This window comes from Stenella coeruleoalba, assembly GCF_951394435.1.
Source record: "Stenella coeruleoalba genome assembly, chromosome: 11".
NCBI lineage: Eukaryota > Metazoa > Chordata > Mammalia > Artiodactyla > Delphinidae > Stenella > Stenella coeruleoalba.
Window position 1 is genome coordinate 7,150,887 of NC_137157.1, and position 69,220 is coordinate 7,220,106.

Consider the following 69,220-nt stretch of genomic DNA (forward strand, 5'->3'; position numbering starts at 1 on the left):
AAGGCTGAACACTGCAACGAAGAGTAGCCCCTGCTCGCCACAACCAGAGAAAGCCCGTGAGCAGAAACAAAGACCCAACACAGCCAAAAATAAATAAATAAATACATAAATAAATATATTTATTAAAAAATTAACAATTTAGCAAAAAAATGGAGAACATTTATGAACCAAGAAAATTTACCAAATACATATAGTCAATAACCATAAGACAAAAATAATTTCACTAGCAATTAAGCTTTAAAAAAAGATATCAGTATTCAGATTCCATGATCAGACTGAGAGAGCTATCAAAGATTAACACAGGGTGTTGGCATTGGGCACTCAAAGTATTAAAAGGAATGTAATTTGATATAATTCTGTAGGGTAATTTTGCAATAAATATATTTCTGTGTATAAATATATTAAATATAAAAGATTTTTAATATTTTGACAAGATCTTTCATATTAAAAAGAGATTTTTAAAATATTTTTTTAAAAGTCTGTGTCCTCTGCTCCCACAATTCCACTTTCAGGAATATATCTGAAAGAAACATTCTGACAGGTGGGCAAAGATAAATCTTTAAAAAGTTCACTGCAGCAATGTTTATAGCAAGGACAAATTAAAATCAGACTATCTGGGACTTCCCTGGTGGCGCACTGGTTAAGAATCCGCCTGCCAATGCAGGGGACACGGGTTCCAGCCCTGGTCTAGAAGATCCCACATGCTGTGGAACAACCAAGCCCATGCACCACAACTACTGAACCTGCATTCTACAGCCTGCGAGCCACAACTACTGAGCTTGCGTGCCACAACTACTGAAGCCCGCATGCCTAGAGCCCATGCTCCACAATAAGAGAAACCACCGCAATGAGAAGCCTGCGCACTGCAACGAAGAGTAGCCCCCACTCGCCGCAACTAGAGAAAGCCTGTGCGCAGCAACGAAGACCCAATGCAGACAAAAAAAAAAAAGAAAGAATATACCCTCCTTTTTTAAAAAAAAAAAAATCAGACTATCCCAGATATGGGCTGGAGCAAATATGTATGCATACTGGAGTACAAGACATTGAAAATAATGATGTAGGTACCGACACTGGAAAGCATCCCCAATACATTGGTAAAGGAGAAAAACAAGTTACAAAGCAGTCTGACAGGGGAAGGTGTGTATATTTCCACAGGGGAAAGTACAGAAGGATACATACCAAAATGTAAAAAGCACTGGATGTAGGAATTTGGGGTAATTTAAAATTTTTCCCAAGTTTTCTACATGGTTTTACCTGCACACATTTTTGAATATGGATTTAAAAAAAAACAAAACTCAATGTCTTCCCTTTTTACCAGTAGACTCTGGCCCGCACATTTATGACTTTTCAGCTGGGATCAGAAAAAAATCTCCACACAACACAGCCAAGCTGTGATGAATTTCTCAACTGTGTATTGTGAATAGTCCAGAGAAGTCAAAATATAACCAATCTTCTCCCTCTCAAGCTATTTCTTTAAAGTGTTTTTTATCCAGGAAGCCAGAGCACCTACAGAGACTTCTTTGCTGAGAAGAAAGAAGAGAAGCAGTCCTTTTCCTTTTAGAGGGGCAGCCAGAGTAGAGAAGTGAATGCATAGTGCCTAAGTTCAGAGCTCTCCCACATGCACTGGCCATGTGATTTTAAGCAAATTACTTCTCTTTCAGTTTTCCCACCTGTGAAACGAGGAAACTAGTACTGATCCTTATTGCAGATAGAGCAGTTATAACTATAAAGCCCTTGCACAGTGCTCGGCTACGGTTAACCATTCAAGAGCACACAAGGGACCCCACAAAGGTAATCAAAGGACCATAAAATCAGTATATGTTACAATTTTTTAAAACCATGCGTCATTCCCTGCCTCCAGCACACAAACAGAAAAGCAGACAGACAGACTCGTAGCCTGAATGAGAAGACACCCGAACACCAGATTAGAAGTTGCTTCAAGGCACAGAGCCACAGGCACACAGGTCAGCGTTCTCTAGGCCAGTGTGCACGCGGTCAGAATGGTGGGCAATCATCTCCTACTACAAAACTGAACAAACAGCAGCGGTCCTTCAGGGGCAAGGGAGAACCTACCGCCTTGACGGCGCGTATAAATCTGTCAAGAAAATATTCTGGGGAAGGAAGCATAGAAAAAAGATCTGGACATCAGCGTGTGGTACTGACTTAAATGGTCTTCCTGACAGATGCATTCAAAGCGACCTAGGTGTGCTCTGCCTCACCTGAGCACAGCCCTGGGCTTCAGAGTCTCACTGCTAGGCGAGCGCAAAGGAAAACGAGGGCAAACCGGAGCAGAGAGGAGCACCTTTAAGAAGTGCCGGGGGCTGGAGCAGGCCTCTGGAAAAATGGGGGCGGGGGATGAAGGAGGGGAGCGGGGCAGAGTCGAGGTGTTAGGTGGGGAGGTGAAAATGGGCGGCTCCGGGCTGAGCCTGACAGAGGCGAGAGAAGAGGGGCGAGCGGTGGTCACCGCTAGCACCACACAGAGCGATCGGTGCGAACCCCAAGGCCGCCATGGGAGGCAAGAGAGCGTCATTCTTCCTAGACGCGTCTTCTTCCGGTCCTGATCTTTAGAAAAAAGTAAGACTAGTCATCTCCTTGGTTGGGGCGAAGATGAGAGAGGGCTTTTCGAAGTTCTGAGAGTGAGGAGAGGCCCCTGACAGTTCGGGATCCTTCCAGAAAGATTCCAAAGACACTCATGCCTCTTCTACCTCCCAGAAGCCTGGCACCTTGTTCCCGTCACTCTACAAAGGTAGCGCACTAACAGCAGCCGCAAGCGACCCGGAGGGTCGGTGCGACTCCCCACTCTCACCACTGCACTTCCACCTTTCTTCTGAGGCAGCACGCGCCCTTCACACGTGCAACGGCCCCCGCTGCCGCCTTCCCATTCCGAACACCCGTGAGGCAGCAAGCGCCCTAGCGTCGGGGCGGAGCCACGCCCGCTGCGCACGCGGAAAAGGCGGGAAAGTCTGATGCGCTGAGAGTTTGCGAGCCGCCAGTTCCCCGTGCATCTGCTGCCTCCTCTGACAGCTCCGCAGGCTTCCTTTCACGCACCTTTCGCCGAAGGGGATGAGGGCCCAGCGACGGTTCTCGGTGTGGCTCCGGTTCACTGCCATCCTGCCCTAGGGCCGCTCCTGCCGCCCCTCAGATGGGAAGGGGCGGGGCCTGCGCCAAGCTGTTGGGTGGGGCTCTGAAGGGGAGGGCGGAGATTATGGCGTAAGGGACTGAGGCGGCTGGTCACGTGAGGGGCCTTGGTCAGAGGACCAGACGGAGTCAAGGTCGAGACAGCCCTGATGGGGAAGGGGGAGGGTCCAGGGAGTTGACTCCACCTCCGGAGCGCAGAGGAGTGAGTGATGAGTGGCCTCCTCGACGGTGATTCGCCGTCTTGGCCCCTATGTGGCTGCCCCGCTGCCCACGGGTATGAACTTGAATTGGTCCTGTTGGGAATCAAAATTAAAAGTGGAATTTTCCTACGCCCTCCCTGGCCTGAGTCAGGAAGCTGTTGCCCTTTGGAGAAAGGGTCCAGAACGATTCCTCACCTCTCCTAAGGCGAGCAGAACTTTCTTCCACCAAAGAAAGCCTGGGATCAGAGCCGATTTCTTGTGAGGCAGCATCCAGGAAAGGGTGCGTTGCTGGGTCAGGAAATCAAAGGGGGAATTTCGACCCTGTGTGAGTCTGTTCCAGCTCCAAGATGGAGAAAGCCTTTTGTCTCTGTGGTACGCATCATACCTGCCCTGCCTCCTCCAAAGGGTGACTGTGAAGATCAGGTGGGATACGTTATACCAGAATTGCTTTTAAAACTAAAATGTTGTATGTATTCTTATTTCCTTTAAACTTCACCAATAGCACCAGAGGGCTTCAAACAGAAGGATGTTAACATCTTCTGGACCACCTACCATATTTCATCAAATTTAAGATGTTGTCAGTTGTAAAATGCACTATTTTAAAGTGTAACTTGAAGGAAAAAAAGTTGCCAAATAAACGGACATCTGTTGTAAGATGTATGCTGATTTCAGAAATATATGTATTTTTTTTAAATCTTTTTTTTTAGGATGCACCAAGCATAATGCAAGATCTTCCCATGACCAGGGATCGAACCCGTGTCCCCTGCATTGGGAATGTGGAGTCTTAACCACTGGACCACCAGATATATATATACTTTTAAAGCACGACTACAATAGGAATGGCGTGAAGCAGGGGAACAAGCACTGAGGTCTAGGCCCTGTTCTGCCTTGGTAACTAAGTGTACAACCTTGGGCAAGACGGTTATGCTTTCTAGACTTGTTTCCATATCTGTTTGAAGGAAGAACGAGAAGAACTCTTAGGTTTCTTTCAGCTGTGATATTTTATGATTCCCACACTGCTGTGTCACTCAAATCTTCTCACTTCCCTCCATCTTGGTGTGGCCTTGCCGTTCTAGTTCCAGTCATCATTTTACTTGAATGACTCCAAGGGCCTGCTGACCTCTCTTCCTCTCGTCTTGACTCCCCACCATTCATCTATACCTTGTGCTCACCCTACAGAATGTTGAGGACCCAAACACAGTTGCACATGATTGTCACATTCAAATTCAGAGAGATAATATACAGGTAGAGTTGTGTTATTTGCTGGCTATAGAAGACAGTGTGAACCTCACGAGAGGAAGGATTGGTTTAAGTTTGAAAAAGACAATACAAGCTAGTGCTTTAAGTTTAGCTCTTAAAAGTCTTCACTGCAAAAAAGGCAGGTCTCAGGCTTCCCTGGTGGCGCAGCGGTTGGGAGTCTGCCTGCCGATGCAGGGGACACGGGTTCGTACCCCAGTCCGGGAGGATCCCACATGCCATGGAGCGGCTACGCCCGTGAGCCACGGCCACTGAGCCTGCGCGTCCGGAGCCTGTGCTCTGCAGCGGGAGAGGCCACAACAGTGAGAGGCCCGCGTACCGCAAAAAAAAAAAAAAAAAAAAAAAAAAAGGCAGGTCTCTAGGCAAGATAGGTCCACTCCTTTCCTAGATTTGGTTTTATGCCTTCTGGAAAAAGGAGGGTGAAAGCTAGGAAATTAATTGAATGAAAATAGACATTGTTTCCATTAGAGGAGACAGGCTATGCAGAGCATAGCATCCCTCAAGGTAAAGTGTGATAGCTCCATCACTCACTCTGGATACAAAACTCCAGGGAATAATGACAGGGGTCCAACTTCATGCCCACTGAAGATGAACTGACCTCACAAAAACTTTTCCATCTCTAATTTCTGTGTCTACTTCTTACCAAGATGGTCCCTGTCTCACCCTCCACACATGGGTGAGATGATGTAATGGCTAATTTGGCCAAGGACTGAGGAGCAAAAATAAAACACAGTTCAGTTATTGTTCAAACAGCAATGTTTAGTTGTACAACACATAAAGTCTAGCAACATTTACACAACCAGTTTGAGTGTCTGTTTGCTTACTTTCAACTGGGAAAATTAATCATCATGTCACCAAAAGGTTGGCTGGGACTGGTAACATTTAAGAAATGGGTCGTTCTTGCATCCCCTAGGCTTGGGCCTCTTGCTCCATCAGGACTTGGTTGTAGATGAATGGCCCACAAGTCACCAGCCTTTGAGCAAGTTGTGTCCAGGTGGAAATGGTGGGGCAGTGGGCAAGGGGTATTCCATAAAGACATAGTGTGTGGGGCGGTGGCAGCCGACATTCGCAAACATTCATGCATCTGATGCGGGGCTGTACCCTCCACTGGGGATTTTCCACTAGCCTACAGTGACCAACTGTGGCCAGGCTGATTCATTACTCACGTTAATGGAGTGGGGGAGGGGGTGGGGTGGAGTAGTCAGGGTGGGTGGGAAGAGATTCCCTCTTATTGCTAAGTGGACAGAAGGGTGCTTTTTTCCTCCTAGAGTTCACATCCTGTGACTTTCTGGAGTTTTGTGTGTGCATTTAGTTCTTATTTAAAGTTTGAGGATAAGGAAGTCAACTCCAGGAATGTCTCAGGAAAGCCACGCTCCCTAAGTGGCTGCATTATGGGGCAGGGAGGGTGTGTGACTACCCTCCGGGCCAGCCACAAGCAGTGATTTTTTTAAAAAGTGATCCTAGCCCTTGCTCCCCCAGATCTGTAGTGACCCACCCTTATAAATAAGCTTTGAGCAATGAAGGAGGCACCCTCGTCCCACCTTGGGGCTCACACCGCTGACGTCAACAAATCCGACAAGGAGAAAAGTTGCTTTCTTGACCCTCTGAGGAAGCCAAGAGTAGCTCATGCAGATGAATGGACAGGGAACAATGCCATTTCCCTTGGAGATGGTTACAAGTAGCCAGTATGGGTTTGCAAGGGCAGAAGGAGCTCTTGGTGAGCTCTTTCACCCTACAGATGGGCTAGGACCAGCTGACACAGATGATGGAGGAGGGCAGTGCTGGCGAGAACTCCATTCCACTGGGAGGAGAGGGGTGGTTTGGATGAATGGAAGAAGCAACTGTCCTAAAGGGGCAGCCGGCCCCTCCCACCAGCTGAGGGCTGAGAGGGGCCGTGGTGTTGGCTGGACACACACAGCACTAAAAAGGGCGTGGCCCTGCAGCAATAACAGCTGAGAGGAATGGAGGGAGGAGCGGTGCTTGAAATGGCCTTCATTCTGCAGTGGGACAGGGGGTGGCTGGCACAGGTGGAAGGACAATGCCCAGGAGGCCTTCTCCCTGCGGGGGGGTTGAGAACGGTTGAGGGTGTGGAGACCAGCAGCTGGCAGCAGACATATAAAACAGCTTCTCCAGGGAGGCTGAGATCATGATTTAGGGGCGCCAAGCATCAGTCTCCTACTCAGCCTCTCCAATACCCCCCCCTCACCCCTAGACCTTCCCCGCTAGGCCGAGGTGTCTAGTCCCACGTCTCCATATAAGCTAGGGATCCCTCTTCTGTTGAAATGTAGCAACCTCTGGGCTCTAACCCTGCCGCTCTTCTATCCTGCCTCGAATAACTTTGTGGGTGAGGGAAGATGTGGGTTGGATTGGTAAGGTGCTTCCAGGAAAGACTGTGACCATGAGTTTTGGGCCACTGGCAACAGATCACCTGCCTCTTTCTCCTGGTCCACTGAATCTTGGTCTTAAGTCTATGTGTTCTCCTAGCACCTGAGTGATAAGGGACTATCAACGCTGGGATCTGCAGGGGACCAGTAAAACACCTAGGGTTAGACCAGGAGATGGAACAGGAGGTTGTAAGAGGTTACTGTAAACTGTATCACTTGTTTTCCCTTGCCTAAGGCTAAACTGTTTCCCCAGCCCCAAATTTCAGCCACCTTACAGACTATAGGAGAAAGAGTAACTTGTTTGTAAAACAACAGGGGAAATATATGCATTAATAAATACAGGGCTGAAGGGAAAGGCAAGAAAAGGCTACATGTATGATTGCGGCTATCACTGGGAATGTCTACAGGGGTCAGGAAGAGGAACTGGGGAAAAGCAGAGAAAGACAGACAAAAATGCAATTAGCTTCAACATGAGAGAGACAGTGAGACAGAGAGAGAATAGAAGAGAAGTAAAGGGTGGGGGTCAAGTATACACAAGAAGAAGAGAGAAACAGAAGCCAGCTTTAAGGAGGAAGAATCCTGATGGAGAGAAGGGAGGTGTGGTTTTAAATTGCCAAACTACCAAGAAAGACAAATACTGTGTATTGTTCTTGATACTTTAGACTCAGTTCTTCTAGAACTTAATGCCTAAAACAGGTTGTCTCACTTGACCAGCACATGTGCTTCTTTAACCAGTGGGCACCGCATAACTCGCTGTGTCTCCTCCTTTGCTGGGCTGCCCACAAGCTCGGGGCCATTTTCAGCGCTCGACCGCAGAAACTTTCTTTCCCATGCCTCTCTATAAATCCAATTTCTCTTGAAATCTCAGTTTGTACTGTCCTGTGATTTAAGTGATGATTTTATTTTAAGTGGCCTAAAGTCGTTTTGGGAAGTAGACTGGGCATAAATCCTAAATATAGAAATGAAGCTAAAGTGGATTAGGGTAAAAAGAAGTGAAAAGTCAGAGGGGGTAGAATGAAGGAAGGAGGGCAAGGGGGAAAAGAGAGGAAGTGGAAGCCGAGGGGAGTGAGGCAAGGGGAGTGCGGAAAGCAAGCAGTCTTTGGTGGTGACAGGTAGTAGCTTTCGGACAGTGAACGCGACACGGACCAAAGGGTAGAGCTCTCTCCTCCACTTCTAGGTACTACTTCTTTCTGCAGGAGCCCAGCTCTGGGCTACTTCTCTGCTCTCCCCTGATCTTTCTTTTCCCAAATAGTCCTAGCCTTACCCCAGACCAACCCGGACTTACAGAGAGGGTTAAGTCATCAACTCCCCGTCCCCTCCCAGGTCTAGCTCCACAGACTGTCCTTGGAGAATCTCTGCAGTCCCTGTTTGCAGGTGGGTTTCAGAGGTAAGAAAGCATTACCTGTGGCTCACCTGCTCCCATCATTTTTAAATTAAACCTCCCCCAGACCACTTGAGTGAGGCACACGGCTTTGTTCTGGGACACAAGGAAAGGAGACAGATAATGGACAGCCATGGAGGAACCAAACTTACAAGGGACTTTCCAGGGAGGGCAGTAAAAATACCTCACCCCTGCACAGGTGCACACACATACACACACACAATCTCACACACACACTCTCTCACACACACACACACACACACACACACACACACATTGTAGACAAGATGCTCCACAATTACCAGATAGGCCTGTGGGACAGGAGAGAAAGGAAGAAGGTGGTTGGTGGTGGTTTGGGGATGTGTGTGCATGGAGAAGTGGGTATGTGTGATGATACAGAGAAAGGGTCGTCATGGGTTACTGTCGTGGCTTTCCTCTGTGTCCACGCTCACCGGGGGGAGGCCTCCATTGTCATTGAGCCGCTTGGCCCTGTAGGTCTCATAGTGGATGTTGTGTGTCACTTCCTTGAGGTCCTGGAGGTGGGTCCTGAAGGACACAGGGCGAGAAGAGAGAGGGATGTGATTAGCGGCGGCAGGAGGAAGAGGGGACCCACGTCTGAGGTCCACACATCGCGTCCATGGCCTGGACCCACTCCAGAGAGCCCATGATACCTCTTGATCCCCTTTTCCTTTGAGACGCGAGCCGGGACTGGAGCAGAAAGCTCTGTCAGAGAGACCTGGGGACTGAGGAAGTCTATCTGAACAGACGGCCTCCAGACCCCAAATAATTAAACCTGCCATCTGACGGGAGGGGTGCATCTTACCTGATGACAAAGTCTCGAAGCAGGGCAAACTCACAGTGGTTGAGGTTTTCCACTGTGAACAACAACAACAACAAAAAAAAAAACAGGTGGTCATTTCACTAATGCTGCAACACCAGCCGGTGAATTTCTGTTCAGGTCATGGAGGCATTTAGGAGGGAGCCACGGGGCAGGCTATGGTCACCCTTTCAGAGGTGTGCTCATCTTGGCACTTCAGTGAACAAGTATTCATTAAGTAGCTACAGGGGCGCAATACTACTCTAGACTCTGTGGAATAAGCGCTATTATATTGCCCATTTTATAGAAAAGGAAACTAATACACAGGGAGTCTAAGAAACCTGTCAAAGGCCTAAGACACAATTCCTATCTTTGAGGAGCTCATAATCTGATTGGAAGACAGTAACACACATAGAAAGTAACGACGCCATCTTAAAAAGGTCACGATGGCTTTTGATAAATTTAATTCAACATAGACTGAGTGCCTACGATTTGCAAATCACTTGCCAAAGACTGTGGAAGCAGAAGAGGATTAAGCCACAAACGCTCTTGTCTCACAATCTAATGGGTAGGGCAGATATTCTCATGATTCAAGGCAGATGATGAGAAAAAGCTATTTTTTAAAAAATCCCCACAAAGGGTCATAGAAAAATGAGAGACAACATGATATAATGGGATGGACCTGGTTTTGGAATCAAAGTATCTGGGTCTAAAATCCAAGGTTCACCACTAACAAGTCATGTCATCTTGGACAGGACACTTAACCTGTCTGAGACTCAAGTGCCTCAGGACGGATGTTCTGAGGACGGCCACGCCTACCCTGCTCCCCTCCGAGGGGTATCATAATGAATGTGATCAACTGAAGTGATTCTCTGAGAACTTTCAGAATCATTGTGACCTTCTCAAGGTCACACCATTCCTCATAAAATGAAAATGGCAACATCTGAACAACCCTTCAAGAGTTTTTCAGATCATGCCTCCTTTCATGTGAAAACCTTTCTCTGGTTATTCCGATCCGTATAATCTCTCCATGTTCTGAACTCCTTTGACCCTCGAGCTAGTGCCTCCTGGTCAGGTGCTAAATCCAACTTTTATTGCTTCCTGCCTGTGAGCCTCATCTTCCCAATTAGACTGGAAGCCCCTTACGGCAGGGTCTGGCTGACATTCATCTTATATCTTACATCCCAGGACTGTGCCTTGACCTATAGATGCTTAATAAATAAGCAAAACTGACCAGCGGCCAGTTCTTCAAGAAGATGCACTGAATTACCTTCAATGATCCCCCAGGGAGTTTTTCTGCCGAGGACCCGCTTGCCATTCACTTGGTACTCCTTGTCACTTCCCACCACAGCGAAAGGCATGCTCTCCTGCTGACAAACCAGACACACGTGCATGTCATCCTCCTACCATCTGGGCCTCCAAGGGCAGGATGGAGTACGGTCCCGGGCCTCTAGCCTTGAACGGCACATTTCTGAAGCTCATTCAGTGATCCCATTGATGGCAAGGGCAAGGCTCTTGTCTCTTAAAAAGAGCACTGGACTGGGAGTCCGAAGGCCTGGGTCCAACCCCGACTGCTCCCCGTGCCTAGCAGGTTAACCTCAGTATCAGCTTCCCTACGATTGGAGAATGCTTCACGCCCTTCAGCGCTTTATCAGGTTTGGTTTGATTTGCAACAACCCTGTGAGATAGCCAGGAAAGACAGACCTCTTAAACGACACCTACACGACTGACTGCCAAAGTAACTGAAGCTTTACACTGTCTCCCCCACTGGCAGAGGCCCACACCCGCTGAGCTTCCAGAGCTCAAAGGCTGCTTTCTGATGTGCGTAGGCCCCTCTGCTCCACCAGGTATCTGTTCCCAAATCTTTTTGCCTGGTGTGTACTTGTTGTTGCAATTGGATAAATTAACTGTTATATAAGCTGAGGACATATCACTGTGGAGAGTTGTTTCTCTGAAAATTAAGTTGAATGTTTCAGAAAGACTTGATAAAGGTGAGCTGCTTTTGCATTCAGAGCAGACTTACCTTCAAAGGAGAGGCCTTGTCTCTCTATGAAAAGAATGTTTAATGAATGTATTAAAACACTTTTTATAAACATTTAAGATAAATAGGTTTCATTTTTAAAATAACTTCTTCACTTCAATTGATTTTTTCAATTAACTGACCAACTACCTGTCTCAACTACATCAGGTAAGGGGCTTCTACCAGGTTACCACACTTGATGATGGAGACTCAAGACCAAAGCAAATGAGTGATTGGTCCCAGGTTACAGTGGTTAATGGAAAAGCTCAGACTAGAACTCAGGATTCTGATGTAGAATCATGGAATAGTAGAAGTTTAGAATTGAGAGGGATCTTAGAAATCACATAGGTCCGTGGTTTCCAAGCCAGGTTTCATGAAACCTTAAGATTCCCAGGAGAGGGACTTCCCTGGTGGCACAGTGGTTAAGAATCCGACTGCCAATGCAGGGGACACGGGTTTGATCACTGGTCCGGAAGGATCCCACATGCCACAGAGCAACTAAGCCCATGTGCCACTAGAGCCCGCGCACCACAACTACTGAAGCCCATGCGCCTAGAGCCCGTGCTCCGCAACAAGAGAAGCCACCGCAATGAGAAGCCCACGTACTGCAACAAAGAGCAGTCCCCGCTCGCCACAACTAGAGAAAGCCCACGTGCAGCAACGAAGACCCAACGCAGCCAGAAAAAAAAAAAAAATCCCAGGAAATACCCCAGGGGCTGCTCAGAAGGTAGGGCTGTGCCTGTGTCACTTAGCCAAAGCAGTTCTGTTTTTGTGTTTTACATATTGGAGCCTGTCTGACATTTAATTTTTTTAAGGGTTCTTCTCGGGAAAAAAAAAAAAAAAAAGAGCCTATAAGCCTCTGAATTTTATAGAAGGGGAAGCTGGCAAGCAGAGCTCTGGTAGAGTATAGATACTGTGGACCCCAGGCTGAAGCTTTACCTGCCTGTGCCCTTCCATCACCCCATACCTTGGTTTCACTTGGCCCTGTGGGGGAACGAGAGGCTTTCGTGTGGTCTGGGGATGGACGGAGCACTGGCTTCCTGGGTGCAGGGTTCACAGTCCTGTCCAGCGCCCCAAGTCCTCAACCTCTCCCCTGACACTTCTGGTCTGGGTCAGGCAAGGTGGGGCAGGAAGTATGGAAAGGGAAGAGCAGGTTGCAAAGCAGAAGTGGTACGTGACCGACATCCCAGGGGGACTAAGGCGGGCATCCGTGTGATGAACAGAGTCCCAGGCACCTACCCGGATTTTGTCATTCTCTGTCTTGTCCTCCAAATCCTCATCAAATTCCTTCTGGGGGTAGAATTCAATGCCATTTACTTCAAGCTCCTTTCGAACCTAGAGGTGGGGAGGAGAAGCATGGTAAGGGGAGAGAGGGCCATGTGTGTGTGTGCATGCGTGTGCAAGTGTGTGCATGCTGAAGTCAGAGGGACGAATGCAGTCTTTGATAATCCAGTTATCTCTGAACTCTGAGGCCCTGGGCAGCAGGAGGATCCTGAACACATGGGAGCCCCAACCCTACAATTACCATAGCCCACCCCAGCCTGCAATGAGGAAGAGTCTGGGGGGTCTAGCTTGTTCACCTTAGGGTAAGATTAGGATTCAGACAAGCAGTACAGCTGGGAACAGATTCCACATGGGCAGTGCTCATGCCATACTTGTTATATTCCTGTTTGCAGGGAAGAGAGGTGCATCGCCCCCACCCCCAGCCTCTCTGTTTATCCTCTTTCAAAGCTCGGCTTAAGTCTCCTCCTCCAGGAAGCCACCCAGCATCTTTTCAGTAATCTACTTGATTGTAAGTTTCTTAAAGGCAGCAACTGTCTTTATACTTCCTCTGCGTCTCCCCAACCCCGTCGCCTGTGTGTCCGACACAGGATAGAGCTTATGCAAAATAACAATAAGGACTAGCAGGCAGTTGGTTAATTAGTCCTTCAAGCAGCCTAACAGTGAGGAGTGGTTTCTCATGCTCATGGTGATTTGTGTGTTCAGAGGTCTTTGCAGGTAAGTTTGGAGGGCAGCAAGAAGGCTGGAGCTGCACTAACTTCTCTTCACTGTTGGTCCCCAGATACCACCAGTCCAGCCTCTTTAATGGTTGAGTAGGGGCTGGGTGGGAAGCGGGGTAGAGGGTGGATATAATAATGAAGGCTAGGAGAGGGCTTGGACCAGAAGAGGGGAAGGCAAGGATGGGGACAGGAAAAGGAGGAGGGGGCCTTCTCACCCTTTGCTTGAATTCAGACTTCTCCTCCAGGGTCATGGTGTCAGCCTTAGCAATGACAGGGATGATGTTCACAACTTTGCTGAGGTGTTTCATGAACTCCAGATCGAGAGGTCGCAAGCTGGGGCCCAGAGAAGGTGGGGTGTCAGAGCCACCGTGCCCTCCCCCACGCAGCCACTGCCACCATTCCAGGGGCACCCTTGCGACAGGAGGACTGGGCTGGGAACTGGCTGAGGCCAAGAGGCTGCTCCCTTTCCTATCCGACACACATCCACCATCTCAATGTGCAGAAGAGACCCCGACTCTCCACCCACACACGGTCCACCACCTCTCTTTCTCCTCCTCGGTTCCCATGCAAATCCTGCCTTCTTTAAGCCCCACTCAAACCACGCCTTCATGACATCTTTTCTGACCTGAGATTTCTTTCTCCTGGGGACAGCTGTGGACTGCTGTCCCTACCCAAACGTCCTTGTGTCACGGTTACATGTGTGTGTCTATTCTGCCTACAAGACAGCACTTTTTGACAGGTCTCCTCCCAGCCCCCAGTTAGTCCTGCAGGGCTCCATCTGGGGGCCTGATCCCTCCCCCATCTGCGGGGCCAGCTTCCTCTGGACTCTGGGGCCCCCATCTGGCTCTAGTTTGCAGTCTAGGGGACTCATTCAGTCAGGCCATCTGCTGGCTTGCTCTGACCTTGGGTCCAGGTTCTAGGGAGGGATAACGCAAACTTTTTGTTGAGTTCCTGAGCTCCTCCATTGAAAACCTGCTGAATATCTGATTCCTCCAACACTGGGGGCCTGCCTTGCTTGTGCCATCTTCTCAAGAACTGAACTAAGCTGGGCTTAGTGATAAATCACGAGACACCCGCCCTCTGCTCGCCTACCTGGATTGCTCCGTTCTCTCCTGGTACTCCCTAGCATGGAGCCCCGCCTGACACTCAACAACCAGACTTCCCAGCATGCCCTGCTTATTGCCAGTCTTCATCTCTAGACACCTGGCTCCTCATGCTGGGCTGGCCGCCCTCCAAATGCCTACAGCTGGGTACCTCCCCCGGCAAACACCAGCCCCAATCCAGTAGCCCAGCCCCTCCCCATTTCACCCTTCTTACTGCCCCTGACCCCAGGCTTGTGCAAAGCAGGTATCTCTTGAACAAATGAGGAGCATCTGGGGCACATAAGCCAACTTCTGTCCGCCGGCACAGTCGTGCTACGGTGCCAGAACACCAATGGGCGGAGCAGGGGCTGACGGTCAGCTTCACTCTCCTGGCAAGAAACTCTGGGGAATCACCGGACTGTGACTACACTGGGGCCCATCTGGCCCTCCCCAGCTGAGTCCAGGTAACGGTTACCCACTACAGGTTGGGCACAGATGATGCAAACTAAAGCCAGGCCCAGCAATGGGGGTGGGACTGGTACATACGAGTGTCCCGTCGGGGAGATGAAGTAGAGGCAGCAGTGGACACGAGTGTCAGGGATGCGTTTCTTCCTGGCTATGTTCACCTCCTCCTTCAGGAATTTCTCATATTGTTCATTGATGTATTTCTCAATGGGCTCCCAGCTGGGGGGTGGGAAGAAAGCAGATGGATGTCCCAGAAGGACAGGACCTGCGAGCTCACCTTAGACATGGTCAGGAAGCAGTCCCCTCAAATCCATCTCATTTCCTACCTCCCCTGGTGGGTCTAGGTTACCTGCTGACTATTATCCCTCGGCCTCCCATGGATGGCTTTCCCTGTGATCAAGGGCAGAGCTCCCCTGGGGACCTAGCTCTCTGACTGGGCTAAGGGACCCTGCAGAACCCCATCCCACTCCCGACAGCAGCGCACACTTTCCCCACATCCAGAGCTGGGCAGCTCTGGGGAAATCTCTGCCCCTCTCCGAAGCTGTTTTCTCATAAGTAAAAAGAGAGTAACAATAGGTGCCTGGAGAGATTCATAGAAGAATCAGAAAGAACAGGTATAGTACTTAACAGAGCAATGGCACGTAGAAAGTACTCAGTCATGGCAACAATTCATTGATAACAATGAATAATAACCCTTCTCTGTCCAGAAGTGTGTGTATAGCCAGAAAAGAAGGCAACCAGACACTTCTCTAAGATCAATACAGCCAGTTCCTAGGTGTGCTGCTGAGTGGTCCTGTCTGTCTGGGGCAGACCCCAGCTCCCTCACAGAGGACAACTGTCACCATCCCTGTCTGGGAGCAAACTTCTGCCTGGCACCTTCTGTAAAGTGGGGAATGTCACTTGCCATCTGGTTCTACAAGGATTAAGTCATTAGTCACTGCAGTCGCTGACCTACAATATACCCTGAAAGGAATTCAGGACAAAAAACAGGATAAGGCTTCTCTGCACTTTGGGAAAACAGGGAAAACAGGCCCTCAGATAGTTGTATTTCAGAAAAAAAAAAATTTTATGGACCCAAATCCTTGCACCTTCCCCTACTTAGAAAAACACTAAAATCTTAACTGAGATATCTGATCCTCGTGACGTGCCTTTTGCTGAGCTGTTTGCTTGACTCTCCGTATCCCCCAGCCAGAAATCACACATATATTGCCTCTCGCCCACCTCTTCAGAGCAGGTCCTCAGAAGCATCTGAGAGTCTGTCTCCCGGGCTACAGTCCTCAGTGAGACAGTGAATGAAACCCAACTCACAGCTCTTACGTTGTGCTTTTTTTTCACAGTCGACCCTTCCGTCTATGCCTGGGCAATGTATTTCACCCCTTCTTGGCGGGACGCTGACTGCAGCTTTGCTCTGTGGATTCCCAGAGGCAAAGGTTCTCCATGGAAACTCCCCTTCCTCCTGTTTTCCACCCATCCTCTCTTTGTCCAGGGCTACAACATCTGGCTCTCAGGTCAAGCTCCCTGCCATAGCCTTCAGGTCAGCCTGGATTTGCACCCCAGTTCCCCTTGCTCTGCCTCTCCTGCCTATTATGACAGATCCACTCCCATCTCCAGGCAATCCCTCAGCTGACATTCCCTCTGTACTGTCCCCTTCCATCCCCATGCCTGGGCCCCATGAGGACCTCCTCCCTCACCTCCTGACAAAGCCCCTCCGCTCTTTCAGCAAGCCTTCCCGCTTAACCCCTCAGCAGGGAGGGCGCAGACGGCTCTCAGTGTGAGTGAATCTGCGCCACATTCCGTATCTGCCTTGCAGAGTCTTTAGGGTGGAAATCTCACAGGCAGACATACCAGTTTTCATTGTTGATCTGGTCTCCAAAGCCTGGCGTGTCGATGACAGTCAGCTTCATTTTGACACCGCCTTCCTCTATCACTGAGGAGTGAACAGAAAAGGCACCAGGATGCCGCAGAGCAACTAAGCCCGTGCGTCACAACTACTGAGCCCACATGCCACAACTATTGAAGCCCGCGTGCTTAGAGCCCGTGCTCTGCAACAAGAGAGGCCACCACAAGAAGCCCGCACCGCAACGAAGAGTAGCCCCCGCTCACCGCAACTACAGAAAGCCCGTGTGCAGCAACAAAGACCCAACGCAGCCAAAAATAAATAAATAAATTTCTTAAAAAAAGGCACCAGGGAGATCACTCCTCCAGCTGACACCAGGTGCCCCTACCAGCCCGGGGGGAGCTGGGCTCCTTCCTTCTGAAGGACTGATTATTGGAAAAGTCGAGTTCAGGGTCTTCAACACCTTTGTCCATGCTGTTCCCTGCGCCTGAAATGCCGTTCTTACCCCTTCTGCCTGTCTAAATCCACCCAGCCTTTGTCATCCAGCTCAAATCCTACTTCATTCCTTTCTAATTCCCTCATCCCCTTTCCTGGACTTACAGTCTAAGGAGTTGGCTCCCTCGTGTTTAGGGCTTAATTCTATTCTGTCTTGAGGTTGCCTTTCATCTGTCTCATTCTCCAAGAAGCCCCATTCTTTCCCTTTTCTGCCAGAGGCTCCTCTGAACAATGCCCATCGGGGTCCCTGCCTGGTCCTCACCGTGCCCAATAGCTTTGATCTCCACTGTCTTGGGAATCTTCTCTTCCCGGTTCCAGCTGGAGGCCTTGCGGCTCACTTGGGATTTGAAGAGCGTGTTGACTAGTGTTGACTTGCCCAGTCCACTCTGACCTGCAGCAAGACAGGAGGAAGATGAGAAGGCAGGGAGACCCCATGCCCACCCGCCGAGACTAGTATCTCTCCCCTGAGCTTACAGAATTCTAGAGCTGTGATCCAGGCCCTTGACTGATGGCTCACTGGGGAGGCAAGGGGCTGAGTAGGGAGAGCAGGTGGGTGGGAACGGTTTCCTACTTACTGGTGAAGGACCTGGGGGAATGTTAGTTGGATTCCACATTCTCTCCTTCTGGAGCCCCAGGACCACTGGGAAAGGAACAACCTCTGCATTTGTCTCATGTAGTGGTTTTCGGTTTGGTTTTGTTTTTGCTTGACCTAAGTTTTTAATATTTAATCATACTAAAAGTAAAGACAGAATTACTTTGCATACTGACACTGCAGTTCAGCAGAAGATTTCATTCCAAGGGAGAGCTCCACACTAAAAATATTTGAAAACCACTGGTCTGAGCAGTGTTTCTCAAACATGCACCAGAATCACACCGGCAAGGCTGGCAACTAATGAGTGGCACTTGGCATCACCTGGGTGCTTGTAGGAAATGAGGTACCCCAGGCCCCACCCCAGCCCTATGAATCAGAATCTGCATTTTAACAGGACTTCAGATGAATCAAATGGGCAATAAAGTCTGAGGTGTGCTGGTCTAGAGCATTCCTGTCATATATTAGGAAATGGGCCCGGCAGGGGGCTGGAGCCTAAGGTTCTAGACTCAACTGTCCTTCTTCCCTGAAGCCTTGGACCAGCCATGTTTGCTCCTCTGGGCCTTAGTTTCTCTTTACTGATAGGACGGTGGGGAGGGAGGGAACTGGATGAGACCAGGGATGGCAAATAAGGTCCATTTCTCAATCCAACTGATTAACTGGCAGTAGCCACGTGCCTAATATGTTTAAAAGGCTACCTCTGGGCTCGGTACTGACTGCGCGCAGTGACTGACCCGTGACGAATGCCACAGGCACTGCCGGGGAGAGAAGCGGCCCACCTTGCTAGAACGGGCGGTAGAGTGGTGAACAAGACATCATCCTCACCCTCAAGGAGCCATTGGGTGTGAGGGAGACAAAACATAAGCGGACAATGCCAAAGGGAACCTAATCCAGTCTCTCTGGGATCAAGGAGGACTTCTACGAAGAGGCAATAACTAAGCTAAAACCTAAGAATGACTTCAAATGACCCATGAGAAGCTGGGAGGGCAGGTTCTAGAGAGAGCGAACAGCATACACAAAGGCTAAGAGGTAGGAAAGAGCATGTTAAGTCCAGGAGAACTGTTCCCTGTAAGGGAGGAGTCGAATGCTACACGGGAAGTGGTAAGACAGCAGCGGAGAGGTAGTGCCAGGCCAGGCTAGGAATTTAAACCCGTAAACTTAAGAAAGATTTTAAGTAGGGTGTGTGACTTGAGTTTTGCAGGTTGGAAAAATTATTCAGTCACTGGTGGACAATGGATTGAAGGAGACAGGAGACAGAGAATCGGGAGAAAAAGAAGTTCGCACCAGAAAGTAAATCAACTTATGTCACCAAGCACAATGTTTAGTTTAGCCGATGTTTTTTACAGCAAGACTTTCCAGACGATTTACACTCTGGCCTAGCTCCTTATGTTTAAGCAGCACTGAGTCAGGTGGCCCTGGTAATCCAGGGGAGAGATCCACTCGGCCTAGGGTGGTAGCAGTGGAGATGGAGAGAGGTAGACAGACTTGAGAGATATTTACTAGGTAAAATTGACCGTATTTGATGATTGACTGGATTGGGGGATAAAGGAGGAGGAAAGAAGGATGATGCCCAGATACCAGTTTCAGCAACAGAGAGAATATCTCACTGAGGTCAGGCAAAGGCCCCCCTCTGCTCTTACATTCTGTGACCCAGTGACCCTACTTAGTGCCCAGTGTCCTGGAAATTCTCTCTAAGCTTGAAAGCACACAAAAGATCAGAAAGAAGACCACCTTTCATCCGATCCTCCCCCAGCTCCTGAAGTTAGGGGAGGACACTGGTGATGCCCGCCGCGTGCCGCACACACGAAGGCAACTTGAGCACAGCCAGGTGTTGGTGGGGCCACAATGACCACCCACCCCCAGCTCCCACCCTTGGATCAGCCAGCCTGTGGGGAGACAGGGCTCAGGCCTTTGTGATCTGCACAGCGAGATCTTTCCTCCGAGAAAGAGCTCATTCTAGAGAAGCCAGGGCTGAGGCCATCCTCGAGAAAGAATCGGGATCCTGGGTGCTGCCTGCCACCAGGGCCTCCAGGGAACCCACGGCCTCCATACCAACGACCATGATGTTGAAGTCGAAACCAGTCTTCATGGTCTTCTTGCGCATCTGCTCGATGATGGTGTCGATGCCAATGTAGCCCAGCAGGTTGGGGTTGATGCTGACGGGCTTCATGGGCACTGCCGGCTTAGGCCTGGGCTCAGGCACCAGCTCTGACATGGCTGCGTCCGTCCTGGTCTCCGGGAGCCCTGAAAAGCCAAGGTGGGAGGGGTGGGCTAGAGGAAAGCAGAGGTCACGTGGAAGGCACGGTATTATTCTCTGGATACAGAATCATACAGGGTTGGGCCTGGAAGGGACATCCAGTACAGGTCTCTCATCTCACAGATGAGGAGACTGACGCCTGGCGGGGAGGGACTTGCCAAGAACACAGCAAGTCAGATGCAAAATCTGGACCAGTACCCAGACCCTCCAGTCGCTGGGGCACTTTCATATGCACCTCGCTGCTCCTAAGAACCACATCTGTGTCTCTAACCCAGGGGTTTCTCCACCTTGGCACTATTGACATTTTAGGCCAGATAATTATTGCAGGGAGCTGTCCTGTGCATTGTACGATGTTTAGTGACATCCCTGGCCTCTACTAGATGCAGGGAGTAGCCCCCCCAGTTTAATGACCGAAAATATTTCCAGACAGTGACAAATGTCTCCTGGGGACAACAGTGCCCCAGCTGAGAACCACTGATCTGAGAGATGTCTGGGGTTATTCTGACCTGAGTTCCTGCCTCCCCCAGAAAAACGGCAAAGACCTTTTAGGATACTGGACCTAACATCTGTTGACTGCCTGTCACTGATCCAGTTGCTTGTCTTTTAGAAGCACATGGGGAGACTTCCCTGGTGGTCCAGTGGCTAAGACTCTGTGCTCCCATTGCAGGGGTCCCGGGTTCGATCCCCGGTCAGGAAACTAGACCCCACACGCCACAACTAAGTGTTCACATGCCGCAACTAAAGATCCCACACACCGCAACTAAGACCTGGCAGCCAAGTAAATATATAAATAAATATTTAAAAAAAAAAAAAAAGAGGAAGCACATATAGGGCTACCCCATCTCTGCAGAGTGAGCATCACTCCTGTCTCCCAGCCTCCGTGTCCCCTCTGTTCCACAAGCACTGCTGCAAGGCAAGGAGGTCTGTGCCCTGAGGTGCCCCCAGACACCCTCCGAGCCTTAGTTTTGAGTCTGAGGGGGAATAAGTCTCCCCTTTTGACTGCTGGGGAGAGGATGAGACCCAAGTAGGGGCCATCACTGACCTAAGATGACATGACACAACGTGTTCTTGGGATGGTGGGTAGCAAAAGAAAGGCGAGGCTGAAATCACAGCCCTTCCCCAGTGGAGAAAGGCAAACATCGCTCTGTGTCTGGCAGATCATGGGTATATTCACATACAAGAGAAATCTGTGTGTTTCCTCATCAGGCCACTGTCCACCAGGGTGGGTTTCAGGATACAGCAACTCCATTTCCCTCCCCGTAAAATGGGGGTGTGTGGTGATGTGGAAAGAGCCTGGCTCTGCTGCTTGCCAGCTTTGTGGACTTGGGCAAACCACCCCCCCTTCCCACGCGCCTGCTTCCTCCTCTGTACTCTGTAAACCGGTTAGGATCGTGAGTAAGGCTGTAGTGAGCACTGCACACGAGGTATATGCCTAGAGCGCCTGCACAGCGCCTCCCTGTTCCAGACCCTGTTGCTCCTGTCCCTTTCAACTTCACAGCCTGTCAGGAGGGGAAATGAAGTGGTGCATGTGAAAGCACTCGTGAGAGGGAGGTGCCCCAGATACTAATTACACAGCATAGTTACTGGACTCCACGCTCTCCAAAGGCCCTCTTCCAGCTCTGCCATTCTAGAATCCTACGGTTCACGGTTACCACCCTGCAGAGTCTCAGGCTCACAGAGAGAACTAATGGAGCAGCAGATGGGAAAGAGGGTGAGGGGACAGGAGTACCTCCCTCCCCCACCCCCAAACCCAGCCAGGAGTCTGTTCTTGTACCCCTACCACCTGGTCCTTCCACTGGTCCTGGCAAGACTCTCTCTCTCTCTCTCTCTCAATTGGAAACCATTCTTTCCTTGTCACTCCCAGGCACAGCCAAATCTGACAAAGTCTCAGGACCTCCCCAGGGCCTGGCGTGGCTCCCTCCTGCTTCCTAGGAAGCTGTTGCCAGCCAGGCGGCCCCAGAAGGCAGCAAGATTGGCTCAGCCCTGCAGCAGCTGACTCTCAGCAGCCTGGCCATCATATCCACTCTGCACGTGGCTCCCGGACCCAACTCAGCACACCTGCACTGGGGGCCAATGCCCCATTTTCCCTGCCCAGCTGCTCATCTCCCTCATGCCTCTATAGCCAGCCCATTTGGTCTCCACAACCTGTGTTGTGAGATAGATCCATCGGTGTGTATGTGTGTGTCGGGCAGGCAGGGTCTTACCTCATTTTACAGACCTGGAAAGTGAGTCTAGTATTTATTTATGGGAGTTTTTGTAAGTATTTTTATAAAGTGTGTGTCCTCACCATGGCCTGCTCAGCCCTGGTCTGTCAACTGCAGCATCTTCAAAGATCATTCCCAAAAAGACAGACCCTGGTTACAAGAAGGGGGTGGCCTACCAGATTCCCAGGCAACTTCTAGGGGCTACAGCAGGCCTGCTGCAGGTCCAGAACGGGAGCAGATCTCACCTTCATTCTTCTATCAAGCACCTATGAGCACCCATAGAGCTCCTGCTGGCAAGCTGCCCCTCCCAACCGCATGGCAATTACAATCAGCCACAATTACTGCAAACCTGTGGTGGGTCACTGTGTCACAGCCTTTGCTGGAAGACCCTTCGCCCATTCCAGCCCCTGGCTACCTCGTCCTCTTTTTTCGCCATTCAGCCCAAGGGCTACCCCTCAGGAAACCTTCTGCTTTCCCATCTCGTGTGGATGCCTCTCTTCTGTGCTGCCTCAGCCCCCGACTAACTTCCTAGTCATCACATTCATTCACTCACTCACTCCATCCCATGCCTCCCATCCAGGCCTTCCCACAGGCTGTCAAATGGGAGCCTACTCCAGCCAAACTTTAGACTAAATGCCAAGGACACTTTTGGACCCCAGACAAGGCCCTTGCCCCCAAGGGCCCACTGTTTGGTGAGGGTGCCTGACAAGTGCATAAAGCCCTCCAGGGCACAGGACAAATGCAGCTCTGGAGCTGAATTCTGCAGCTCCATCCTCTGCCCTTACAGCTCCCCTGGTCCCGCCATGCCAACTCCAGATGGCCCATACTTGACTCCCAGCTGGATGACCCCTGTGAGCCTCAGTGTTCTCCTCAGGAAAATAGGTACAGTACCTACCTTGCTGGGTTGCTATGAGGCTTATACAAAAGCATGGACATCAATGACCTGGCACTGAACATATGCCAGTTCCCACCCTTCTTCAGCGCAGGAGCCACGTCTTATTGATTTCTGTGCCCCAGTGAACCTAGTATAACAAGACACTCAGCAATGAATGAATGAAGGCAGATGTTACTTCAGAGCCATCACTTTTCTCTTCCCCCAGATGCTGCTCCCTTGGCAGAGCAGCTGACCTCCACCCAGCAGATGGCTCTTGTGTGGGCCACGGTCACGGAGGTAGACTCTGTTACGAGACTTTCTCCTTCCCCTGCAACAGGGATTGGAGGGGGGCTCCCCAAGGGGGGGCAAGAGCTCAGGATGGGGCCACGGCAGGATGTAGCTCAAATATGCCATCCCGCCTAAGTGGTTCTGGGGGCTCCTCCTAAACTCCCAGCTCTCTCAGGGCCCCTGGAGAGGAGGGGATCTGTCTGCAGCACCCCCTGCCGGGAGCCACCTGCCCATCAGTGCTCCAGGAAGAGACATTGTCCACCCCACTCAGCTCTAGCTTAGTCCCCACAGAAACAGCACCTCCCCCCATCCCCGTGCCAAGCAAGGACCCTGGTGCTTTCTTTTACAGGCAAATGAATGGCTTTGTCTTTGTCTGGCCCAGGGACCCCACCCCTTTGTTGGGAAGGTGGCAGCAGGGGGAAGGGACCTTTCCAGAATAGCACCTTCCTCCCTGGCTTAGTGGGGATCCAGGGGGTGGGGAGGCTCTTCCATGGGGAGCTGCAGGTCTTCCTCAGCCCCCAGCCGCCTTCAAAACAGCGCCCCCACCCGCAGAGGCAATTCCAGTCCACCCCAGCTCCAGCCCCCGGCTCTCAGAAAAGGAATCACAAAAGATATCTTAGTACTTTCCCATTCACAGAAGCAAAGGGCCCTGGGATACCCCTGCCTCCATCCCAGTCCTCTGGAGGCCAACGAGTTCCCTTGGAGACCACCAGCTGGTGCCCGTCTCAGTGTGCGCCTATGTGTGGGGGAAGGGGTCTACGTGTCAGCGCACAGGTCTCTTGTCTGGCTGTAGGTGGTCCTGATACCTGTGCGTGGTGTGCATGTGTGTGCACTTCTTGGTGTGCTCCAGTGTGGAGCTTTCTGTGCGCATCTGGGGGCCTCCTCGCTTCTTCGGGGCTCTCTGTATCTCTCCGCGTTTCCATATGTGCATTTCTCCGGGCTTGTACATCTTGGGATGTGTGCCACCGTGTGTGCGTGTGTCCGTGCGTATGTCACCGCGCATGGGTTCCTCAGCGCATCAACCCTCCCCGGGTAGCATCTCCAGCCGGGCTTTGGGGGCCGCAGCCTCCTCTCGGCGCGCGCCGGTGGCGCCGCCGGCCTTCCTACCTTTGGACATGAATCCTCCTTTGTCTCCGTTCCTCCGGGAAGATGCTCAGGGCGCGGGGCTGCAAGGCTGAGCTGGACGCGGGCTCCTCCTGGGCCGAGCAGACCCTGCAGCCGGGCCTCGCCCCTCTGCGTTCTCCGCCCACCCGCCCGGCCCGCGGCCCGGCAGCGCCGTCCCCGCGCCCCGCGCTGCCGCGCCAGCCCGGGACTTCGACTCGGCAGGCTCGGCGCAGCGCTGCCCCTGCCCGCTTGCACCGATGCCGCCGCCGCGCCGCCGCCGCCGCCGCCGCCGCCGCCGCTGCCACCCGCACCACGTGACCCGCCCGCCCCGCCGAGGGCCCTCCCCTCCCCCTCCCTCGGCGTCCTCGCCCGCACCGGCTCCCCTCCCGCCCGCACACGGGAGCGGGTACCCAGGGCTGGTTGCGGGCCGCCGGGGAGGCGCGCGGGGGCGCTGTGCCTGCAGGCTCGAGGTTCCGAGTGGGGCATGGTTCCCGCATCCCAGTCCCGGTCCCTCCCCCTCGATCCTGCTCCCGGTCTGTTACCCTCTAGGCCGGGGCGGGGCGGGGAGCGCAGGGGACCTGTGGGAGCTGCGGGAGGCGGTGCGCGCGCGAGAGTCACGCGGTGGCTGGGATGCTGGGCTGGTTCAACGCGGTTCTGCCCAGACGCGGGTGCCTGTAGAACCCTGACTGATTCAGGAGCCCGCGTTCCAGGCCTGGCTCTGGGATGATGAGCCCTGTGACCTTGAGCTAGTCAGGAACTTTCCTGAGCCTCAATTTACCCTTCAGAAAAATCATCCTTGCATTCAGTCCACTTGAATGGACAGCATATTGCCAGGCCTTGAGGGGACAGGAATGAGGGTCACCATTTCTGTCCTCAAAGAGCTCTGGGTCTGGTGGGTCAAGACAGAAAGCTGGCCTGTCCTAACGGAGGGGGTGGGGTATGCACAGGGTACTGTGAGTGCAGGGTGGTGGGCACCCACCGGGTACTGTGGGTGCAGGTGTGAGGGCCCTTGCTGAGGGCCAAGATGGAAAGGCAAATATAGGTGCGAGGGAAGAAGGGAAAGCAGCCTATGGAGAGACCCAGAGGCGACAGCTGCATGGTGCTGGGGACAACAGAGCTCCCGGGTGCACCAAAGCAGGGAAAAGTCCAGACAAGGATATAGAGTTAAGAGGCTGGAGAAGTCCAAAGCCTTGCAAGCCAGGCTAAGGAGCTGGACTTATCAAAGAAGGTAACAGCGGGTCACCAACAGCTGTTAAGCAGGAAGTGCTGCCATGAAATATATGAGTCCCTGTGGCAGCTGCGTGGAGGGGCAGGGGGTGGCCTCACAGGGACAGAGGGAGGGAGAGGAGGGGACAGACAGCCAAGGACTGAGGAGACTGATCAACAGAGTTGGAATTAGACTGATGGGATGAAGGAGAGAGAAAGATGAGGAAGACGAGGATACCCAGGTTTCTGGTATGGTGCCTGCAGCTGAGGGAGTGAGATCAGGGAGGGCAGAAGTCAGGAAGAAAGGGGCTGCCTCTAGACATGCCCGGGAGTTGTCTGGGTAGAGGGGTCCGGCAGGCCACTGGGTGTCTACACCTGCATTTTGAGAGAGAGGGCTGGGCTGAAGATGGAGGGAGAGCTGAGGTCCCATAGGGAGGAGGGAAGACCAGAGCCTGGGTGGGCTCCCCCAGGCCGAGTGTGCAGAGGGCAATGAGAAGGGGGCTGACAACCCCCAACGCCAGTTAAGCCACTGGACTGGATACCTTCTAAGCATCTGCCAGACCCGGAATCTCTGAGCCTTTGAAATGTTGGGAATGAGACTGCCCAGAGTAGAATTCCAAGATCTGGGTTCCCATCGGCTTACTGCCATCAACCAGCTGTGCGACTTTAGGCGTGTCACAGCCTCTCTAAGACCAAATGAACTTCTAGCCCTTGTGTTGACCTGTTTTTTCTTCTATGTAGGACTTCCAACCTACAAGTCCCCAACTCACCTTTCAGGACTAAAGGGCTGGGGGTAAGGGACCGAGAAAAAATTCCAGGTGAGGCACCTTTTAAGCAACAACCATCTTCCTGAAAGGCCGACTGGGGATGATTTAGAAGGTCTTGGGTGAGATCACTATTCACATCTAGAGGAGCCTGGCAGTGTCGACTGTTAGACAAATCACCACTTACTGAAGTGCTGGTCTATATTTTCGTGTAGGTGGTTTGCTTTTCAAGCTGGACTCACCTATAGATCACCTAATTATTTCAGCTCTTCGGGGAACAAAGAAACAATCATGGAAGATGCTAAAGGACAGACTCAGCATAATTGCTCTCCCACAAATTACCCCTGTAAACCCCCTTCTGATGGCTTCCCTCAACCTGACCTCTGACTGGCAGAGTGGGACCCAGTTCAGGGTGCACCCCCTGTGTTCTGCCACTCAACCCCATTCCCTTTTCTCCCAGCTCATTCAACTCTGACGTTAAAGTCCCCCAGATCTATCCAAGCGTAATCCAGCTCCAGGCTCCTACACCGCAGCAGTCCAGCGCATCCCCAGCCCAGCCCTTTGCATTTACCTTTGGTTTCTCTGGCCGGGTCCAGCACGGTGAGCGCTGTGACGCAGTCCGTGGCAGCATCTGCCGTAGCATGGTCCAGGGCTGCATCTGTGCTTCTGCTTGGCATTGATGGGTAGGTGACAGTGTCTGATCTCGTCAGCTTAATGACACTGTCCAGTGTGGTCTCACCAGTGACTGGGTCTGGGGTGACCGGCACAGCTGAATGCATGGCTGTGCCCAGCCTGCTTGTATCCAACACAAGAGAACCCGTAGTCATGTCCAGCTTGGCTCTGTTCGCCCCGGCCAACACCAGGGCTGTGTCCAGCTTGCCTGGATCTGGTGCTGCCACTTCCCTGGCTGTACCCTCCGTGGTTGTATCTGGCTTGGCTGTACCTGCTGTAGCTATGGCTTTGCCCAGCTTTTCTGGGTCTGGGGTCACCGCGTCCGTGACCGCGCGTGGCTTGGTTGTGCCTGCTTTAGCCAAGTCCATGGCAGAGCCCAGTTTGCTATCCAGAGGAGGGAACTCAGTGCTTGTGTCCAGTCTAGATGTGTTTGGTGTAGCCAAGTGGACAGCCAAGCCAGGCCTATTGGTGGCCATCGTGGATGAATGTCCGGATGTGCCTGGCCTCCTTGTATCCAGGGCAGCCAAATGCATGGCCGTCGCAGGCCCCGTGGCAGGGATAGCCCTTTGGAGATGCAGCCGGGGTCTCTGAATACCCCTGGGCCGGGGCTTGCCTCTTCCTGGAGAAGCTCTGGTAGGCACATGGGCGGTCATTGGGACAGGGTGCCTCTGACCCACCAAGCCTGGCCCTGCAGGACCTGGTGGACCCTGAGCTAACCGGGATTGGAAAGGCAGGGTCAGGCATGAGCTCACCAGGGGCTTCTCCACCGCAGGCACCCTGCTGGGCTTGGCCAGACCTGGGTGACCTGGGCCCTCGGAGTGGAGCCTGTCCCCTGGCACTAGGGTCACAGGTGGTGAGTCAGGAGAAGGCAGCCTCCCTCCTCTGTGGGTGGCAGCCTCCCTGCCCGGGGTAGACACCTGTTCCCAGTGAGAAGGCAGGGGGCCCAAGCGCCATGCCTGGCTGTGCTGGCGGACTGTTAGGGAGATGGAGCTGAGCTTCCTGGGTGCCAGGCTCTTGCCAGTCTCCTGTGGGGGCACACTCCACGCCCTAGCTCCAAGGCCTGGTCGGCCGGAAGCCTGTGGGATGTGGCTCTGGGGGAAAGCATCCAGATGGATGGTCTTCTTGAGAACAGGGATGAGAGGCGACACCCCTCCAGGGAGCTTTGAGGGGCGGGCAGGGCGCCCCAGTAGGTGGCTGCGGGAGAAGGAGGTTCCAGCGCCTGGGGCTCCGTGAGGCTGCATCGCAAAGTTGTGGTCCATCCAGGTCTTTCGTCTTCCCCTGATCGACAGAGAAAAGGGGCCGAGCGGGGGTGAGGTGCTCGAGCCTGCAGGTGCTGGCCCTCCCCGTCCTGACTAGCAGCTAGCACTCCTCTGAAGGGGCCTTGTTTGGGAGACTGTCAAGTCCTCAGTGGCGTACACCTGTCCCTTCCTACAGCCCTCCTACAGCTCCCACCTGCTACATGCCTACACACCTCACACACATGGGCCCTCACACACACACACACCTACCAAGATACCAGGTGAATGTGGAAGAATGTTCCAGCAATGGGTGGAACCCAATGAGCAGGCTGCCCCGGCATGAGGAAACCTCTGCCTTTGCAGGCCTGAGTGTGGCCCCTCTCTGGCCAACTCCATGGAGGTCACATATACCTTTTCAGGAGCCCCAGTGGAGGGCAGTGGTTATTGGAAGCTTATCTGCTTCTTCCAGAAGGGGCCAGAGGACTCTGAGTTCCCACACAGAGCAGCCAGAATAGGAGTTCAGACGTCCAGGTAGGAGACCAAGAGGTGACCAGTTTGGCTTGGGAAGAGGGTCTGCACCTGGGGCTCCTGCCCGGAACCAGGAAAGAGCCCTGGGCTGGCCTGCTGCTGGAGCTGAAATCGGAACCAGAACTGGAGCTGAAGAGGGCCCTGGACGAGGTGAGGCTTGGGAAGTAGAGAAGTAATGAGCATTCACAGGGTACTTATCCAGTGAACAAGCCACAGTATCTGCCCTGGGGAGACCGGCCATCCCCAGGGGCACCGGACAGTGAAGCAGGCAGAGCTATGCTGGAGGTGAGCCTTGTGGGGGAAGCATTAGCTCAGCCTTTGGGGTTAAAGGAGGGAGGCTGGGCCTGGGGCTGGGGGAAGTCACACAGAAGGCCCAAAGGTGAGGAAATGTGGCATCTTTCTGGAAATCCTCCATGGGGCTCCCAGGCTGTATTGTGGGGGAGGGGCGAGACAAGGCTGCAGGTGCGCTGGGGCCCAGGCCAGGCCGCAGTGATGCTCAGGCCCTGGAAGATGACCTGGTCAGATCTGCAGGTGGCCACTCCAGGACTGTGTGACGGCAAGATCGGGGGGAAGAGAAGTGGAGGCAAGGAGGGAGTTCCCTGGTGGCCTAGTGGTTAGAATACCAGGCTTTCACTGCCGTGGCCCCGGTTCAATCCCTGGTCCGGGAACTGAGATCCTGTAAGCCTCGCAGCAAGGAGAGCAGCGAGTTGAAACACTCTGTGAGCTGGGGGTGGGGCTGGAGAAGGCTGAATAGCACAGAGGAAGCAGCAGCAGGACTGCCAGAACATGGCGAGTCAGGGAGGGGGCGTCCAGGACTGGCTGGTGGTCTGCGTGGATGAGCCATCCCCTGACGGGGGCTCCACAGCTCCCAGACGGCCAGCTGGGGCACACTCTGGGCTCCCTATAACCCACCCTCTGGAGCAACGTTGTTTCTGTTGCTTTCAGCACAGCAGGTGGGGCCATGATGCCGCTGGGGGGGACTGGCAGCAGGGGCTTATGGGGGGAGTGTGATTTTATGGCTAGGGCCCTAAAGTTTGGAGCAGGGGCGGGGAAGGCAGGACACTGGAGGGGTCTTCGTCATCTTTCACGGTGGCACCCCAGCCCCTCATCCCCATCCAGTCACATATTTGTACCCAAGGCTGTCCCTGCCTTATCACCTCCCCACTTGGCTTATCCCTGCAGCCCTGCTTTGGGGCCCTTCCTCACAACCACACATACCTGGGTACATGCATGTTTACCCTGCACTTAACCACAAACATCTACCCTCAGTGTGTACACACACACACACACACACAGCTGGCCAGAGGACAGAATTTCTGAGATCTATTTGTTCTAACATCCCCAGATCCCTTCCCCTCACTGAGCATTCACCCGCCATCAATCACCTGGTACTATCCTCCCCCCACCCACAAATACTCACCTACCTTGATCAGAGAACAAGAAAGGTCTAGTGTTCTTCAGTCTGGGACGCTAACTCTAGTGCAGGGCCCTCACCTCCTCCGCGCCCAGATTCTGGCTGTGATGACCAGCTCACGGATCTCATCTCTCTGATCCCCTCAGTCTCCAGGCTGTAGTCCCCAGGCCTAGGGCCCAGCCTTCTCCTGACCTGTACCACCAGCTCCATCCACAGCTGGGCTGGGCTGTGGGGCAGGGAGGGGCTGGCTTCTCAGCCAGTGGGCGTCAGTGAATGGCTGCTCTGAGCCTCTGGAATCCCAAAGGGCCATGGGAGGCTCGTAACAGCCAGGCTTGGCTGCCCTAGACTCAAGGACACGTGGGGTGTGGTGCCCTGCTGCCTGCCCTCCCCAAATCTGCTCTGTCTCCCACAGACTCTGACCCTGGAGAGATGTCTGCCATAAGAATAGGGAGACTCCAAACATGGCCACGCTCCAGTGGTCCCAGAGCCGACCTCACTTCTGCTTTCCCTGTGCATTTCCCCACACCCTGTTTAGTTCTGTGACCCTCAGACCACCTTGGCCACCCATCTGAGGTCTTTCCTGGAGCAAGATGGAGTTCCTGGAGACTAAAGCAGGGGCTTTCTGCTTCAACAACTATCCCCTGAGCCCGTGCTCCCTCCAGCTGGACCCTGTACTAAGGCCCTGAGCCTGCGAAGATGACCCTCCCCTGGACCTGAGGAGACCCAGGAGGCCTCCCAGCCTGGCTCTGGCATTGCGGGCTGTCAGCAGACCCTGGCCCTTGGGCTGGGCTGGGTCCCCTCTTCTGCCTCTATCATAAGAATAGTAATAATAATGAAGGTGATAATGATAGCTACCATTTACTGAACACTGACTATGTGCCAGGCACTACGTCAGGGCTGGGAAGGAGCCCGCTTCTGCTCAGGAAGATGGGAACGTAAATAGATCCTTACAGTAACTATAATACAGCAGTGACGGTGGACATCCTCCGAGCACTCACCCTGAGCCAGGAACTAGGCTAAGCGTTCTCCTGGCATCTCCTTTAATCTTCGCCTCGTCACAGGGACCAAGCAACTGAATTTTTAATTTTATTTACATTTAATTTGTGGCTATGATATTGGACAGCACAGTTCTGAAGGGCCTGGATTTTATTCGTCTCTGGGTCCCAGGTCCTGGTAAGAATTACTCTCATAAGTTTCTGTAGAATGAATGAATAAAAGGAAAAAATGATTGAATGAATGGTGAATATGTGGACCTAGGAACTTCCCCTCTTCTTATTCATTCTCTCCCCTGCAAGCTTTAGGTTCTCAAACTTGGCTGTGCTCTGGTTACCGGGACAACCTGGTGGAAGTCCTAGTGGGTGGGGGAGGGGATCTGTCTGGAGTTCTTCCCCTTCTCTCCTTGCTTTGAGGCCTGAGGACCAGCCTGATTCTAGGAAGAAAAGAGGTGGCTGGGGGAGGGGATAACACAGCTCTCCCTGGACAGATTGAGTTGGGGGAGCCTTACCGCCCACCCCCACTGGATTGCATTATCTTTGAGATGCAGAAACCCTGAGCTGAAGTCAGGGGTCCTTACTCGTGGGCTTCTCTCCTCTCTTTGGCCAGTGACTCATTGTGCAACTTCTATCAGATCTCTTGCCCCTCTGGGCCTCAGTTGCCTTTTTAAATAGGGACCAGATGCCTTCATGTGGCCTCTTGAAGGTCTAGAATTCCTCCATCTTGCTCCCTGCCAGGCTGTTAGGGCCTTGAGAGCAAGGAATGGGTCTTGTTCATCTCAGTATTCCTGAGGCTCACCTGCGTCTCTCTCCTCCAGTGTTGGGGGCCTGGACGAAACTGCCTGCCTGTTAATTACGCGCTTGGGTTCAGCTGCCCTCTAGTGGCCCAAAGTGGCAATGACCTCCTTGTGTCTGTACACAAGTTTTTTTCCCACCAAAGGAAAGGTTGACAGGCCTGAAAGTGGCCTCAAAGGACAGACCTCCACCCAAGCAAAAAATCATTGTGGTGGCCTCCCAGACAAGTGGCACAAGCTCTAGAGTCTCAAATCTGGGTTTGTGACAGCTGTGCGATTTTGAATAAGTCACTTAATCTCTGTGAGCTCCAGTTTCTTCATCTGTGAAGTGGGAATTATATCAGTCAAGATGGGTTAAATTATGTTTCAGTAACAAACAATTCCAAAATCCCAGTGACTTATAATAACAACTATTTATTTCTGATTCATGCCTCATGTCCACTGTGGTCTGGGTCCACTGAGGCTCTGTTCCATGTCTCCTTCACTCTGGAACCCCGGCTGATGGAGCAACCGCCTTCTGGAGCCGTGTTGGTCTTTGTGGCAGAGGAAGGAGAGAGTGGTGAATCATATGGTAGCTATTATATGCTTTGGCCTGGACTTTTCTGATCACAACTCATTGGCAAGAACTAGTTGCAGGAAGGTTAACCCTACCATGTGCAAGAGCTGAAGAGACAGACATATTTGGTTAGCAGCATTGCTGGCCCGCTCACGCGGCTGTAAGGATGCAGTGAGACGTGCCGTTGCACTATCCCTCATGCAATGAATTCAATCAACCTTAGTCATTGAAATTACTGTCTTGTAATTCTGATTTCCCCTTTCATCTACCCTCGTGATTTTCTGTGACTTCCACATCAATACCAACTGTTTACAGCTGCAGATACAGAGAGGGAAATGGACTTGCCAAGTTTCACACAATGAACCCGTAGCTGGACACCCACATCTCCAGGCTCCAAATTCTGAGCTTCCCGCCCCCCACCTGACGTGGTGGAGGAGAAGGGGCTTTGCCCTCCCAGGGTTCTTTGTAAGGGTGTTGACTGACAGTGTGACAGTCTTTTGAGGGAGCCTGGAGCCACTGCCTCCCTCCCAAAGCTGGTCTCTCAAGCCTTCCCAAGCCCTGCCCGCTCAGCCAGAGTGGAGAGCCGAGGGGGTAGAACAATGAGAAGCCTGTGCCGCCCTCCAGGGCCAGAGTCCGAACATCGCAGCCACTCCTACGCAGGGACCCTACACATTCCCGCCTCCTGTTTCCCTGTCCTGGGCCCAGCCCAGACATACCCACAGTATCCTGACAGCAACCAGATGGTGGGAAAGGAAAGCTCCCAGGACTCTTCAAAACCTCCCAAAGCATTTTTAAAACCTGCACAAAACCTGACCCCCAGAAAGCCTCCTAGCCTCTCTAAAATCTTTGTCTCTAAGTAGATGGGTGGCCCCTGGCAAGACAAAGAGACAGGCCCCACTCATCCGACAAGCGTGCTTTCAGGGAGGCCCTGCCCAGTGCCATGGAGGCTGCAGGCTGAGATAAGAAGATGCCGTCGCTGCTCTCCACAGACATGTGAAAAAAAATCACAGCACAAGACTAGGGCTGTAATGGGGAAAGCTGCTGGTGGGGTCAGGGAAGCCTTCCTGGAGGACATGGCAATTAGCAGGTCATCAGGTTCTCTCCCTGGACCTAGCCTTACTTGAAACACAACTTTCTGGTTGTTCATGCCCCTCTCCCACCACTTACTTGCCAGTATTCTGTGCTGCAATCACAGGACACCACTCACAATTCTCAGAAAGGTCTGCGTCCTCCCTAGCCTCCACGGCTTTGCACTTGCTGGCTCCTCTTCCCTTTATAGGGAAAACTCTTATTCAGCCTTCAAAACCCAGATCAGTAGTCATATCCTCCTTGATAAACCCCTTCCCTGGGATTCAGTTCTATTTTCAGTTTCTCACACATACTTCTCTCGCTAGGACAGTTGTAATTTGTTTACATATCCGTCTGCCCCTCCAGTCTGTGAGTTCCTTCGATTCAGGGACTATATTGTCGTTGTCTTTGCATTCTTGGTGCCAGACCTAGTGCCTGGGGTAGAGCAGGTATGTGACATGCCTCTGCAGGGTTCTGGAGAATAGCTGTATTATGCATGGGATTTATACAGTGCTTTCCTGCCAACTACCTCCTTCGACATTTACCCTAACCCAGCGAGGCAGGCAGAGCAGGAGTGATATAAAAACAACCAGCTCTCTACAAGAATCTGACATGAGCTGAGCGCAATGCCAGGCACTGACAGAGGACACTTATCTGGGCTTTAATCATCTGTGATTCTCAGTGCCTGGCACACAGAAATGCTTGGTGAACTCAGTTGTGTGTCAGAGCAAGAAGCTCGCCCTCCAAAATGCAACGTATCGTTATTTTTTAAAATATTTATTTATGTATTTATTTATTTGGCTGCACGGGGTCTCAGCTGGCACACAGGATCTTCGTGGCCGTGTGTGGGATCTTCCTTATGGCGTGATGGATCCTTTTTTTTTTTTTTTGGTGGCATGTGGGATCTTTAGTTGCAGCATGTGAACTCTTAGTTGCAGCATGTGGGATCTTTTAGTTGTGGCCTGTGGGATCTAGTTCCCTGACCAGTGATTGAACCCAGGCCCCCTGCATTGGGAGCGTGGAGTCTTAGCCACTGAACCACCAGGGAAGTCCCAAAAAATGCAATATTTTAAAATTTTTATTTTATTTATTTTTGGCTGCGTTGGGTCTTCATTGCTGTGCGCGTGCTTTCTCTAGTTGCGGACAGCAGGGGCTACTCTTTGTTGTGGTGCGCGGGCTTCTCATAGCTATGGCTTCTCTTGTTGTGGAGCACAGGCTCTAGGCGCACGGGCTTCAGTAGTTGTGGCTTGTGGGCTCTAGAGCACAGGCTCAGTAGTTGTGGCACATGGGCTTAGTTGCTTTGTGGCATGTGGGACCTTCCCAGACCAGGGCTCGAATCCGTGTCCCCTGCATTGGCAGGCAGATTCTTAAGCACTGCGCCACCAGGGAAATCCCCCCAAAATGCAATTTAAATGGACAGTTTTATAGGATTTACTATTGCCAGGCCCTGACCTCAAGTTGCTCCCAGTACAGTCCTCTGGCATGCCCTAGCAGATGGAAAAATCTGGTTCCATGGGCACTGGCCTGTTTCTGTAGGCTCTGCTGTCTGGGTCAACCGTGCCCCTTGTAAAAAGTGCTGAGGGCACAGTCTACTGTGTTGCTCTTAACACTGAGACATTTCTTTTTAGTATTTGGAACCAGAAAACTTGTCTTTCATTAACAGTCAATTTCTCCTGCTATCATCTAACAGGAATAAAATGATCTCTTTGTGTTTCCCCTTTCCCTGTGGCTGCCAGGAAGCTCAGAGACAAGTAATAGTATTACTGTAGGAGTCAGAGTCAGAATATTTCCTTTCCACCCCCATGTATGTGGCTCCTTCAGCTAAAACCTTCTTGGGTCCTTTATAGGAGGAGCATGTATAAGTAACCATTTATGTAATAAGCCCTGGGGAGAGCACAGGGAAAGGATCCAGGTTTAAGAGCAGAAGGCTTGGGTGAATCCCTTACCGTCTCTGAGCCTCAGGCTCCTCCTTGGAAGCCTGGGGTAGGAGACCCTGCTGCAGCTTTTGGACATTGCCAGCTTTCCTGCGATGAAGACTGGCCACTGCCCAGGCCTCAGGTAGGGTCACGGTCAACGTCCTCCCTGCTGAGGACCTGCTGACCTTGAACACCTTCACACTTTAGACCCAGTACGGCCAGAATTTTTATTTTTAAAGAGGAATCAGGAAAAAGATTTTTATGTGAAATCTCCTGACTTAGAAATGTTGCCAATTAATTTGCATTTTTTCAGGAATTCCCTGGCGGTCCAGTGGTTTGGGCTTGGTGCTTTCACTCCCAGGACCTGGATTCGATCCCTGGTCAGGGAACTAAGATCCTGCCGGCTGCATGGTGCAGAAAAAGAAAAAAAAATTGCATCTTTTCAAAGCACTGTGTTGGACATACCAAACTTGGCTGCTGGCCAGATCTAGTCTGAGGCCTTCAGTTAAGCTGAATACATCTCCAATAGGCACTGTCTGGTGTGTTCAAGCTAGGGGTGGGGGAGCAGTTTTCATCATTTCTTCTGAACCCCGCCTTCCCGAGGTAATATCCCAAGAGACCTGACAGTAGGACTCGGCATCAGGTTCTGAGATGACCTGTGCTCAGGTCATGTTGACTGGTCCAGATGGGCCCTGACCCAAGCTGGACCACACACAGGACCCTGCCCCAGCCTTGGGTGATGAGTTTAAAATGGGCGCCTGACCTAGGATGAGCCATGAATCCCACCCCTGAGATATTTGTGCTTGCAGCCAGAGAGAGGGACAGGGTAACTCTCTCTCCACTGGCTGGAGCTGTAAGACAAAAGTTGCCAGAAGTTGGCTGCTACATTTTCCATGATGGGGGGCATCGGGGTTGGTTAGTGAAGTAGGTATACAGAAGCAGGAATAAAAAATAGTTTGAGGGGCCTTCCCTGGCTGTCCAGTGGTTAAGATTCCACGCTTCCACTGCAGGGGGCACGTGTTCGATCCCTGGTCAGGGAACTAGGATCTCACGGGACACTGGTGCGGCCAAAAAAAAAAAAAAAGGGTCTGAGAAAGAATTCTAAGGGGGTCTGAGTGGCTGCTTCTAGTTGTCCTGAGTCCCTGCTACTTTCCTGTCCTACAGGACCGGAACACTCCAGAGTCTTTGTGATAACTTCCCCTTCTCACCCAAGCTAGTGGAGGTGGGGCTTCTGACCTTCACAGCCATCAGTCCTAACTCATGCACATGGTTCTGCTTGGGCTCTTCCAGTTTCCTGATGAGTAACAGCAGCACGGGGCTCCCAGTCCTGGCCTCCCAGCCACCACCACCCCCACCGCCACGCCTGACACCTCTACTCACTTGGATTAGCACTGAAGGAACTCGTGAAATCCAGAGCCTCATAATGAAAGAAGTTCATCCCCTCAGGGAAGGCAGCTCAGAATACAGTGGGGCTGGCACTGCCAGAGAAACTGAGGCAGTGTGGGACTGGCTACCCAGTGGGTGGTGCTGGTTACCCCCATTCTTGTGTGGGGTGATCTGTAAGGCACTGGAAGGGCCCTGCCCTCCAATGGGTCCTGCCTCCGCCACGCCCTGCCTGCCCTGGAAGTCCATACCCAGAGCACCGATTCACATGCTCACCAAATTCTGAGGGTTCCTGCCCACCCTCCCCACCCCAGACTCCCAGGCCCAAACCCAGCAACTAGTAACCCCCTGGGTCACCCCGGGTGGGTCATTTCTCTCCGTGCTTGTTTCCTCTTCCGTAAAGCAGTGTCCTCAGTCCCTCTTGGGTTTTGCCCAGCATCCCTTCCCCTCCTTTAAGTAACAGCTGCAACCTACCCCCACCCCCTCAGACCATGTGATCAGTAGAGCCAACTCCACCCCTGGATGCCGGGGTGGGTGCCAGAGCTGCCTGGTAATCAAGGCACCCCCATCCCCTAAGCTCGTAAGCCTTGGGGGCTGACAGGAGCCCACCCCCTGAGGTTGTGCAGGAACAGATGCGTGCTCTCACCTGAAATCAAGGCACAAGGGCTGCATGAGCCTGGGGCTGCCAGGGCACCTTTGTACCACGTGGAGAAAAGTCACCTGAAGGAAGCCCACAGGGCTTAACAAGATGGAGAGAGAGAAGGATGGAGAGCTGGAGTGACCCAGTGACATCCTTGAGCCCCAGGGTCCAGCTGAGCCTGAGTCCAGAACCAAACCCTATTATTGCAGCTGTTTTCAGTTTGGTCTCTTGTGCCTGCAAGAGTCCTGGGCGGTAGTGTGGTGGGGAAGCTGCCTGGTGTGGGGGCGGGGGTGGGGGGAATCCCTGTGGGCTGCAAAATGCTCTGCTGGGTCAGAGGTCAGGGCTGTGAGACTCAGAAACAGCAGGGCTGGGCCTAGGGTGAGGCAAGAGAGGTGCTGAGAATTGAATGAGGGGGCCCTCTTGCCTCACTCTAACCTGGCTCTGCAACACAGCCCCCTGCAATTGCTGGGTTGCCCCAGGGAGGAAGGGCAGCCTCACCCCTCGAGATGAGAGAAGGCAGCTTTTGCTCTCGCTGACTCCTAAGATGGGGCGTGTGCAAGAGTGAGCCCGGGTCTGGGGTCAGGAGGTCTGGTTCAAATCTCAGCATGTTGTCCTGTTGCCTTGGCAAGTCCCTATGAAAATGGAATGGCAGCTGCCTCTGTGTGTCCTCCCCCTTTCAAGGAGGGGGACTTTTTTCTTTTTCTTTTTTTTTTAATATCTTTATTGGAGTAGAGTTACTTTGCAATGTTGTGTTAGTTTCTGCTGTACAACAAAGTGAATCAGCTATATGTAAGGAGGGGGACTTTTTAAATGGACACACAGCCACCCAGCTCTTCCCAGCCTCCCTTGCAGCTAGGAGTAGCCACGTGACTATGTATTGACTGGTGAGGTGTAAAGGGATGTAAGAGGTCCAGCCAGCAGGAGTGTCCCTCAAAGGGGCAAATGGCCCCTTCTACCCTCCCTCCACCCTGCTCCTCGGGATGCCGAAGAGCCCCCCTCGGGTGGCACCAACCAGGACAACAGCCCTGCAGCAAGAGAGGAGCAACTCAGGTCCCCGAACACTGCATGGAGCTGTCCACCAGATCAGCTCTGGACAACCTCCCTATGAACTGTACCGTAAGAAAGAAAAACGTTCTATTTGGTTTAAGGCCCTGCCGTTTTGCATCTCTGTGCCCGAATTTCTATCCTAACTGGTTCTCTACCCCAGGGAATCCAGTTAGTTAGGGGGGAGGCACAAGTGCTACTGGTTTCTAGTGGGTAGAACCCAGAGATGCTCATCACCCTACCACACACAGGACAGCCCCCCTACAAAGAATGATCTGGTCCCAAAAGTCAATAGTGCCACTGCTGAGAAACTGCTCTTTCCTCTTGGAGAGTCAGTGTTCCCATCCCCCAAATGGGGGATATTGAACTATCATGATTTTTATGAGGACCCAGTGAGATGATAGACATGATCCTACTCTTAGGAAAGGAGACAGTCCTGCAAAGATAGTCATGGAGTCTTTATTATTGAGATAAATTAAGATGGACGCCCCAAAGGAGGGGAGTGAGCAGGTTGCCAATCTATGTCCAAAAAGGAGGCAGTGGTGCTCCACAGAGAAGGAGAGGCTCCAGGGTGGGCTTGGGGCCCCTGGTGCAGTGCAGGACCCGGAGGGGAGGGCAGGGGCTCCTGCCAGTGGCCTCAGCCTTGGGAAAGGGAAGGGATAGGCAAGTCCAGCCGAGGGTGGGGGGTGGGAACTGCTGGTGGTCCCCACACTGCCCACAAAGCTCACCCCATCCCCACCACCTCGCATCCTGCCTGGGGGCACCCCCCTCACACAAACATGCTTCTCCTCCCCTCCGCACGCCTGACCCCAAACGTTCTCTCTCTCTATCACACACACACACACCTCCTTCCTCTATGGCCTTGCCCCTTGCACACCCCACCACAAACACTCGTCCATGCCAAGCCCGGGTCCGGAGTGGTAGGACTGGGCTGGACTCAGCTGACATCCCTCCAAAGGGGGCCCTTTCCTTGGGTCAGCTTTGAAGCCTGGCCCATGAAGCTGTAGGGTCGATACCATTGGCTGGAGTGGGGAGCTGAGTGTCACCGAGGATCTGGTAGGGAAGTGGGAGATCTGAAGGCTCAGGACAGGCAGGGGCAGCCATGCCTGACGCCGGGTGGAGGGGCAGGAGTGCTGGGCAGCACAAAGGCACTGGGGGGCCGTGGGGCGTCCCCAGAGCTGGGGAAGGCAGGTGTGGGATAAGCTGGCTTGACCTGGAGAGCAAGCCCTGGGCCATCAGCAGCGACATCTCAAGGCACCCAGGTGCCCCACAGCCAGGGTCCTCCCAGAGCCCCTCCTCCTGGGAGGAGCCAGGCTGCGAGGGAGAGCCTGGACGACCAGGGTTTCTCCTCCGTCTGCCCCGGGGTCTCCAGGCCGGGCGGGACGGGAGAGGGCACCCGGTGCCCGCCCCCCACCGCCAACAGAGCCGGTCAACTCAGACCTCGGGGCCCCCGAAGGCCAGGTTGTCGCGAACCATCATTGTCTTGCGGAGGTCACGGTCCACCAGGGGGCGCTGCATGCGCCACTTGTGCGCCTCCTGCAAACCGGGCTCGAAGTAGTAGATGCAGGCGCCGAAGCCCACCAGAATGAGGACAGAGATGAACAGGTAAACAGGCACGAACCAGTCCAGGAAGTGCGGCATCGCGGAGGCCTTGGCTGCTGAGACGCGGTCGGTGAGAACCAGCAGAGAGGCTGCTTATCCCACCCACCCTCCCAGAGGGGGACCCGCAGGCTTCACAGAGCCAGGAGGTCGGAGCTTCACCTTACGGCTGGGAAGACGGAGACCCTGGAGAGTGGAGAGCAGTGACTCAGCAGCCCCGGCCCCCTGACCAAGCACACAGCTGCCCCCACCCCAGGGGCCCACCCAGCTCCTACTCACCCTTCTACAAGGAAGCTTATAGCTGAGGGCTGGCCCTGGCTCAGTCCCTCAACAGTATGTGTGCCCTCAGGCAGGTTGCTTAACCTCTCTGGGCCTCAGCATTGTCCCCTGCAGAAGGGGACGCTACCAGAGCCTTGTGGGGATTCAGTGAGGTGACTGACCCCTCAGAGCACTCAGAAAAGGACAGCTGGGGCCATGCCTCCTCTGAGCTGTCCCTCCCGGCTCTGACTGTGCGTTTGCAGAGGCTGCCACTTACTAGGCCCCTCACAGATGAGTGGGTCCCCAGCCACCCGTGCATCCTGGCTAGGTGTGGCTTAGTGAAAGCATGGTGAACAACTGCCCATCCCTAGGGGACCTGGTTGATATCAACAGGCTCTGCACAGGCTCCTGAATTCAGGCCCATGCCCCATTTTATAATTATAAGAGTATGGACACAGTGCCAGCCCCAAAAGACTTGGACATTGGTTTCCACATCTGTAAGATGGGAGTGAAAACAGTATCTAGGTCATAGGGCTGTTGTGACTGTTAAAAGAGTTAATTTACGTAAAATGCTCAGAACCAGTGCCTGGCGCTTACCAAGTGCTACATAGTAGTTTGTTCTTAATTCTCTGGGCCTCAGTTTCCTTATCTGGAAAATGGGCATAGAAGTAGGACCCACTTCTTAGGGTCTCTGTGAATGTTTAACAAGCCAATGCCTAAGGAGCACTTAGCATCATGCTGCTTGGTGCAGAATCGGCACCCAGTGAATATCAGCTATTGTTATTTCCAGTGCACCAGAGGTGGGGAACGCAGGAAAGTGGAAGCTAGCAGGTTTAAGGTGCTTCACAAGTTTTACATACACCCAGACTCTTTAGAATGGCCCAGAGATGCCCACATCTGCTCTCTGCCAACCTTGCCAGCCTCATCTCCCACACTACGTGCCATCACAGGGAACCACTTGTCAATCACCTATGTGCATCTGCATGTTATACAGTCTACATCTTTGCATATGCTTTCATTTTCCTTGGAATGTCCTTTGCATTCATGTTCATGTGGCAAACTCCTATACATACTTCAAAAGCCCCACCACAGGTTATCTCCTCCAGAAATGGAATAAATCAGGGCCCATTTAACCCACCCTCAGCCCCTTCCTGAGGTGTGAGAAAAGGGTAAGGTGAGGAGCCCCACTTCTGCCTGTCAGGCAGGGAGACCACAGTCAGAATGCAGTCACAGACCTTACAGAAGGCCTATGGGGTAGATGTTACTGTGCACATTTTACAGATGAAGAAACTGAGGCCCAGAGAAGTTCACTAACTTGCCCTGAGTTACCCAATTGAGAAGTGACAGAGCTGGACTCCAACTCCCCAGCGATGTCCTGAGGTTTGATGGGGAAAATACCTGAACGGAATGAAATGAGCAAAGGCCCACCTTGTCTTCTAGGGAGGGAAGAAAGGGGATGCATGGAATGACCTCCAGGGCAGGCTGAAGAGAAGCTCCAGCTTTTCAGACCTCTGTCTCCAAGCTCCAGCTCCTCTTGTCCCTCTACTGCCAGGTGGGTCTACGAGGTGGGCTGTGAGGCCAGGGGAGGGAGAGATGCTGCTTCCCAGTCCTGCGTCCACCCAGAGCCCCTCCCCTGCCCTCCAGGGTCCCCACTGGCTGTTCTGAAACACAGTGTCTCAAGGTGCCCTATTCTCCTCATGGAGAAATAAAATGAAGAGTGTGCTAATGGCCCAAAGTCAGGGTTAGAGCAGTGTCCTCCTAACCATCTGTCCTTCCGTAGAGCCAAAGAGAGGGTTCAGAATTGCTTGGTGTGGCCTGGGTTTAGGGGGAGGTGGAGAAGGGGACCTACAAGCAGAAAGGCTGCTCCAAACTAGCGTGACTGAGGCCAAGTGATTCGTGCCGCCTCCCCTGGCTCCGCCCAGGACCCTAGCCTCCTCTGAGCTTAAACATGAGAATGGGGGACTTGGGCAGATCAGAAGCCATTTCAGCTGCAATGCTGTGGGCCTGTGAAGCAGTGTTTAGGGCCTCCCAACCTCTCCAGCCCTGTGAACAAAATCCCAGGCATTCTGGGGCAACTGAGGACCCCAGACCTTCTCCTGGCTTCTCAGAGGACTGGCTTAGCTGAAGCAAAACATTCACTGGCCTTCTGTGTGACCTTGGGCCCCTCCTCACCCTCTCTGAACTTCCAGGGTTCCCTGCACAGTGATGGGGTGGGGGCGGGGGCTATCAGATGATCTATAAGGTATTTTCTAGCCCCCATTCCAGCTAAAGTCCCATCCAGGACAGTGTGAGGGTTGCAGAGCCCCTCTCCCTGCCTCCCAAGCACCACTCAATCCTCCACCCGACCCCCATGCCCGCACACCCACCTCAAGCCCTGCAGATGCCTGTTCCGAGGGCTCCGGGCTGAGCGCACAGCCTCGGCCTAAGCAGCTCAGCGTCGGCCCGTGGACTCAGTCGCAGCTGCCGTCCCCAGAGATGCTGCCATCTGCAGCCGCCCCGGGTGCTGGAAGCAGAGAAAGGGCGAGGCCAACGCCCCCTACGGGAGACAGAGTTTCTCAGGCCCAGGGGGTCTGACTGGGCCAGGAGGGGGCAGTCCTGGGCTAGCTCCGGCAGCCTGTACCTCTCCCTGCCCATTGGAGACCCTTCTCTCTGCCCCCCACCCTCAGAATAGCGGGAGGTGGGACCTGCCTTAGCCAATCAGCAGCCTGGCAGAGCAAGGGCTTTATCCTCTGTTGCCCTGGCAACCAGCCTTCTCTTCAGGATCCCTTGCACTGTGCACATGGTACAGAGATGACAGGCAGAGCAGGGTTGGATAAATTCGGGACAGGTGGGAGCCACCCAGCAGGCTGCTGGACCCCACGGCTACTAGACCTAGAGAGGAAGTGTCCCCTACCAAGATAACTAGGAGGATTTGGCCACTTGTCATTTGAGGGTAGGGAGAGATTGGGGTCCCTGGCACGTGGGCAGGACACAGAAGCAATGACCAGTAGAGCCAATGAGGGTCATGTGTTATAGAGGGAAGAACCAAGACTGAGATTCTGGACACATTGGTCCAATGTAACATTTACCATATGCCAGACACTGCTTTCAGTGCTTTCCATATTTATGTTAACTCATTTCTTGGTCATCCAGGGTCACATGGCAAAAGTCTCAGTGCCAGGGTCGGAGCCCTAGCCTGGGCTGCAGGCCCGCTCGCAGGGGCTGCCCTCCTGGTTCTGCCTTACCAGCCCCGGAGGCCCCCTGGCTGGGATACAGCCTGAGATGGTCGTGGCTCCCAGCCACGGAGCCCTCCCCGCCAGGCCAGGACTGGGCCCCACATCACTTCATCTGGTCCTCCAGCTGGTTAGTTGTTGAAGCCCACTTTGGGGTTGAGGCAGCTTCGGCTCAGAGACGTGAAGCTGCTTACCCTCTCCTTCTTCAAGGTCACTCAGCTTCTCAGTGACAAAGCCAGGGCGTGTGCGGGGGTGGGCTGGAGGTGAGGGTCTACCTCCCAAGCCTGGGTCCTCCCTCCTATGCTAGAGACAGAGTGTTTGCAAAGTTTCAGAGGCCCAGTGAGCATTCCATAAACAGCAGTGGTTGTCGTCTCAGGAGGAGAGAGCAGCCCCGGAGGCCCACGGGATGGGGAAGAGTCTTCGAGGAACCATCTCCCTGGGGAATCCATTCCCGGAAACTGAGGACGGGCAGGTGGCAAAGGCTATGGGTCAAATGGCTTTGGGTCTCTGGGTCCCCCAACCTACAGACACCCTGCCATCTGTGGGACGATCTGGGAGTCCTGCAAGTGTCCTCTCCAGCATATGTGGGCCAAGGGGACTGAGTTTGAGTTTCCAGAGAGATTTTTATTAAGATCTAAGGTACATACAGTAAAATACAAACCTTAAGTGATGAACGTTTACCTGTGTATACACCTTTGCAGTTGCCACCCAGACCATGTCTAGGATATTTTCATCATCCCAGGCAGTTCCCTCCTGTCTCTTGCCAGTCAGTACCGCCTTCCCAAAGGCACACACTGATATGATTTCTGTCACCATAGATTAGTTTTTCCTGTATTTGTATTGCACGTAAATGGAATCTTATGGTATATGCTCCTTTGAGTCTGACTTCTGTTGCTGAGCACAGTGCTTTTCTCTGCACTGACGATGTTGCCTTACCAATGTACCACAGCTTATCTGTTCACCACTGAAGGACATTTGGGGCATTTCCAGTATTGAACTATGATGAGCAAAGCTGGCAAAGTGCCGTTGAACAGTTTGGAGTGGGAGGGCAGAGAGGAGGTGGGGGAGGATGAAAGGGGCACAGAGAAACTTTTGGAGGTAATGGATACGTTCATTATAAATTGATTGTGGTGGTGGCTTCCTGGGTGTATATTTATATCAAAACTTACCAAACTGTACACCTTAAATATGTGTGGCTTATTACGTGTCAATTACACTTTAATAAATCTGTTTTTAAAAGTGATAAACAGGGGACTTCCCTGGTGGCGCAGTGGTTAAGAATCTGCCTGTCTGGGCTTCCCTGGTGGCGCAGTGGTTGAGAGTCCGCCTGCCGATGCAGGGGACACGGGTTCGTGCCCCGGTCTGGGAAGATCCCACATGCCGCGGAGCGGATGGGCCCGTGAGCCATGGCCGCTGGGCCTGCGCGTCCGGAGCATGTGCTCTGCAACGGGAGAGGCCACGGCAGTGAGAGGCCCGCGTACCGCAAAAAAAAAAAAAAGAATGCCTGTCAGTGCAGGGGACATGGGTTCGATCCCTGGTCCTGGAAGATCCCACATGCCGTGGAGCAACTAAGCCCGTGCGCCACAACTACTGAGCCTACGCTCTAGAGCCCTCGAACCACAACTACTGGGCCCGTGTGCCACAACTACTGAAGCCCGCGCACCTAGAGCCTGTGCTCTGCAACAAGAGAAGCCACCGCAATGAGAAGCCTGCGCACTGCAACGAAGAATAGCCCCCGCTCGCTGCAACTAGAGAAAGCCCTCATGCAGCAACGAAGACCCAACGCAGCCAAAAATAAATAAATACATTTATTGAAAAAAGTGATCAGCAGCCCTTAAATATTGTTTTAGCCACGTGATTCTTTATTCACAAAAAAGTTTATAGGAAGCTCAATATGTAACAGAGATGAAGCCAGAGCTGCTTCTGTTAACTGGTGGGGTGGGGTTTCTGGGCCCTACGTACTCAGCTTCTCCCCTGCCCCTCCCGGTGCCCCTGAGGCATCTCCCCAGGGTTTCGCAGAAGTCAGTTTGAAAAACACTGGCCCAGAGGGTCTCTGATGGCCCTGCAGGTTCTGGGTGTTGATGATACAAGAACCTCCAGGCCTGGGTCTGGGCTTCCTGCCAGTCTCTACACTTCATCACAGTATGGGTCTTACACACAACTATGTTCTATTGCACTACCTATGCGACAAGCACCCACTCACCTGACCCCTCAGCCAACAGTCACCTCCCCAGCAAAGTGTAATGGGGGCCCCCAGGGAGCCTTAATGCACCTTCATCTGGGCTCCAGCTGCTTCCCATGCTGGCTCTCACCCACTGTGCTGCCTTTGGCTGTTGTTATCTGTCCATCCACCACTGAAACCTCTGTGCCTGGGTCACAGTGTCCAGCACCAGGCCTGGCCCAAGGCAGGCACTCAGCACAGGTTGATTGAATGGGCCTCAGCTCAGCCCCTCCTGGACCATGCTGAGCAGGGTCCAATGTCTTTCCTTGACTCTCTAAGGGCCTCAGTCACCTGGCCCTCGATCAGCTCTCTAGCTTCATCTCCTTCACTCCTCATCCCACCTGCTTCAGCCACTGGCCTCCTTGCTGCTCCTCAGAAGTGTCAGGAATGCTCCCCACTTGGGGTCTTATCACTTGCTGCTCCTTCTGCCTGAATCCTCTTCTTCACTATATTTATTTAGCATTTTTCTTTTTTTCCATTTTATTATTTCTTTAACATCTTTATTGGAGTATAATTGCTTTACAATGGTGTGTTAGTGTCTGCTGTATAACAAAGTGAATCAGCTGTATGTATACATATATCCCCATAACCCCTCCCTCTTGCGTCTCCTCCCACCCTCCCTTCTTCACTATATTTAATTGGCTCCTCTCTCACCGCATGCAGACATCTGCCCAAACATCACCTTCTTAGCTAGGCCTCCCCTGACCTAAAGTACCTCCTCCTACCCATCACGTTCTATCCCCTAGCCCACCTTACTTTATTTTCCTAGTACTTACTACTACCTGACTGTCAGGGAGTCCCCTCCGTGCCCCGTGCCATGGGGAATCAAAACACCATCTGTGCTGGGGCAGGGGCTCCCTGAAGCCACGTACTTCCTGCTCTTTCTAAGCAAGGTATAACTAGTTTGGTTCGCAGTGAGAAGGATTTAGGTTAGACAGGAATATGCCTCTTTTCTCCCACATGTCACAGTAATGAACACACTGTGAGATCACGGTCCTACTCCCCCATCACACTGAGTTGGTCAGTAACATCTGATTCATCTGGGTTCCCAGGGTGGGGCATTGGGTCTTCCCTAGGAAATGAATGAATGAATCACTGCTGAGAATAAACAAATGGATGTAAATCGATTCATTCATTCATCAAATATTTCTTGAGCAACTACTATGTACCAGACATTTTTTAAAGTGCTGGACATACAAACTGACAAAATTTTGCCCTCATGTATCTTATGCTCTAGTTGGAGAGACAGACAATGAGCAGATATTATATAACTGTTGGGAGAAGCAATCTGCTGTGGGCTCTGAGTCCCTGCAGGTTCTTGCTGGGCATGCCAAGAAAGCAAGGCTCTGAAAGCTCTTTACCCAGGCCATTTCTAAGGGTTTGTTTTTGCAGCAAGCAACCTTGAGGGTTGGGAAAAGAACAGGAAAAACAAGCAACTGGAAAAAGGACAGGCATGCCTACCACTCACTGTTTTACAGTGTTTGAATTTCTAACCTCTGTGTTCCTCTCCTATAAGGCCATCCACGAGGTGTACAGGCAAACATGATGGGTGGGTCCTTTTCAGGGCTTGCGGGACGTGGGGGAAATGACACAAACAAAGGTAAAGCCACAGCTGCTGCTTTTACCTTGAGTAATAATGTCCTTTGTCCCTTACCCAGGAGTTTCATGTCTTCTGCAGCATCCATGAAAAGGTAACAGACTATTACTAATCAGTAATAAACAGTAACAGTTTATTAGTTTGTAAAATCTCAGGTGCTGCCCAGTTCTAGTCAATATGTGAAGTGCTATTGAGAAAACTGAGCAGAAAAGGGGAGAGAGGGATTATGGGAGGGCTTGCTATTTTAGATAGGGTCGTTAAGAAAGACCCCTCTGATGAGGTGACATTGCAGCAGAAACCTGAATAAAGTGAGGAAACAAGCCATGTGACTATTTGGGAGGAGAGCATTTCAGCCAGAGGGAACCACAGGGCCAGGGGTCCTAGAGCCGTTTTTAGAGGGAGAAGGGCAGAAGATGAGGCCAGAGAGACTGTCAGGGGCCAGAACCCACAGAGCCTCAAAGGCCCCGTAAGGCATTTGCAATGTACCTGAGCAAGAGGAGAACTATTGATGGGTTTTGACCAGAGAAGTGGCCTGCTCTGATTTCTCTTTTTAAAGGATGACTCCGATTGCTGTGTGGAGAATAGCCAGTAGCCCTGGAGACCAGGGTGGAAGCAGGGAGCCAGTGAGAAGGCTCTTACAGTAGACCTGGTGAGAGAGGAGAGTGGCTTCTCCTGGTGCTGGGGTGGAGGTGGTGAGAAATGGTCGGCTTCTTGCATTTTAAGAATAGAACCCACAGGCTTGCTTACGGATTGATTGTGAGGTGCGGGGAAGAGGAGTCAAGAATGACCCAAGATTTTGTTCTTTGCAGCTGCAAGGACGGAGTCAACTGAGATGGAGAAGATGTGTGAGGGACAGGTTTGGAAGGAATCAAGAGCACCTTGAATGAGCACAAATTAATGAAAATGAATAACTGAATCACTGAATATCTTCTTTCTCCCAGTCGTGAAATAAAAGTCTTGTCCCGCAGGCAGCACCCTATGTGCCTAGAGCCAGCGGTGGAACCTCTCCTCGGAAAAGGCGGTAGTGGTTCCTTTAAGAAGGTCCTGCCCAAGCACTGTCACGTGACCCGCGATTACGCACAAGGGGTGGGCCACTGGGTGGTTTGAAAGCCCGGCGCGCACTGCACGAGCGGCGGTTCGGCCTGTCCCTGGGATGTCGGTGTTGCGGCCGCTGGACAAACTGCCTGGCCTGAACACGGCCACCATCTTGGTAGGCGTCAGCAGCCCAGATTCTCCCGCCCGCCTTTCCTCCCAGGCTGTGCCTCAGCCGCCAGGTCCCCTGCGCTCTCTGAGGTGCTGGCGTGGGCTGTTCTGGCTGGGGTGTGGTGGGCCGGAGAGCCACACTCTGAACCAATCGGAGTAGCCGCCCTTCTGAGGCTGAGGGACATCCCCACCAATAAGTGCGCAGTTTCTGATTGATGGGGCGGCTGGGCGGGGCGACCGCGCGCAGGGCGGGGTGCCGGCTGTCCAAAACTCTGTTTTCCCGCGTAGAGGGATCGGACCTCCGGGAGAGACGAGGCCTTTCCAGGAAGGGTCCGGGGAGGTAGTGAGTGCTTTCCGGGCAGGACCGGAGAGGGTGCAAACCTCGGGCCCTCTGCCGGAGTCCTCTCGGTAAAAGGGTGCCTCGCGCGCTGGAGCCAGAATCTTGGGTTCGCGGCCGTCCGGGCCCTCCAGCGGGACTGCTGTGTCCAGGTATCAGTCGGTCGCCTTCTCTCTCTGGGCAGCTGGTGGGCACGGAGGATGCTCTTCTGCAGCAGCTAGCCGAAGCGATGCTCAAGGAGGATTGCACATCGGAGCTGAAGGTGTAAGTAGCCTTATGCTGGGGGTGTCCGATCGCTGGCCTGGGCGCAAGGGAGAGCGGGGTTGGCTGTAGGGGGACCACCAGAGAGGCGGGCACAGGTGGAGCCGGTTGACCAACCCCTCAGAGACTCCGTCCTAACGCGTGATCTGTCCCCGTCCAAAGGCCTCCTCCATCACTGTCACACAGTTTTTCTATTTTCCTCTAGCACTTGTCACTATAAGAAGTTGCCATGTTTCTTTACTTGTTTCCAGTCTGCCACCCCTAGGGACCAAGGTCAGCCCCTTGAGGGCAGGGACTTTGACTTTTGCTCATTGGTGAATCCCCAGTGCCTTGAGCAATACTTGGCACAGAGTACATGCTCAGATAACCCCCAAATTTGGAGAAAAAGTAACTAAAGTATATTTTGTTTTCCTTCTTCTAACTGAGAGGGAGTAGAAACAGCTGCTGGCAGGAGTCAAGTGACTGAATACATGTGGGTGTCATTCTCCCTGATAAAGATTATGTTCCCTTATTCTACCTAGTATGGGGCATTTCCAATTCCCACAGAGGAAATACCCTCTAGATTTGGATCATTCTCCTTCAACGTAATCTTTCCCTCAAAATAAAGATTGTTCATATGTCCATCTGTGCTCTACCTATGTTGCCAGGTTCTTTGGCTATAGAACACCAAACACAATAACCAATAATCTCAAACCCATAGCTCAGAAATTGGAAAGGATAAAAAAAAATTAATTTGGGACTTCCCTGGTGGTCCAGTGGTTGGAACTTTGTGCTTCCGCTGCAGGGGGCACGGGTTTGATCCCTGGTCCAGGATCTAAGATCCTGAATGCCATGGGACAAGGCCCCCCCCCAAAAAAAAGTCAAAAAAAATAATTTAATTAGCATCAGAGTAAATGGAAAACGTGGATAAAATTGCCTACATTCAGCAAGATGGAAACCATTGGCAAAAAAGAGTCACATGACATGCAAAAAATCTGATGAAGAACCCACTCTGGGGAAAGGGGAAGAAAGCTCCTTTTTGAGTGCTCTGTGCCATTGAGGAATTTAATAGGAACATGAATTTTTTAAAGAAGCGTTCAAAGACCAAATAATAACACAACAGAATGAGAGGAAAAGGGAGGTTGCAGAGCTAAGGACAAAAAAGGTGAAAAATAATACCATATGAAATCTATCTAATAAATACATAGAAACAGCAAGGATCAGAGTAGATGTGGTTAAAGACTTAATTATTTACAAAGAAGAAAGATTTGAGAAAATTACAGCAAAAGTATTTGAAGTGTAGTAGAAGAAGACTTCCCTGGAATGAGTGAAGAGTTGAATTTGTCCATTAAAAAGGGTACATATATCTTGTTCCAGGAAAAATGGACAATTATTTACTTCTGAAGTAAATAATTCTTCAGACTTTTAGGCAGGAGAAGCAAATCACCCATATGGTCATCTGTTCATTCTGTTGTCAAGTATTTTCAGCTCTCTGCATTTGTAGTATTTGGCAGGAACTAGGTTTGACCTTTTGTGGTTATGTGGAGCCACGTGACTAGTTCTAGCCAATGAGTTGTGAGCAAAAATGATTGTCTCTTTATTGCTGAAGCATTTAGTTGCCAGTGAGAGACCTTCCTCACTACCCTTTGTCTCTCTCATGTTCTAGAGTGGCAACTTCATTAGCTGAGGTCCGAAGTTATGGTTAGAGCAAAATATAAATGTATATAATAATACCATTAATAATAGCAATATAAATTACATTTGTAAGTTTTGTCCAAATGGTAAGGTAGATTATAAGAATGCTAATTTTCTCACTTTTCTTAATAATAGAGAATCAATCCCATATAGGTAGAATGAAAACTGTTAAAAATGATACCAACTTACTCATTTATTCCATAATCTTTTTTTAATTGGGTTCTTTGAGGAAATAACTTCTTGTGATTAAAAAATAATTTATCCAAAGTTCATCTTTTTTTTCAGTTCTACTTTAGTTATTTTGCTTCCACTAAATTCAGATAAAATTAATACTATTATCCTATTTTTATTTATTTTTATTTTTTATTTTTTGGCCGCACCATGCCCCTTGCGGGTTCTTAGTTCCACGACCAGGGATTGAACCTGGGCCACGGCAGTGAAAGCGCTACATGCTAACCACTGGACTGCCAGGGAACTCCCTCCTATTTTTCAATTACATCTACTGTATTCTAGTGTCTGAATGTGTATACATTATGTACATGGAGAGATGTTTAGAAAAATGTTCTAACGTTAATAGTAGTTATTTCTAGGTAACTGAACTTTTAGGAGTATGTGTTTCTTTTTTAACTTTTGTGTTTTGTATACTTTTTGGTATTCTTAAATTATAAGCTGAGGGGTGGGGGGCAGATGAGTAATAGTCATATGTGGAAATGGGCAGAAGTAGAGGATTCAAAAAAACCCTTCAGGTGGGTATTTGACAATCTGAGACTAAGTCCAGACAAGAATGATGAGGGTGACTTACCCAAGGTCACATAGCTGATAATTGGCAGACCTGGGATTTGGGGCCACTTCTGTCTTACTCCAAAGAGCTTCAATCTTAACACCTGAACTTCACAGTCCAACACCCTCCCCCGCTTCTGAGCCTGGTCTCCCTCCCAGCATGCAGTGTAGATGTCTAGCCTCATGCCATCTTATATCCAAAACTCCCTCTTGCCAAGGCAGTTACTAAACTTTCTGGCAGGGAGAGTAGAGCAGGAGTCATCTGGATAGGACCAGCTCTGCCCTGCCCCTGTGCTCACCTGAAAAGTCTTGCTTCAGGTGAATAGGAGAGGAGCTCTTGACAGCCTCTTCCCTGTGACGGGCGGCATGTGAACAGTCATTGTGATGTGGGTACGTATTTAGTCCTGCAATTTCTTGTTTTTCAGCCACTTGGCAAAGTCCCTCCCTCTGCCCTCCAATGTGAATCGGCCCCGAATTGACTTGATTGTGTTCGTGGTCAACCTTCACAGCAAACACAGGTGAGAGCCAGAGGATGGGGGCTGCCGGGCTCAGGTAGACCTGGCGCGGGGATGTGCTGGGACAGTGGCCTCACTTGTGATGGAAAGGAGAGGAGACAGGGAGAGGCTGCCTGGGGTTAACTTAGACGGTGAGGAGCGGGGAGCCAGTGGCCAATGCAAGATGTTTAAAAGACACTGATAAATGCCAGCAGTGTCATCTGTCATTTGGCTCTCTGAGGCCTACTGTGTATCCCTGACAGCAGGCACAGACATGAATGAAACAGACCCTGTCCTCAAGGTCCATTAGGGGAGGAGGCTAGACTTTTGAACAGACAGTTACAGTACCTGCGATGGGTACTGTAAAAAGAAGGAAGCAGGGGGCTGTGAGAGCCCAAACAAGACCTCTGACTCCCAGGACTTAGGTCAGGCTAGACTTCCCGGTGGAGGTGACATTTAAGTAGACACCTGAGAGATGACGAGAAATTAGCCAGGGAAAGAGAAAGTGAGCAGAATGTTCCAGGTGGAGGGTTAATGCAAAGGGCAGGAGGAGTGTAGTGTGTTCGGAGGACTGTCGAGGCCTGGGCAGCATCAGAGCCAGTCTAGCGCGGGCCCGTGGCAGTGGCAGCATGGGTGGTGTTGATGCTGGTGGCCTGATCCGGTCTCCCTATGGTGCTGGCAACCCTGGGGACAGGACTGCAGCCAGCCTAGGGAGTACAGAAGAAAGGTCTGCCCTCTCCCTCCTGGGTGACAGCAGGCTAAGAGCAGGACACAGTGTCCAGCACAGAAACCAAGGCAGATACCTGGGCCTGTGGTAGGGATCAAGGGAAGGATGTGGTGGAAACACCTGGGAATCCAGTGGCATAGAGACACCAGATACCTGTAGCATCAGGACCAAGTCCAGACCGCACTACCTGACCGGTTGGAACCAGTCAGTGGTGACTTAGGCCCAGGTGGGGCTGAGATCTGCCGTGGTTGCCAGAAGGCCCTGGCTCAGCAGATCTGTTGCTCTTTGGGTGAGATCTCTCTGTTCACCAGAAGGGACACTGGCCCAAGTCTTTGGAGAGATCCTGCTTCACAGCCACACTTAGGGGCAGGGCCGCTGTTGCTGTTGGCCTCAGGCTGTGTTCATTCAGCCTGAAGCCTGACCTTTGAGATGGCTTTTTGGCCAGGAGACCACAGGTTCCTTCATCACTCCCTGGACACGAGTGAATGAAAGCCTCAACCCAGAAGGTCAGGGTGCCGTTGCTTAGAGGAAAAGAGTGTTTTCATATGATTGATATGACTTAAAATCACTGTAATCTTAATGCAAAGCAATTCAGCAATACTTATCTACACTTAAAAAAGACACATACTGTGACCCAGCCATTCCACTTCTAGCATCTGTCCTACAGAAACGTTTGCTTGGATGTGTAAGGACCCGTGGGAAAGAAAATTCATGCAGCATCTTTCATAACGGTGAACAAGAGGAGACCGTTTAAATGTCCATCACAGGGAAAGTAGTTTGTGGTACTGTGTGGTCATTCCAAAGAATGTAACAGAGTTGTCGAACCCAGTTAGACCCAACTGGATGCTGGTACCTATCACTGTCTGTATTTGCATATGAAAAATATTCCAGAAGAATTACACCCCCAACTGTCAGCAACAGTATCTCTAGGGAGTTGAAACGGAAGGTGGTCCTGGAGACGGGGACTTCTACTTTTTACCTATACACCCGTATTTACTGTTTGATTATATTACGAACTTGAGTCACTTTGTAATTAAAAGTAGTTTGGGAAATTCCCTGGCAGTCCAGTGGTTAGGACTCCTCGCTCTCACTGCCGAGGGCCCACGTTCATCCCTGGTCGGGGAGCTAAGATCTCGCAAACCGTGTGGAGTAGCCAAAAACAGAACTACCATCTGACCCAGCAATGCCACTACTGGGCATATACCCTGAGGAAACCATAACTCAAAAAGAGACATGGACCACAGTGTTCATTGCAGCACTGTTTACAATAGCCAGGTCATGGAAGCAACCTAAATGCCCATCGACAGATGAATGGATAAAGAAGATGTGGCACATATATGCAATGGAATATTATTCAGTATAAAAGGGGACGAAATTGGGTCATTTGTGGAGACGTGGATGAGTCTAGAGACTGTCATACAGAGTGAAGTAAGTCAGAGAGAAACAAATACTGTATATTAACACATATATGTGGAATCTAGAAAAATGGTACAGATGAACCGATTTGCAGGGCAGAAATAGACACACAAATGTAGAGAACAGACGTATGGACACTAAGGGGGAAAAGTGCCGGGGTGGGAGGGGGGGGTGGGATGTATTGGGAGATTGGGATTGACATGTATACACTGATGTGTATAAAATGGATGATTAATAAGAACCTGCTGTATAAAAAAATAAATAAAATTAAATTTTTAAAAAAATGTAGGGTTTCCCTGGTGGTGCAGCGGTTGAGAGTCCGCCTGCTGATGCAGGGGACACAGGTTCGTGCCCCGGTCCGGGAAGATCCCACATGCCATGGAGTGGCTGGGCCTGTGAGCCATGGCCGCTGAGCCTGCGTGTCTGGAGCCTGTGCTCCGCAACGGGAGAGGCCACAACAGTGAGAGGCCCGCGTACCGCAAAAAAAAAAAAAAAGTGTAGTTTAAAGATATGAAAGGACAAAGTATTCCTCTAGGGCTGTTTCCTGTCACCCTCCTCTCGTTCTCTGGCCTCTCTGGCAGCAGAGGCGGGGCGGCTTCTGCTTTCTCTGTTGTGAGGTTTGTCCTCTGCTTTGTCCTCTCGCCCTGGCCACTGCAGCCTCCGGAATGTTGAGGAGTCCCTGCACCACGTGGACGCCACCTTCTTCCTGGGGAAGGTGAGCTTCCTCGCCACAGGCGGTAAGTGCATCCCTCCCCCGCCGCTCACCCCCTCCCTCGCCAACCCAGGGCAGGCTGCGGCTGGGCCTGTGGTGGACTCCTTGCAAAGGCAGCCTGGGTGATGGAAAACACATGCATTTTGGAATCTGATGTTGTCAGTCTTTATAAAGCAAATCTGAGCTGATCCGTCTGCCAAGTTAATTCCGCTGAGATAACGGCTTAGAGGTGCCTAGTGGCTCTCTGTGGCTTTCAGAGTAAAATCCAAACTCCTGTAAAGGCACAAAGTATTTTGCAGTTTGGCCCCTGCTCTCTGTCTTATTTCCTATTACTCTTCCCCTCTTTGGCTCAGCTTATAGTTCTCTGAAACTTGGTAATATCAACAGTGGAAATAATAATAGCTACCCTACATCGAGCACTCACAATAGACCAGACACTGTCCTAAGTGCTTTGTTTCTATATTACTTAATCTTCACGACAGGTACTACTGTAGTAGGTACTATTTTCTCTGTTTTGCAGCAGAGGAAACTGTGGTCACGAGGTTAGGTAACTTGCCCAAGGCCCCGCAGCTGAGCAGTGGTAGAGCAGAGATTCACACGTAGAGAGTCATATTCCAGAGCCCATGCCTTTAATGATTGTACCATGTGGCTTCTCTCAAATACTCTTTCCTCTTCTTTATCTCGCTAACCCCTATTTTCTGCCTCCTGGGGGACCTGACCAGCCCTGCAGTCTGGGCCCTCAGGGTATCCATCCCACACATGCCTCTGTCAGAGACTCCTAACCCTTCTACCTACACTGACGGTGTGCCTGCCCCACCAGCTACACTGCGAGCTCCTTGCAGGAAGGGCCTGGCGCAGATGATTCTCATTAAGCACTGCTGGATAAATGGACACCAGGTCACTTCTGTGTGTTCATTCATTGAATCTCGATAGTAACTCAGCAGGGTAGGGGTCGTTACTATCCTCATTTCACAGATGAGGAAATTCGTGTTTTTATTGAGGACTCTCTCCAAGCCCCTTCAGCCTATTTTCTGATTTGATGATCTTGACTGCCCTGAAAGGAAGGTAGAACAGGCTTGTCACCCCACTGACTAGTAAGAAACGGAGGCCCAGAGAGGGGAAATGAACTACTTGGCCCAGTGCTTCCTAGATCACAGTCATGAAGGTAGAGATTACAGGCCGTGGCTTCTTTGCAGCTGGGCGGGAGAGCCACTGCAGCATTCACCGGAACACCGTCATGCAGCTGGCCCACACCTACCGGAGTCCCCTGCTCTTCTGCGACCTGGAGGTGAGGACCCCAAGCACGCGGGTTGAGGGGTGGGGCAGTCAGCACACAGTGGCTGTGGCAGGGATGCTCCTTGGAGGCTCGCTGAGTACCCTGGTGAAGGGGGTCCTGATATGGAGACAAGATCCTCATTTGAATCCTGGCTCTTCTGCTCGCCGTCCTTGGGTGGGTCACCGTAAGCCTTGGGTGGGTCACTGAAAGCCTTGGGTTCGCACATGTAAAGTAGGGTGATGCTCCGTGTACATCTTGAGCTCTGCTCATACACCAGGCGCCATCACCTCTTGCTTTTGCGTCGTTGTCTCTACTCGTAACTAAGTCTTGTGTGTGTACCTGTGGGTCCATGTTAATATCTCACTTCCCTGCTGGGGTTAAGTGCTGTGAGGCCAGGCATCTTGTCTGCCTCATTAACCAGCAGTGAAGGTGCCCAGTGTCCCCCTTACATCCCTGGATTGCAGACCTTGTCTGGTCCCAGCCTGGGGCAGGGGGTCTAGCAGGCAGCAGAAGGGGAGGCTGGGTAGGTGGGCAGGTGCTTGGATGGATACATGTGATATTAGTTCTGCCCTGACTTGCTTGTGTGGGTGTTTCTCACGAGGTGAATGCTCATTGTGGGGTCAGCACAGCAGATTTCTATTTTGCTGTTGAATTTTGCTCTTCAGCCTCTCTTTGTGTGGTACGGAACCTGATGACTTTTTGCTAAAGGGTCCTCAGCAGGAGTTGATGCTGCTGCCTCTGGGCTCCCAGGGCCTGGGCTGCCCCACCCGCACGCCAGGCCTGCTCAGTTGGTTTTGAGATTCGTTTTAAAGATTTGTGTTTCTGCTCTGTTCTGGGTCTTGCACCTGTTCCCAAAAGCAAAGTGATGTCGTAAGAGGGAACTGAGTCAGTATGTGGTCCCTCATCACCAAGGGTTCTTACTCTGGGGTCTGTGGACCCCTCTGGTCGGAAGGGAGAACAATTCAGGGGATTTGCGGACCTGGACGAGGAAAAAAAATTACTTCTTGTTTTCAGTAACTTCTAAAAGAAATTTATCATTGTGAATGTAGGCAAGAGATGTCAGTAGTATTAGCAGAACCTGTGACTGTTAGCAATAGAAGCGGCGGGACGTTGCCATGTCCCATGGGGATTGGGGCAGCTCTCATTACTACTCCGACACTGCAGAAGTCATTAGACCTGCCCCAGATCTCATTCGGCGCATCGGTTAAGATGTACAAATTTGTGTTTCACATTTGATGACTATTTTAAGAACCCCGACTAGACCGATGCTCCGATCTCACAGGTAGGACCTGAGGCCCGGGGCACCCCTGAGGAGCCTGTCCCTGCAGGCTTTCCTCACAACAGGAGAGGCGAGACGTGCTCACAGTCACGCAGCTAGGAAGTCAGCGGAAGAGCCAGGTTGGCGTGCAGCTGTCCCTTTCCTGTCTTAGCGGGCTGACTGTGTGGCTTTGAACAAGTCGACCCACCCCCAACACACGCACACACACGCACACGCACACGCACACAGCCTGCCTTCTCTTGGCGCTGAAGGGGAATCGCCATCTTTGCTCCACGGCAGAGGTGCGCGTGGTGCTGCAGTTCTGTGTGTGGCCATGAGGTGGCAGGCTGTAGCAGGTCCTGGGTTGTCCTCTAGCCTGAGAACTTCTCTCAAAAAAAGGTCTGGGGGAAAAAAAAAAAAAAAAAGGTCTGGGGCCGACTTTCTATTTCCAGCCAGCAGCAGCCCTGCTGAGAACCTAGACCTGGCATTCTCTCACACAAAGCACCCAGTGTCTGGACGGTCAACACTCCTCGTACCGCTGTCGTCCCGTTCGGGGCACCCTCCTCCGCTTAATCGACTTGGAGCCTCACCGTATTCTGAGGCCTTTGCGTGGCAGGAATTATTAGCCCCGTTTTACATATGAGGAAACACCCAGGGAGGTGTGGGATTCGCCCAGTGAAATCATTTCCCAGCTCCGCTGATCGGGCCCTGTGCTGGTCCCTGAGAACACAAATGCCTCAGATATTGGCCCTGCCTCTCAGAGGCAAGCAAAATAGACCGACATGTAACATACGCAGCAGGAGAAGGATTTGCAGAGCTTTGGAAGCCTGGCAGTGGAATTCAGCCATTCCTTCCTGTAGGTGACGGGGCGTCATGATAGGGTCAGAAGTGGGATTTGCGGGCCACGTCTCTGGAGTATGATGTGTGGATGGGAGGAGGCCTGGCCACAGGCAGGAGGCCTCGGGACGAGGCTGCTGCGGGAAGCGGACTGTGGAGTCCAAGTGAGAGCAGCAGCAGTTTGGAGGGACAGTTCAGAGGCAGAGGCCACAGAGCTCAGAGGACTTATTCAGCAAGTATTTCTGGACTTCCCTGGTGGTGCAGTGGTTAAGACTCTGCCTGCCAATGCAGGGGACACAGGTTCGAGCCCTGGTCCGGGAGGATCTCACATGCCACAGAGCAACTAAGCCCATGTACCACAACTACTGAGCCTGCACTCTAGAGCCCGCGAGCCACAACTACTGAAGCCCACGAGCCACAACTACTGAAGCCCGCGTGCCACAACTACTGAAGCCCACGAGCCACAACTACTGAAGCCCACGTGCCTAGAGCCCATGCTTTTCAACAAGAGAAGCCACCACAATGAGAAGCCCACGCACCGCAACGAAGAGTAGCCCCCGCTCGCCACAACTAGAGAAAGCCCGCGCGCAGCAACGAAGACCCAATGCAGCCAAAATAAATACATTAATTAAAAAAATAATAAAACAAGTATTTCTCACATAACCTACAGTGCGCCGAGCATTGTTCTAAGCACTAGGGAAGCAGCATAGAGCCAGAACAGCTTTAAAACTCCCAATTCTGTTCTAGTGGAGGAAACAAAGTGAGGAAGTAGAACGTATGGCGTGTTAGAGAATGGATGTGACCTGTCAGGTGGTGGTAAAGTGGCAAGATTTACATAGGGGTTGAAGGGGCTCACTAAAAAAAATGACCTGTAAGTAAAGACTTGAAGGAAGGCGCCGTGGGGTCTCCTGGTGGAAAGGCCCACTAGGTTGGAGAAACAGCAAGGGCAAAGGCCCTGAGTTTGGAACTTGCCTGCTGTGTTCAAGGTCCACAGGGAGGCATGGGTGGCTGGAGCAGAGCTGTGAGAGACGAGTCAGAGTGACCGTGGGGCTTTGTGGGTCGTAGGACAGGTGGTGGCTTTCACTCTGAGTTAGACTGGAGCAATGGAAAGTGTGGGGCTGGGCAGGGGGAACACAGCCTGACTCGGGTTTTAAGTGGGTCCCTGCAACTGTTGGGAGGAGAGTGGACTGAAGGGAGACAGGGGCAGAAAGAAGGAGATGGGCCTGGGGACTGTGTCTGGAAGAGTTAAGAGTGGCCTGGGCTCAGTGGTGTCTGGGGAAGAGGGAGATGAGATGGTCTGTGATGCTGGGTGTTTCCAGGGCGGGGCCGACAGATGTGCTGATGGCCTGGATGTGAGACAGGAGAGGAAGAAGAGTCAAGGTCGACTCTGGAGTTTTCAGCCTGAGCAACTGGAAGGATAGGGTTGCCTGTGGCTGAGATGGGGGGCGACTGCAGTTTGGGGGGACTCCCAGGAACTCCGTCTTAGACACACTAAGACTGAGGAGTCTGTTAGATGTCTACACAGAAACCAAGCAGGCAGCGGCACGTGTGTCTAACATTCAGAGGAAAGGTCTGGAGATGCAGTTTGAGCATCCTCAGCAATTAGATGGTTTGAAGGTCACAGAGCTGGATGAGATCACCTGGGGACCGAGTGTGGGGGAAAGAGATGCAAAGGCCAAGCCCTGGGACCCCCAGCAGTTAGATGTCACACAGAGGAGGGAGCAGCCTGTGGGGTGAGAGGAGAAGCCCCGGAGGGTGGGGTCCTGGGAGCCAGGTGGAAAAGACTTGTCAAGGGGAGGAAGCAGCTGCGTCAGATTCTGCTGAGAGGAGACTCAGTGCGGATGAGGCCATGTGATGAGGACTGACGTCACCTCTGGATTTAAAACCCAGGATGTCGTGGGTGGCAAATGGTGGAGGACGTGGGGATGCCTGATCACTAGCTTGGGTGACTAGGTGGATGGTGGCGCCCTTTCCCCAGTTAGAGAGGGAACAGGGGAAGGGGGAGATGCTTCTGAGGCCACCTGTTGGTCAGGGGAGAACATCTGAGCATCACTGTTTATTCCTCAACATTTCTAATGAGCACCTCATCTGCCCGCGCCATCTGATGCCAGGCCCTAGGACAGTCTTGTCACCCCTGCCTAATCCCATGGCTCCTCTGGGCCCGCCAGCCCTTCAGAGGCCCTGATATAGGAACCGTCTGTTGACAGTGCCTCCCTGTCCTCGGAAAGGGCCACTCTCTACCCACCCCTCCTTTCTACCCCTGTGAGCGTCTTTCTCAGACAGATCCCAGGTTGGGAAGCCTTTGGGGCCTACTGTACCCCAGCGTTGGTTGGGACTAGCCCTGGTTCAGATGCCAGCTCTGCAGGCACTAACTGTGTGCCTCTGGACAGTTGGCCTAACCTCGCCAGCCCAGCTTGCGGGGCCTTCATTTCTTCTGGAGCAAGGGTCATCGTCTCTGGTATCCCTGGAGGGTGTTTGAAGGATTCGGTAAACTAAGGTGGTTGGAAACGGCTCGGCGAGGTGTGGCGCGGACAAGGGCGTGGCCATGCTGGGCAGCGGTGCCCTGAGCTGTCCCCACATCTCAGCACCCCGCTCCCCCGGGCAGCCCGCGGAGCTGCTCCACGTGAGAGGAGCAGACCCCTCACCGCTGTTCTCTGCTCTTCCTCTGCAGATAGAAGACTTTCGAGCCACCATGGCGCAGCGCCTGGTCCGCATGCTGCAGATCTGCGCCGGCCATGTGCCCAGCGTCTCGGCCCTGAACCTGCTGTCCCTGCTGCAGAGCTCTGAGAACCCCTCCCTGGAGGACCTGTGAGGGCCACCAGCCCCCGGGCTGCCCCTCCCCAGGGCTTGGTGCCCGGCTCAGTAAACAGTCACTGTTGCCGGGGCTTGACAGGCCGGGGTCAGCAGGCAGTTGCCTCAGGGCCCAAAGTCCTCGAGCTCCAGCAGCACGTGCTGGGGGCAGGGGGTGGGGAGGGAGCCCAGCTGGTGGGACTGCAGCCCCCCTCCCCCTCCCACGCTCACTCCAGCAGAGCCCCAGGTCTTCGTCCATCTGACGTGTTCTCTCTCCACTTAAGACTTCAACCGAACAAAGGGTCCGTGGCTAAAAAAAGATTGAAAATCACTAGTCTCGTCCACCACTCTGATTTTGCAGATGAGCAAACTGACTCAGAACAATTAGGAGCCGGGTAGGGGGAGCTTGGACTCTGTGAGCCCAGTCTGACTCTGCATCCTGGCCTTGCCATGCCTGGTTATAGGACCTGGTTGTTGCCTCCTGGGGCCTCAGTTTTCCCAGGTGTGAAATGGAGATTGTTCTCCCTACCCTGTTGCGTTGTGAGGATTGTGTGACGTGGTGGAGGTGAAGTGCTTGAGGTTGTATGACTCTTGCGCTTGTCTGAGCGCCTGCTGTATTTCATAATAAACGTGTTGATGCTTACACAGTGCCAGGTGAGCACTCGATGAACAGTTATTTGAACGATTATTTGAAATCACACAGAGCTAAGTTCAAAACCTGGTGCACATCCAGGAATTACACTGTGAAGTCTTAAGGTTGTGCGAATTCAGTGAGAGAATCTGAGGGCTGCTTTCTGGGTTGGCAGCAAGAGATTGTGCCATGACCATTGCTTTCCTTCTCCTTTGGGTCTCATTAGAATTTGTGGAAGTGCCGGGATTAGAATCCAGAAACCCTGGCAGCCAGATCTGGGCTCCGGCTGCTCCCCCGTGGCCGGCTGGGCATGCATGTGAGAGCTTGGGGGTGAAGAGGAGGCCTGGGGGGAGAGGCCTCAGGAGGAAAGCCAGGTTCTGGCTACCTTGGAGCGTGACAGCGCCCTCCCAACCCCGCCCCTCCTGCTTGTGCCCCGGCCTGTCCTCCATCCTCAGGCCTCAGGACCGACCGGCCCTGCTTGATGCCTTGGACGGTGCCAGCACTGCAGGGCCTCTGCTTTGACGTCACCATGGCAGCCGCAGCTCACGCTCTCCACCGAAGGATGGGCCAACCTGAAACTCGGTGCAGGCGTCATAAGGGTAGGGCCCGCCTTTCTCCTCTCCTTGGGTTCCTTCCAGACCTGGCCCAGCACCCGACCCCTCGTGCGTGCTCGGTAAGGTTTGCAGATGCCTGGCTGTCTTCCAGGGAGCCCCCTCAGCCCACCGAGAACCTCAGCTGCCAGCTGTGGAGACTCGGTTCAGGTCCCAGACGTCACCCACCCGATGTCGCAGAGCTTCACACTTCACAGAGCCCTTCTCACACAGTCGCTCCTGCCACTCTCCCCGCAGACCTGTGAGGTTGACAGTGTTTCCCCATTTCAGTTAATGAAACTGAGACTGTTGTCATCAGAGGCTTATCCACAGTCGCACAGCTAATCGGAGGCAGAGACGACCTCTGGCCCCAATTCTCTGCTTTTTCTCTCTGGTTGTTCTCTTAGGCACCTAATCGTTGAACAAAGGTTTGGGCATCTCTGCTGGGCAGGCCCTGAGCTGAGAACACAGAAATGGTGGACACACAGGCCTTGAGCCAGAGAAAGCAGCCATTTGGAAGGGCAGTCTCCTATTAGCACAGGGGGAGGCTTCACAGAGGGGAGGGCGGAGAGCAGGCCAGGGGCCCGGCCCACCGCAGGAGGAGGATGTTGCAAGCCTCAGGCTCCAGCAGGCCTGGGGCACAAGGATCGCCCAAGGACTCGCAGCATCTGGGAAGGGAAGCCAGCTTCTGTGCTGAGGTTGGGGTGGGTCTGGCTTGAAGGAAGAGGCTGGCAGTAAAGGTGGGCAGTGAATCCGCGGGGATGGGCTGGATCAGCAGAGGTCCAGGAGGCCAGCCTTCCAGAAGGACCCTCAGCTCCTAGAAAACCGGCATTGTCTTCAGCCCCTCAGGAGCCTGGGCCACAAAGGGCAGGGCTTTGCAGGGCTGCGGTGGGTGGAGGGGGCGGGGGGCCAGGGAGGAGGCCTTTGGGGGATGGAGCGTGGTGTCCAAGCAGGAGAGTGCAGCGGTGTGGGCACAGTCTGCCTGCCTCTTCTGGGCTAGTCATTTTGCCTGGAGACAGGTGGGGTCCTCCCCATACACCCGCCCCCACCCCCAGCCAGCATGAGGCACTCTCTCGCTCTCTGGTCCCTATGCCACGTTTTCTTCGCCACCTGGTACCATTTAATGAGAAATAGCGTGGCATCACGTTCTCCAGCCGAGGATCTGGGAGCCTTCCAAGTGCTGGGGGAGCGTGACGCTGTCACTGCTGTCAGCTCCAGCGAGCTTGGCGTGGGGCCCTGGAACCCAGAGGCCGCCTCTGCCTCACAGCAGAGCTGACCAACCCCTAAACGGCTGCCGGCCACCCTCAGGCCCACTGCCCCCAGCCGGGGAGTAGGGGCCAGCAACATTGTCCCGGAGACAGTTTGACTGAGGGAGGTGACGGAAGACCAGTCTTTACGCCCCTGTGGTGCCCAGAATTGGCGCTTGGTGCTGTGGAGGGAGACGGGAGAGGCTGCACTTGGCTTCTTACTGATCTCCCCATCTCAGGCAGGTCACTTATCCTTGATGTGCCTCAGTTTCCTCATCTGTAGAATGGGGTCAGGCTAATTGATGCCTTTCTTCCAGCCGGTTGTGAGGACTGAGAATCAGAAGCTGTTATCTTAAACATAAAACTCCAAGCAAATGGAAGACTTCTGGGGCTGGCCATGGTCACAGGGTGGTCACGTTTGAGGCAGTTATTGAGGGTTGGCATGGACCCCTGGGCAGCAGGTCTGAGTGGGTGGGCAGCCCAAGGCTCCCGGAAGGGATGCCCTTCTGCTGGGCCTGGGAGCTGCCCGGTCCAGGCTCTCTGAGAGCACAGAGGAGGGAGTGAGACGTTTGGGCCCCCGCCTTGTGGATGAGGCATCCAGGCTGTCAGAGGAGCTGGGCTTGTTCAGGGTCACAGGTTCTTTTGTGTCCTCAGGCCACCTGGTTGTGGGCAGCCCTGGAGCCCAGGCCCAAGGAGCTCACATTCTCCGTAGGAGGCAGCCCAGACCCAAGCATTCAGGCCCGGGTCTGCCCAGGAGGCAGGGCCTCCCTTCAGGGAGGGGGCTCCGCAGCATGGCACCTGTGTCTCCACCCCTCAGCGAGCAGAGGCAGGGGCAGCCTGGCCACAGAGAGGAAGTGATGCAGTGGGAAAGGACCTGGCCTCTGAGTCCCATTGACTTGGGGTCTGTGGCCAACCTGCAGTGTGACCTGGGGTGGCTTACTTCCCATCCCTGAGCCCCACGGCCTGCTGAGGTTCTCCTGAGCTCAGAGAAACTGAAGTGCCTGACACCGCAGCTGCCGCATGCTCACCCTCCAGGCCCTCCACAGAAGGTGGCCCCGAGGGTTGGGTGGTTGGGTGCAGGGATGCGGTGGGCAAGGTGAGCGCAGGAGGTTCTTGAGGTCAAGGCCCCCTCACACCTGGTGCCAGGCCAGCACAAAGGGACCCTTTCCAGAAGGTGCCTGCTGACTGAAACACTGCCCCCACCCCAGCCTGCCATCCGTCAGTCTCCCCTGGGGCTATGCAGAGAATCATTGTGAAAGGACTTCTCACAGACACTTGGCGAGGCTGAGGGAGACAGTGTGGTGGGCTCTGCACATCCCAAATCTGTGAGTCCTGATTGAGTGTGACCCTATGGACGGGGGGGTCCCTGACCGGCTCTGGGAGGGAGAGGGGGTGGGCAATGCCCAGGGCCCCTGGCCTGGGCAGGAGGCAGCCTTCCCTGGGGGTTTCTGGGAGCTAGCATTTGGTGGAGGCTTGGTCTGACTGCATAACAGCCCTGCCAGGCCAGGCTCAGAGGGGTTGCCCAGCACTTGGTCCTCTTCTGTGCCGGACCTGACCCCACCCCCCCAGTGTCATCGACCCCCAGATGTTGTATCGTGGGAGCGGCGGTGGGAGAGCTCAGGGGCCGGGGGCTGCCTGGCTCATCCCTTTTCCTTCTGAGCTTGCTCTGTTCTTTGCAAAGTAAGAATCACAATTCCACCTCCCCCCACAGGATTGAGGCAAGGGATTCAGGTGACACGCAGGGCACAGGGCCAAGCAGGTGGTGAGCGTGCACGCTGCCGGTCCCTGGGCCTTGCCTGCTCCTCCCCAGACATCTTCCGGGGTCACTCGCACCTCTGTCCCCCTGTTCCGAGGTCTCACCGGGCCTTTCCCAAGTCTCTGGCCCTCCCTGCCACCCTTCAGTCCTGACGTTTTCTCCCCAGCACTTCTCACCTCCTCATCCACTGTATGGTTTTACTGTTGGCCTTTTGTCTCTGTGGTTCCCTGCTGTCTCCCCAGAACCTAGAACAGTGCCTGACTCGTAGCAGGTCTCAGTAAGTACCTGGTGTCTGCACGCGGAGTTGGCCTGTGCGTCACACAGGGGCCAAAAGCCCCCAGGAGGCCCCGAACCAGTGGCCTTGTCCCTCCTGTGTGGTGTCCCGAATGGTGCCTGCGGAGGGATGACCGCTGGGGAGTTCCCTGCTCCTCTCCCCCCCCACCCTAGCCTCACCGCCTCTGTCCACCTTACACACCTGCAGGCCTGGCCCCAGGAGGTGGGGACTCTCTTCCCTGTGGCCGTGAGGCTAAAGGGCCGGGTCTCCTTTCTGACCTCCCATGGAGGGCCCGCGTCCCCCAGCCTAGGGCCAGGCTGAGAGAACTGCCGGGGCTGCTCTGGCCAGGAACCCCTGGACCGCGTGTGTGTGCGTGTGTGTGTGTGTTTGTGTGCAGGGAGGCTGGGGGCTTGAGGCTAGACAGAGAGGGCCTGGAAGAGCCTGGGCAAGGATTTTCTAACTGCTTCATGGACAGGCATGACCTGCCCTTGTATAACGGGTTCAGGGGGAGAGGGGCCCCGGGGTCTCTCTGGCCTCACCAGGACTTTGTACTGATCTCCCTGCCTCTCCCACCCTCTCCCAGTGTCCAGAGGCCCAACATCGCATCCTTCCCACTCCCCGGTGAGGGGCCCTTTCTGGCAGTGTGCTGTATGTCAGAGCTAATACGTGAGAAAGGCAAAGGGAATCACTACTCTGGGGGCTCCAGCCGCTGTGACAAAATAAGACGGAGCGAGCGGGACTTCCCTGACAGTCCAGTGGTTAGGGCTCTGCGGTCTCACCGCCAAGGGCCTGGGTCCATCCAAGAAAAGAACAAAAGATGGAGCAAGAGAGCCAGCACAGCGCTCAGGACGGGCCCAGGGATGGGAAAGGCCAACAGAACCATCCACACCACGTGGCCCGTCTATGAAACACAAGACCTGGTTTCCTCTATGCACGTACACGAGAATTTAAAGGCATAAAAATCAGACTGGGATGAAAGGCTCCAAAGTGAAAACAGACTCCCTCTGGGGGCAGCAGGGAAATGCCCCTTCTTACTCATAGGCTTCTGTATTGTTTGAGGGTTTTTTCATGAGACTGTGTTCAGATATTACTCACAAAATGACAAATAAAACTAATTTTTAAGTACAGAATACACGCATCCCGGGTCTCAGAGCACTTTCACATCCAGATCTGGGGGGCTGGGTCTCTGTGCCCCTGGGGACGGCCCCCACCATGACACTGAGCTTGTCCAACAGGCAGAGTTCCCTCACTTCCCCAGTCCTGTCCTTGAGGCACGAAAGGCATAGGCCACACTTCGTAGTCGGCTGGACACAGACCCCCACCCAGGCCACCTCGAACGTGCTGGGTCATCCCTTTGCCCCTCAGAGCCCTTATTTCCCCATCTGAAATACTTTCATGATGATAACACCTGTGTCAGAACCATGGGGAGGGTGTTTTGGGGGGCATTTCAGGGATACAGATCAAGGGAGACTCCCTTTTCCCTGACAGACTCAAATTAATCGTCTTTTTAAAAAAACTCATCATTGAATGAAAACTTGAGAACACGATAGATTCCATCCGAAGGGTTTTTCAGCAACAAAGTCCCTTGTTTTCTGCTTCAACATGCATTGAGGTGATGACACCAAATTATTTAAAGTAAAAACTATCAAAAGAGCAAGGGAACTTTGCTTGAACCACGTTGATTTTTAGAAAGTTTAACTCTTCTCTCTTGCTCACATCTCATAGTTAAAAAGTGACGTAGAAGACAAATTTTAAAAATTAATTGACTTAAGAGCTATGTGAGGAAAAAAAAAAAGAATACGTTGAGGAATAACTTTTTACTACATTGGTCTGATGGTGAAATTTCTCTTCTTAACAACTCCTAAGTCGTCCAGAGATTCGAGGCCTCCCGCTTCCCTGTTTAAGAGGCGCAAGTGAAAAGGTTTGTTCTGAGCCAGGTGCCCGCACGCTCCATCGACACGTGTCCTGTTGTCTGCTCCGTCCTCAGCGCCTGGCTGTTCAGGCACATGGGAGGCACCCAGGAAACCTTTGTGTCAAACCTTTGAGTGTCTCCGCTTCTCCCTCAAGATGGCCTGCGCCAGGGTCCACGACCAGCAGCGCCACAACCCTCCCCCAGAGTCAGAGCAGCCACGGTGAGATGAGACAGAGGCCAGGGCAGCCCCTGCAGTGATGGCTCAAGTAAATGATCCCAGACCTGGCTCCACCCTCACCCAGGAGTAGCTTCCCCCTCCAGGCTCCCGACACCCAGCCCCCTCCACTGGGGTTAAAAGAGATGCCTGATGCAAGTCAGGGCCCTGGGGTAACAGGTAATAACAGCTTCCGTAGCGATGGCGATGGGGCGGGGCTTGGGGCGCAGTCTTCCAGCCTCGCCGCCGCCCCTCTGCCCCATAGGAGGGCCTTCCCTGCCCTGACTCCTCTCCAGCTCTGGGCTCCCCACCCCCTCACCACACACCCACTCTCACACCCACACCCACCACCCCAGACCCACTTCTCCTTTGCAGTTGCCCCACCGCCCACACCTTCCTGCCACGGAGTTGCTGGCCCGTAGGTAGGGGACGGAGAGGCAGTGGGCCAGGGCTCCCCAAGGCCGGCCAACTCAGGGTTCTGTGTGAGTCCTAGGGTCCCCGGAGCCAGAAACCTGGGGGCTGGCCTTGCTCCCCTCACTCCATGGCATCCCTCTTTCCTCCTAAACAGCTGCTGGCTCGTCCCCTGGCCCTAGGCTATGGTGCCAGCTCTGCTTACTTTGTCCAGTCTCCGACTCCACAGCAGCCGGGGAGAGGGTCCCTTCTAAGGCACAGCTCAGAGAATCTCTCCCCCACTCAGACACCTCCTGGGGCCCCTCACTGCCCCAGGCCTGTGGCTTGAGGCCTGGCCCTGCCCATCTGCAGCCTCCCCCTGAGGCAGTGGCCATGCCTGTTCCCAGAGCAAGCTTCCCCTTGCCCTTCTCTGTGCTTCTGCCCTTGCCCATCCCCTCTCTCTGCCTTGAAGGTTTCCCTCCTCCTTGAACGGCTAAAGATCTACTCCTACCCCTAAGCCCCCTCCCTGCCCCCGGGGCAGTTACTCTTTCCTCTGTGCACCTCCAGCCCTGACTGCTTAGGGGTCTGGTATGGCCCACCATGAGGCTCTAAGTCCGTGCTCCATGCTGAGGCTCTCTGCCAGCCCCTGCCCCCAGGGAGGGGGCAGCATATGTCCAGGAAGGTCGAGGGGGCTTGTGTGTCTGTCTGAGACTCAGTCTGAGAGACACAGGTGAGAGACAGGTGGGTCTGCCCCAAACACCAGGGAGTAGAGACAGACAGGAGGGGCCTCGGTGAGACACAGAGGCGAGAAAGCCTGGACACACACAGCGCTGAGAAAAAGGAGTCGGGTGGGTGAGCTGCCTCCTGCCTACTGGGCCTTGGTCTGTTCGTCTGTCTGTTCATCTGTGGATCTGAGTGTCCCTCCTGCTTAGGATCTGGAGACCGAG

At 52.8% G+C, this 69,220-nt stretch overlaps 3 protein-coding genes across 13 annotated transcripts; 1 reads left to right on the forward strand and 2 right to left on the reverse strand.

The window, feature by feature from the left end:
- Positions 1-6,587: 6,587 nt before the first annotated feature.
- Positions 6,588-28,408, reverse strand: SEPTIN3 (septin 3; the record flags this gene model as incomplete). Of its 10 annotated transcripts, XM_079937051.1 has the most annotated exons (12): positions 24,396-24,582; positions 23,022-23,148; positions 19,718-19,909; positions 17,339-17,467; positions 16,590-16,671; positions 14,826-14,963; positions 13,413-13,530; positions 12,437-12,532; positions 10,448-10,547; positions 9,184-9,235; positions 8,813-8,906; positions 7,707-8,671 (listed from the first exon to the last, which is right to left on the reverse strand). In XM_079937051.1, the coding sequence occupies exons 3-12, from the start codon at positions 19,878-19,880 to the stop codon at positions 8,546-8,548; spliced, it is 1,098 nt and encodes a 365-aa protein (XP_079793177.1). In that variant the 5' UTR covers positions 19,881-19,909; positions 23,022-23,148; positions 24,396-24,582. The 10 variants fall into 10 exon arrangements, 9 of the variants coding, with proteins under 9 accessions (XP_079793171.1, XP_079793173.1, XP_079793172.1 ...); XM_079937045.1 differs by lacking the exons at positions 7,707-8,671; positions 23,022-23,148; positions 24,396-24,582 and adding exons at positions 6,588-6,653; positions 26,934-28,408; XM_079937050.1 differs by lacking the exon at positions 23,022-23,148 and having other exon boundaries at positions 10,448-10,544.
- An 11,534-nt stretch (positions 28,409-39,942) lies between these two features.
- SMIM45 (small integral membrane protein 45) lies at positions 39,943-40,482 on the reverse strand. The gene has a single exon (XM_079937737.1). The coding sequence runs from the start codon at positions 40,246-40,248 to the stop codon at positions 40,042-40,044; it is 207 nt and encodes a 68-aa protein (XP_079793863.1). The 5' UTR covers positions 40,249-40,482; the 3' UTR covers positions 39,943-40,041.
- Positions 40,483-48,607: 8,125 nt separating this feature from the next.
- CENPM (centromere protein M) lies at positions 48,608-61,907 on the forward strand. Of its 2 annotated transcripts, XM_079938208.1 has the most exons (6): positions 48,608-48,704; positions 49,219-49,298; positions 52,175-52,267; positions 55,044-55,123; positions 56,295-56,386; positions 61,141-61,907. In XM_079938208.1, the coding sequence occupies exons 1-6, from the start codon at positions 48,648-48,650 to the stop codon at positions 61,279-61,281; spliced, it is 543 nt and encodes a 180-aa protein (XP_079794334.1). In that variant the 5' UTR covers positions 48,608-48,647; the 3' UTR covers positions 61,282-61,907. The 2 variants fall into 2 exon arrangements, with proteins under 2 accessions (XP_079794334.1, XP_079794335.1); XM_079938209.1 differs by lacking the exon at positions 55,044-55,123.
- The last annotated feature ends 7,313 nt before the right edge of the window (positions 61,908-69,220 follow it).

Bases quoted from the DNA above. Each gene is read 5' to 3' on its own strand.
- SMIM45 (XM_079937737.1), bottom strand. From the start codon at position 40,248: ATGCCGCACTTCCTGGACTGGTTCGTGCCTGTTTACCTGTTCATCTCT.
- CENPM (XM_079938208.1), top strand. From the start codon at position 48,648: ATGTCGGTGTTGCGGCCGCTGGACAAACTGCCTGGCCTGAACACGGCC. The intron at 49,299-52,174 runs GTAAGTAGCCTT...CTTGTTTTTCAG, and splicing joins TGCACATCGGAGCTGAAGGT to CCACTTGGCAAAGTCCCTCC. The intron at 55,124-56,294 runs GTAAGTGCATCC...GCTTCTTTGCAG, and splicing joins GAGCTTCCTCGCCACAGGCG to CTGGGCGGGAGAGCCACTGC.